Here is a 71,530-nt window from a genome sequence, read left to right on the forward strand (position 1 = left end):
CTGCAATCTCATGGGAATATGACAAGTAGAAATATGACATTTTGCTCAAAGCTAACAAGCATGGTTCCTAGGTATGGGTTCTTTTCCTAGCCATGTACAGCTATCTACTCGGGTTTGTATATCTTTTCATGTAAAGTTATGTTTCACCCATTTACCTGATGGCCGCCTTCCTCACTGAGGCCCTCAGAGCATTACATAAGCATCTGGGGAGACTGACAAAGGGACAATTTGTGTTTAGGATCACTATTTGGTTCACAAGACCGATCATGTGAGTTTTAAAACCTAACAACCCCCCCAGGTCTTTTGGTCATGCTAAAACTCCCAACAGACAGCAGCCATCAGTTAAAGAGTCAGTTAAGTTGAAACTAGAAAGGCAAATGTAGACCCAATCTATTCTGTTGCGGGCCTTTAGTTCTTGATAGACTTTAGGGGAAAAAGTAGTTTTTTTTTTTTAATGGGTTATGGGCTAAAGAGGGACAGTTTGCACAGTTTGGACAAAATAGAAGTACTCTTACCAATAAATATGTCTCAAAATGACAAATAAAGCTCTCCAATTGGTGGCTTGGAATCCCAGCAAGAAGTGAGGGGCACAGGCACGATGAGCTATGTACAGAGTGTAAACAGTAAGGCCCTTGAGGGGAAGTAATAAGGGTTAGGGGCCAGGTGATGGGGTGTGCACGGAGGAGACTGGGTGGCGGACTCTGGGCCCATGGATAAATACAGCAGGCTTGTATGACGGCTATACAATCTGCCACCAAAGCTTGTGGGTGGTGGTAGGTCCATTGGGTTCCTCCAGTCGGCAGTAAGAAGGAGAAATTTGTCCATTGAGGAGCCCTGGTCCCACTGACTTTTTCCCTAAGGGAGGCACTGGGGTAGCCGGCCAAAGCTTCTGTGCCTATTTCCCAGAAGAGGAGGGGCAGGCCTTCCTGGCCATGCTTGGGGCTATCTACTCAGGGTTCAGGGCATGGAGGATGGGGCAGTGTTTCTCAAACAGGGATTGGGAGCAAAAGGCCCCACGGAGCCCGCAGCCTCTCCCTTCTAAGAGAAGAGTTCTGGGCACCTGAGTCCAGCAGGGGGCCCCATTACTTTTCACCTTTCAAGGGCTCCAGCCTCAAGCTCTGCCCAGTTTCTCAGGGCACAGAGCAGCTGCCCTGATCAGTTTCCGGGTCTCCGATTTGCACGGGGGCTCTTAGAACAACGCCAGCCTCCCTCTCTAGTCCCCCTTACCCCCAAGCCCAGCACACTCCGCGGCCTAGCTCTGGGGTCCTTAAATATCAGTCTCCCGTAGGTTGCTGTAGTCGGCCAATTCGTAGGCTTGGCAGGTGGCGCCCTCGGCCACCTCGTGTGGGACGCCTAGGGACACGGCCTCCACCTCTGAGCGCTGGGCGCACGCTGCCTCTGCGCGCTGCGCGCCCCCGGCGCGGATCTTGTGCGACAGGCTGGAGACTTTGGCGCGCAGCTGGGTGGTGGGTCTCCGGAACGGCCCCAGCAGCCTCCACTCGCGGAAGGCGCTGGGTGGCTTTCGACGGCTGGCGACCGGAGCCTGCATCTCGGGAGTGCCTGGGGGTTCGGGGTCGGGGTCGGGGAGCGCGGTGAGGGCCAGCGGCGCTCCGGGGGGCGCGTCGCCCGAGCTCGGGGAGCAATCCTGGCGCAGGCCGCTGGTGGAGGCCCGCCAGTGGTGGCCGTAGACACGCCAGAGGGGGCGGCGGCGCCGGCGACGACGGCACTGGCAGCGCAGGAGACGGAGGAAGGCGCGCTTGAACTCGCGGCTGGAACAGGGGTAGATGAGCGGGTTCACGCAGCTGTTGAAGTAGCCGAGCCAGAAGATGACCTTGAAGACGCCCTCCGATGGCTTCAGCTGTGGGAACAAGGAGCCTGTAGGGAGCAGAGACCCATACTGGTTAGCTGCTTGGGGAGGGGGAGACCAGGCGGCTCTGGGCGCAAAGGGGAGACCCTTCAGTAGCCTCGGCTGAGTCATTGACTAGGAGTTCTCAAGGGATCCGTGCTGTAAATCAGGAGGTCCATGAACTTGGATAGAGAAAAATAATAATTGTTTTCACTCACTGCTACCTGATATTGAGGATTACCTTCAATGAATGTGGGCAACAAACCAGAGTAGAGTTAGACAAAACCACGTGCAATTGCTGTTTTTGTAGCTCAAAACCGGTGCAATATTGGCAGTTTCGTATTATGAGACAAAGTAGCAAACATAGCCATGTTTGCTCATTTCTGCGTGCCAGCATAATTTCACAAAGTCCCCGACTCTGTGACAAACTACGGCTCTCTGGAAAGATGCTTTGAAGATAAAATAGGATAGAACATATGCCCCCGCCTCCCTGCCACATTTCTTGTCTGAGTCACTATTTTCCTGAAATGATAAATGACCCTAGTCCTTGCCTCTTCCTACACAGAAGATAACGTCTGACCAGGTTAGTAATTATGCTGCTATGAACAGATATACTCTTACACTCAAAACTCAATATAATTCTGCTTTAATAGAATTGCTGAGCAAGTTCAATATAATTTTGTACATATGGAACCCCCGCTACCTATATATAAAGAGTAGATTAAAATACTGTGCTGGAGCAGTCTGATATAACCTCTCTGAAGGGCTGGGCTACAGGGCTTAGTCTATAGTCCTCAATAAGGCTTCGAAATAAAACTAATGTTAATTTTTTAAAAGCTTTTTTTCTTTAATTGATAATATGATTCAAACGAATATTAGCAGTCCCCACAGATACTTTCCTATCACTTTCAGTTGTTGCAGATGTTTTGAAATATTCTCTATGCTCCTCACTTTTGGGCAATGACAGTCATTAGAATGCACCACTAGATCTTGTTTTTTTTTCAGACCCACAGAGTCAATTTATTTTTGATAAAGGTACAAAGATAATTCAATAGAGAAAGGGTAGTCTTTTCATTTGTCTTTTCAACAAATGGTCCTAGAACAATTGAACTAGATCTTGTTAGATCTTAATGCAGAAGCACATTCATTAGCAAGTCACGCATTTCCTGTAAAAATATTTTGATGGCTTTTCCAATAAAATCAGTTTCATTTGTAATCTTTTGTATTTTGTTTTATGCTTTTGAAAGCGTGACTCTGAGAAGGGACCCATATGCTTCCCCAGGTGCCTAAGTAGTCTGTAACAAAAAGGGGTAAGAACGCTCGAATTAAATGTTGGCCAAGGTTTGCTCCCTGCCAGGTGCTATGCTGGGCTCACACACACGAGGAGGCATTACACATGGCCCTTATTTCCTAGCTAGAATGTGAATAAATATCTTTGAGATGGAGGTGGGGTGATGATGGTGGTGCTCAGTGTAGACAGTCCCTGACTTTTGATGGTTCGACTTAATTTTTTGACTTTACAATGGTGCAAAAGTGATATGCGTTCAGTAGAAACCATATTTCAAGTACCCAAACAACCATCCTGTTTTTCACTTTCAATATAGTAGTTAATAAATTACATGAGATATGCAACACTTTATTATAAAATAGGCCTTGTGCTAGATGATTTTACCCAACTGTAGGTGAATGTAAGTGTTCTGAGCATGTTTAAGGTAGACCAGGGTAAGCTATGATGTTTGGTAGGTTATATGTATTAAATGCATTTTGACCTATGATATTTTCAATTTACGACAGGTTTAACAGGACATAACCTCCACTGTAGCTCCCCACTGCAGCTGTGTGTGCATGTAGGGTGGCAGCCACAGGCTCAGAGACAGCTTAGGGGGGTCAGCCAGGTTGAGGCAGGGCAGAGGGTATTATAGGTGGAAAGGACAGGTGGGCAAGAAAATACCAAGTTTGGGTCCTTGGAATATCCTATAGGATAAACTCAGAAAATCTCATTTGGGACGAATAGTGAAGGGGCTTACATGCTATGAAGTTCAGCTTTTATTTTGTGGATGCTTAGGGGCCGTGAATATTTTTAAGCAGGGGAGAGATAGAGCCTGGAATTAAGCCTCCATAAACACACTGCTCATGGGCTGTTGAGATGCAGGGGAATGGGGCTGTTCCAGTGGAAGTGGTCAGGAAAGGCTTCTGGGATGGTTTTGAAAAAGGAGAGTGCCAGGCAGGATGGGGCAGGGGCACTAGGATCTGAGCTGTGCCAGGAAGACCCTCCTTTCCACAAACATCTCTCCTGGCATCTCTACCATGGACCCAGAAAAGGTCATTTTTCCAGAAAGGCACATGCCCAAATGCAAAGGCACAATCCAGGCAGCAGAGGCCACTCTTTCATCCTCACTCACCCTCAGCAGCAGTAGGGGCAAGAGAGCAGGGGGCCAGGGGTGTTCCATCCTGGATAGAGGCTGCAGGTGCCTGTGAGACCAAGCAGGCCAGGGGTGGGGGGGGTCCTTGACAAATTATGGGACCTTCTCTGTCTTCCTCTTGCCTTCAAAGAAAAAAGAGCAGGGATCCCTACTGAGGAGGCAGAGGCACCATTCCCCTCTCTTTGACCTGGGGAATATCAGCTTTGCTTATCACCCCTCCTCCCACCATACAGAGACAGTTTCTGGTGCTAAGAGACACCGCAGGGGAAGAGGAGGGTCCCATAGCATCATATGGCACAGGCTTCTCAAACCTTGGTCATATGGCCCTAAGCAAGTTATGTGGCCATCTAAGTTTTTTATTTTTTATTTATTTTATTTTTTTTTTATTTTATAGATGGAGTCTCGCTCTGTCGCCCAGGCTGGAGTGCAGTGGTGCGATCTCGGCTCACTGCAACCTCTACCTCCTGGGTTCAAGCAATTCTCCTGCCTCAGCCTCCTGAGTAGCTGGGATTACAGGCACGCGCCACCATGCCCAGCTAATTTTTGTATTTTTAGTAGAGACAGGGTTTCACCATGTTGGTCAGGCTGGTCTCCAACTCCTGACCTCGTAATCCACCTGCCTCAGCCTCCCAAAGTGCTGGGATTACAAGCGTGAGCCACCGTGCCTGACCCATCTAAGTCTTACTTTCCTTTTAATATTATTTTTTCTAGAAGGCATTTTGTGAAGATTCATATATTTTAGGTCCCAGCACTTAGCAGGCTCTTAAAAAGTATTGGTACCTATTACTTTTTTTTTTTTTTTTTTTGAGACAGGGTTTCTCTCCCATCACCCAGGCTGGACTTCAGTGGCATGCTCTTGGCTCACTACAACCTCCACCTCCTGGGCTCAAGCAATCCCCCTGCCTCCTGAGTAGCTGGGGCTACAGGGGTGCACCATCATACCCGGCTAATTTTTGTATTTGTAGTGGTGTTTTGCCATGTTGGCCAGGCTGGTCTTGAACTACTGACTTCAAGTGATCCGCCTGCCTCAGCCTCCCAAAGTGTTGGGATTACAGGTGTGAGCCACCATGCCTGGCCTATTAGTATCTATTACCTCCATTTCTGTGGCTTTTGAGTGAAGAGACCTCAGATCTGGGAAGGGACTCAGTTTCTAGCTCTGGAGAATGGCCAGAAACAGCAGCTGAGACCTAGTGGGTTTAGGGGCCACTGGCGCATTAGTCAGGATGTGTGAAGGAGATTATTTTCCCTGGGAGAGGGATTGGGCCGTCCCTGGAATGTGGGGGGCCACTAGTGTTGACCTCAGCCTCTAGGAAAGTGGCCCTCAAGAACAGCATTGCTGAATGGCTGTGAACTAAGACAGAGTGCTGAAAATAGCCTTCTGACTCAGGCTACAATTCTTTTATATTTAGCCCAGGATGACAAATCAGTGGACTATGCTTTTCAGTGGTGAGCCTGAGGCTGGCCAAAGGGCATTGTTATTGCATGGTTTTTATTCAGACTGGTGGGCAACATGGTATACTGTAGTATGGCCAGGTCATGTTGTAAACATTAATATGGTAATTTATGCTCAACCAACCTGCTGTGAGCTGGGAATTCCTTACACGAGAAGGAGCTGTAGTACAAACTCAGCCTTTCAGCCCCAAGGTTTTCCCACTGTATCCTGTTGAGGTTTTGTCTTACTTTGGGCTCTCCCTGAGCAGACTGACAAGAATGGAAATACAAGCTTTTAATTTGGGAGGTAAATGAAACAGCTTGAGTGGAGTGGGAAAAAGAATGAGGGAAGAGAAGGAAGCCAATAAAATGTGTTGTCAAGTTATTGATCACTATGGGCAATGGGGGAGCTCTGGGTGGCTATGAAGAGCACAAACCTCAGTGTTCTCACACCAGTAGAGTGAGGTATTTATACGCCCATTTCCATCAGTCATTGTTTGGGCTGCTCCTTCTGGGTGTTAATTTTCCACACTTCCTTTCTGCCACATGAGTGTGCAGAGAAAGTCCCTGGGCAAAGAAATGCAGGCAGGTGCTTCAACAGAATTTGGCCCTCATGCACTAAAGCTCTGGGGGAGATGGGTGGGGAACCAGTGGCATCTGCCACAACTTTGTTTTACATGTTCTCTGCCCACTGCATGCAGACATGTTGCCTGGAAATACAAACAATCTGTGCATTGGGCTCCAGATTCCACAGGCAGCGGCTCTCAAGAGACTTCTCCTGTTCCGCTCACAGATGCAGGTCTGAATTTCACACCCGCCTCTGCCCACAGTGCTCCAATCCACCACCTACACCTCCCTGCACTTGCCCACTCTCTTGGCTGCACCCCTCAGCATTCTCTTATGGGCCCACAGCCTCATGTGGGCATCTCTGGAAGTCAGAAAGACAACTGGGCATTTCCTTCTCCATGGCATACCATGAGTGTGAAATGGGGAGCTGCCCTAAGACCCCTGAGCATGGGCACTTGGCTCACGGGCGTTGTTCTTTTGTGGCTCCAATGTCTCTCTGCAGTCCTCTTCATGTGCAACAGCCAAGTGGCCATGCTGACTCACTTTGCACTCTGGCCACAAGGGGCTCCCCAGTCTTGCCTCTGGGCTCTTGCACATGATTATCCTGGAATGCCCTTCCTCTATATCTGGTAGTGCCAGCTCCAGTGGCACCTCCTTCTGAAAGTCTCTCTTACACCACCCGCTCCTGACCCAGCCGAGCTATTTTACTCCCCTCCCACCAGCAGCACATCACACTCCCTTTTAACTGCCTAGAGCACTATAGGTAATGATCAATTTGCTGTCTATTTCACCTTTAAAGGCTAAGCTCCCACTACCACTTGGCATCTAGTAGGTACCTGATACATTCTTGGACTCTTTTCTGTGTATTGCACCTTGCAGCTCACCCATCACCAACTCCTGTTGGCCCTTAAGTCCCCTCGACTTTCTTTGTATCACCTTCATGTACCTTGGTCCAGGCTACCATCGTTGTCTACCTGCAGTGCCTTTCTTTCCTTCTGTCCTTCCTTCCTTTTCCTTCCTTCCTTCCTTTTCCTTCCTTCCTTCCTTCCTTCCTTCCTTCCTTCCTTCCTTCCTTCCTTCCTTCCTTCCTTCCTTCCTTCCTTCCTCCCTCCTTCCTTCCTTCCTTCCTTCCTTCCTTCCTCCCTCTCTCTCTCTTTTCTTCTCTTTCTTTTTTTTTGATATGGGGGTTTCCCCATGTTGGCCAGGCTGGTCTCGAACTCCTGACCTCGGGTGATCCGCCTGCCTCGGCCTCCCAAAGTGCTGGGATTGCAGGTGTGAGCTACCGCTCCTGGCCCCTGCAGTGCCTTTCTAAGCGGCCTTCCTGCTCCTGCCTTGTGCCCGCCCCCCACTCCGAAGCTTGCTCTCTATGCACAGCTGGGGATCCTTTTAAAATATAAGCCTGAGCATTTCATTTCTTCACTTAAAATCCATTAGCCACTCAGTGCAACTTCCTGTCTTTTCTCTCTCTTCCTTATCTGTACTTTGACCTCCTGCCAGCTCCTTGGTTTCCTCCTCCTCTGCTTAGCTGAGACTCCTACTCACCAGCACCTCAACTGTTCTCTTTTCCACCAACCCACCTCCTCATCCTTCTGGATGTAGGGAGACTCATCCAGCCAGATCCTGACTCTAGAGCAATTTAATCGCTCCCTGAACACTCTTGGGGTCTCTGACCTCAGCTCTATGTCCCATATTTCCAGTGATTTAGGCTCCTGTCCTCTGCCAACTCTCTCCCTTTTCCTGTACCGGGTCTTTACTGCATCTCAGGTAGACAATGATGGGAGTGTTGATCAAGGTGGCATTAAGGAGGTGGTGCAAAGTTGGGGGGATTTGGCAGCCTAAAGGAGTTGGTAATGGATGAGCTGCAAGGTGTGATACAAAGAGAAGAGTCCAAGAATGTATGAGGCCCCTACTATGTGCCAAGCACAGTGTGGGAAGCTTAGCCTTAAAAGGTGAAACAGAGAGGAAACATATAGTTGCCTACAGTGTAGCCTTTCCTACACCAAATCTTTACTCCTCTCTCCAAGCCTTGCAGCCTGCCCCTTCTTCTCCGGAGCAGTTGATCTTACCTCCTGTTTCACAGGGAAAGCAGAGGCCACAGAAACTAGGCACTCGCCCAGCCTTCCTCACCTCTCCTCTTCTTTGGTAAGGAAGGGATCTCTCCTCCCACCCAAGGTTAGTCCCTACTTGTATGGTGGAGCCCTCGATCCTTAAGCCACCCACGAGCCTGCCTTGGTTACAGCTGCTGCCTCTCTGCTGGCTGGCTCCCTGGCTACCACCTTGTTCTCTCCACCTCTCCAGCCCTCACCTACAGTCTCCTCGTCCCCACCTGACCTCACTCTGCTCTGCTGCTTTGCCCCACATGTTCCACCCCTCCCAGGCCCTCAACCTGCAGACACTGCCCTCATCCTCCTGGGTGCCGCTCATCTCATCTGTGGCTTCCCGGATGACAGTCTCTTGGTTTTTCCTACTCCTTGTCAGTTTCCTTGCTGCTCCTTCCTCACATCCTCACTGCTAAAATGTAGGAGCGCCTCATTTAGTCTTGCAGTTTCCTGTCTTTGCATTCTCCTGTCAATATCATCCAGGCTCATGGTGTTAAATATTGACTTTACAGCTCAGACCTCTCTCCTTAATTCCAGACTCATAGATCCAGCTGCCTCCTGGACATCTCCCCTTGGGAGTCTAGTGGATCTCACACTTATCCTGTCCTCATGAAGCTTACATTTCACTGGGGAAGACAGGAAATAAACAGGATAAACAAGGAAAATGTAAAGGTATCAAAGAGTAAAGGTTGAAAAAAATGAAGCAGGAAGGAAGATATGAGGCGAGTGTGCCTGTGATATGTGGCTGGGGTGGTGGTATAAATTCTGGATAAGGTGGCCAGGAAAGACCTGATGAAAATGTGACATTTGAGTAAGGGGCTGAATGAAGTGAGTGAATGAGATGTGTGGAGATCTGGGGAGGAACATTCCAGCAGAGGAAACGGCAAGTGCAAAGGCCCTGAGGTGGCCCCAGTATGTTTGCACAACGATGACGAAGTTGGTGTGGAGAGAATGCAGTGATTGAGGGCAGAGAGGAAGGAGATGAGGTTAGAACTCAACCACCCACCCTCAGTGTGCCCTCCCACCCTGTCTGAGACACCATCATCAGTTGCCTTGATGAACCCAGCAGCCCCCTCACTGCTTGTGCCCCTGCCCCCTGAATCTTTTCTCAACCTGGCAGCTAGAAAGACTGAAAAGACTGGTCACGTCACTCCTCTGCTCAGAACCCTCCAACAGCTCCTCTGCCTCCTCCTAGCAAGAGCCTATGACCTACCCAGCTGAACATGTCCCCCCAAATCTCTCCTCTCCTCTCCTTCCCTCGTCTACTCTGTTCCAGCCACACTGCTTTCCCTGTTGCTTTTTGGACATGCTAGATGCACACCCACCTTGGACCTTTGCACTTTTTCCCCAGAATTTTCTTCCTCCAATATCCATGTGGCTCACACCCTCACCTTTGTGATGAGATCACACTGACTTTGTATTTACAATTGCAATATCCCCCAACCCTGTGCTCCCTGCCTGGCTCAGCTTGCTCTGTTGTGCCTCATGGTACTTGTCACCTTCTGTCCTATTTGAGTCACAGTTCATTTGTCTATCGTCTGTCTCCCTGCAATGAACATCCCTGGGGTGGGTCCGGGGTCTGTTTTGCTTGATGCTGCATTCCCATTGCCAAGAAGACCTCACAGGCATATCAAGCACACAGCAGGTGCATAACACTTGCTGAGTTTGCTGAATGAATCCCTCCTCTGTATCCTACACATCCAACTGGTCACCACGTCCTGTGTGGTAGATGTCCTTTTTAGCAGGTCCCCCGTACTTCACCATGTTCTTTAAGCCTTGGTTTGCTCTGTCATTTCATTTTGCTTAGGTGGCGGCAGCAGCCCCTGACAACCCCTGGCTTCACAGCTCCTGGCCTCAACCCATATCCTCCCCACTCTGCACACAGCTGCTGGGAGACTTTTCCTTAAAAGTTGGTTTCTGTCCTTTCCCTTCTGAAAACTGTCAATGGCTTCCTGTGGCTCAGGAATCAATCGAAACATGGTGCTGCTCACAAGGAAACACAACGTTTCTAGGGCCAGTGCTGTCTTTGTCCTGCCTTCCTCCAAATTCAGCCATGTTAAGCCCCAGGCGGATCCTCTCACACAGCTGGGCTCCTTCTGCCTCTCTGCCAGGACTTGCTGCTCCCAGGAGCCTCCTCCCCAAGTCCCTGCAGCCCCAGGTCAGGTGTCTCCCCACCCAGTCTGGCTCAGCTGTCCTTTCCCGTGCAACTACAGGTTCATACAATTTGCTATTACTTCATCTACTCTATGTTACTCTTGGTTTCTTGAAGGCAGAGATGGGATTCTTTCTTTCTTTCCTTGCTTTCTTTTCCCTTTCTTTTCTTTTCTTTCAGTTTTCAGAGACTGGGTCTTGTTGTCACCCAGGTTGGAGTGCAGTGGTGCAATCATGGCTCACTGAACTCCTAGGCTCAAGTGAGCCTTTTGCCTCAACCTCCCAATTAGCTGGGACTACAGGCATGTGCCACTACACCTGGCTAATTGTTATTATTATTATTTTTTTTTGTAAAGACAGGGTCTTACTATGTTTCCTAGGCTGGTCTTGAACCCCTGGCCTCAAATAATCCCCCCGCCTCAGCCTCCCAAAGTGCTGGGATTCCAGGAGTAAGACACCGTGTCTGGCCTGAGAAATTTTCTAAAAGGCATGTTTTTGCACTGTCCAATATGTTTTTCTTTTTATCCCAGCCTCTAGCACAAGCGCCTGACTTGAACGAAGCAGGGACTCTGAAATGAACAAGTAAATGGCACTTGAATAGGTGGCCTCTAATGTGCAGAGGAAGGAAATGGGAGCTGATGCTTTCCGAGTGTTCAGTACCTTCTAGGCACCATGCTGGGCCTTGTATGTAGGTCTCAATGAATCCTCATGGCATCCCGCTTTGCAGAATGATTCTAGTTACCCAGAGAGCCAGTAGCCCTTAGGGTCAGGACATGCATCTGAGTTGGTCTAGTCCTAAAGCTCTCGGTCCTCTCCTGACAACACTTAAACAGAGAAACAGAACTCCCCTTGTGCTTCCAGGGGCACTAGGGTCAGGAGGCACAGCCACTCTGTTTGTTCTTCCTGGCAGCTGCCCCACCAGCAGTGAGCCCATCCCACCTCTGGGTTTTCTTTTTCTTTTTTTCTTTTTTTTTTTTTTTGAGACACAGTATCGCTCTCTTGCCCAGGCTGGAGTGCAATGGCGTGATCCCGGCTCACTGCAACCTCCACCTCCCAGGTTCAAGCAATTCTCCTGCCTCAGCCTCCCAAGTAGCTGGGAATACAGGCACCCACCACCACGCCTGGCTAATTTTTTGTATTTTTAGTAGAGATGGGGCTTTGCCATGTTGGCCAGGTTGGTCTTAAACTCCTGACCTCAGGTGATCCATCCTCCTCGGCCTCCTAAAATGCTGGGATTACAGGCATGCGCCACTGTGCTCGGCAGCCTCTGGGTTTTCACAAGGCTGGTCTGGCGAGGAGGCTAGTCCTCCTCCTCTCTCCACAGGGGGCATTTCCCCTGGAGCTCAGCCTTGACTCAGCCTAGAACCTTCTCCAAGGGTGTTCCTGCGATTGCCTGCTCCGCTGGGGTGTGAGAGGGTGATAGTGGCTTCTGGAGTGTGCGTGCTCGGAGCATGCTTCATTCTGCTTACACCAGGCCATGTGGCATTTGCTGGCCTGTATGTCCTCAAGGGCGCCTTGCAGGGCATGCCACATCAGGTTCAGCTCCACGTCCATCCATCCAGACTGCTCAGAAGGGCTGGGGTGGGGCTTGCTAGCTGGAGAGAGTATCAGAATGACCCCAAACTCCTGGGAGGAACCCTAGAGAGCTGCTTGGCCATCTCTTTCACCTCCTTCAAGTCTTTGCTCACAAAGTCCCTTTCAGGCTTGAAGTCAGATGATGTCAGTGCCCTGCCCAGGGGCCCCCAGGTGCTGTGTTGGCAGTCAGAGGCTGGCTGTTGCCCCTTCTCTGGACAACTGCCCTCAGTCAATGGGAGCTGCTTCAACTGGGTCCATGACACCTGCTTCCCAAGGGGACAACCTGCAGCCAATGACAGACTGATGTGGTGATAGAGAAGGCCGGCACCCTTGCCTCAGCACAGTCTAATTCTGCCTTTCTTGCCCCAGGGATCCCTGTGGGGTTGGGCTAAGGCCAAGCTTTGCCTCAACCACACCCTGGCTTTAGCTCTTCCCCTCTGGCTTCCCGCCCTCCCTCACAGGTGTCTCCTGAAATTCCTCTTTCAAAAAATTCCAACTGGGCACAGTGGTGCATGTCTGCCGTCCTAGCTACTTGGGAGGCTAAGGCAAGAGGACTGCTTAAGCCCAGGAGTTCAAACCCAGCCTGGGCAATTTAGGGAAACTCTGACTCTAAAAAATAAAATAAAATATTTATTTTTTAAAAAATCATCCAGGCTGGGTATGGTGGCTCATGCATATAAATCCCAGCACTTTGGGAGGCCGAGGTAGGTGAATTTCCTGAGCCCAGGAGTTCCAGACTAGCCTGGGTAACATGGTAAAACTCCATCTCTATAAAAAATATAAAAATTAGCCAGGTGTGGTGATGCACACCTGTAGCCCCAGGTACTTGGGAGACTGAGGTGGGAGGATCACTTGAACGTGGGAGGTTGAGGCTGCAATGAGCTATGATTGCACCACTGCACTCCAGTCTGGGCAACAGAGGTGGGTACATGCAGCCACTTGCATGGTGGCTGCATGTACCTGCCTTTTTTTTGAGACCCTGTCTCAACAAGAGAACAGATCACCTAGCACCATGAGATCTGTTAGAAAAAAAAAAATCCTTCAAGAAGAACCCCCATCTCAAACTCTGCTTCTAGGGAACCCGACCCAAGACATTCTTTGTCAGTGCATGGACACATCTTCAAGTGCTTTTCCTGGTCCCCAAAACCTTGGGACCAGGGATTAGCCCTTAGTGGCCATCATCACTCTTCTGCCCCCTGTTGGGAAAGGTGGGGCCTGAGTGTGCACGTTTGTGTTCATTTCTCCCCGTTCAACAGGAGGCTTGCAGTGGGGTGGGGGGTGAGCGTGGCTGCATGAACCCACCTCTGAGGAGACCCAGTAAGGACGCAGGGAGGAGACGGCCAAAAACAGAACTCCCGCCTGCTCCTCTCTGTTTCTTGTTCTTGTTCTCCCATGTGGTGAGTCGCCATCCAGCTGGCTGGGCTGCTTCAGCCTGCCTTCCCCATTCCCTGTGTTGGGGTGCCCATGTCAGGAGTCTAATCTAACGTTTAGGGGGCTGCGCATCCTCTGGTCAGAAGAGGTGGGGCCTCTCCTATGTCAGCAAGAAAAGCCACTCTCTGGCGTGTTGGCTGGGCCAGCCGGGCCCACATATTGTTGGGGAAACTGAAGCAGGGGGTTTGTTTACAGCCAAGATTATCATAAGCCAGTCCGTTTTCCTAAGGAACAGGAATGGCCAGGCCTGCAGGAGCTGCTGAGATGCTGCTAAGGCAGGGAGGGACATGGCTGGAGCCGAGCAACTGACTGGCCAAGCCTTGCTGAGGACAGACGGCGCTGAAGTCAAGGGGCGGACTGTGTGATTAATAGCACTCTTTTGGCATCACCAGAAGGAACTTGTTCTTGGCAGATTGTCAGAATTCACAGCCAGCCTTGCTCATAACTTGTAGACGACCATGAAATATCAGGCTGCACCCCAGCCTCCCCCATCTTCCTACCCTCTCCTCACTGGGACTTTTCTATCCATAGTAAGCCATTCCCCTGGCCACAGAGATACAGAGGAGTAAAAATACCCCATCCTTCTAGATATTCAGTCTCCTCCCACCCTGCCAGCAGGGCTAGGAGAGAAGGAATTCCCAGCCCCAGACTCCCTTCCTCTCCCTCAGTTTGCTCAGCTGCTCACGCAACGGCCCTAACCTTGGAGCTCAGTAGCAGCCTTCCCCAGGAGAGGCTGGGACCTCTGCCCCTCACAGGCCTCTTTGCTACATTATAAAGGGTCAGCAAGCCTCTCTAATACAGTACACTTGAGCCAAGACCTGAAGACCCTGTGAGGGAGTGAGCCATGCATGTATTTGAGGAAAGAAAATTCCAGGCAGAGGGAAGAGCATGTGCAAAGGCCCTGAGGCAGCAGGGTGCCTGACAAGTTGGAGAGACACGCGGGAAGTTAGGACTGCCAAAGTGGAGAAGGGGAGGAGGAGAGTGGTAAGAGATAAGGCCATTTTGAAGGGGACACAATCATGGAAGCCTGTCTGGAAAAGGTGACCTGGATATGGTTCAGATCTCAGATGGATTGTGAAGACTCGAAGGGGTGAGTTGAGGGCACTGTGGGGCCTGCTGTACCAAGCCAAGTCTCTCACATTCCTTGCATCACTGATTTTCTGTGGTGAGAGGTAACTGACAGGGTCCTCTCACTTGAGATGCACCAGGTGTAGGTCAGAAGTCCTGTGCCCTCGTGTTTGCTTCAGGATCCTTGAACTACCTGGGGCTGGCCCCCGACTCCCTTCTGTAGCTGAGGGGCAGGTGAAGGGAGGGCAGCTCCTAGAGCAACGGAGGCTGCCTGGTGGAGCCTAAGTTAGAGAGATGAGCCATAGGCCTGTCCCGCATCCTCTTGCCTCCTCTAGGCCTCCACCGGGCCTCACCCATTTCTCTTTGACTCTTTTTTTCCCTCCTCTTCTCCCTTCTCTCTTCCCACATTCCCTCTTCCTCCCCCTTCTTTCTCCTCTTTGTTGTCACTTCTTAACTCACTTATTTCCTGATTTGTGGTCTTGGAATGACCACACCCCAAGCTCTGAGTGACCAAGGCTGCAGTTCTGCCCCATGGCCAGGCTGGACCCTGATCCAAGCATGAGCCTCTCGGCTCTGGGGCCACACTGACAAATGGCTCCTGGGTGTGAGCAGAGCAGCACTAATACCAGGGGAGAGAAGGTTCCCAGGCAGTGGCCGTGCTGTCCGGGAGTCCCAGCACTGAGCCGCCTGGGCTTTGCCCACTGGGCTCCACACTGGCTTTCAGAGACTCAAGACCCTGTTCTCCTAGGTGACCACTTGCAAAGTGAGGGAAGTCCTACCCTCCAGCGTGCTCAGGGTGCCTGGCGGGGCTGGGGGGTGCACGGCAGGCCTGGGCTTAGGCGGGGGCAGAGATGGTCTTAGGGACTCAGAGACTTCCTCAGGGACTTTGGGGGTCTGCCAGGGTCTGGGAGAGGATCTGGCCATGTGGGAAGGGGCCATGTCCCATGGAAGTCCTCAAGATCCCCTCTTGGCCAGTATCCAAGACATAGAAGTAAGCCTGGGGGATGTGTGTAGGGGCTGAGGGCTTGGGTGGGATGGAAAGCTGAAAACATGGCTTCCAACTATGGCCCTTAACCCTGACCCCAGCCCGACCTCTGACCCAGGCAAGAAATAACATGGACTCTGGGACCAAAGTAGTTGGGTTCCAATGCTGGCTCTGACACTTATAAACTGGGGGGACTTTGGTCATATTACTCAAACTCTCTGGTGCCTCAGTTTTCTCCTCTGTAAATGGGGCTGCTAATAGCATCTACCTCATAGGACTGTTAGGGGGATAAAATGATTTGAACAGCACCTGGCACATAGGATATATGTGTTTGTGATTAATTAGTTAATTAAGGTGGGAGAGTGGGAATGAGAAAACAGAACAGACTGAGGGATGTTTGGGCGGTTGGAGTGTCTGAGTGGGGTGTGAGGAGGAACTGAGGCTGATGCTCAGGTTCCCAGCTTGGACTCCAGAGGACAGACAGAGATGCCATTTGCCAAGATGAAGAATTTGGGAGAAGTGGCAGGCTCGAGGGGAGAAGCAGAAAGGTGGGCCTGGGAGAGGAGGACAGTGTGGCTGGGGCGTGGAAGTGTGGTAGATGGAATAATGCCCCCGAGACGTCAAGACCTGTGAATGTCACCTGGTGAACATTCTGGCCAACATGGTGAAACCCCGTCTCTACTAAAAATAAAAAAAATTAGCCGGGCATGGTGGCACGTGCCTGTAGTCCCAGCTACTTGGGAGGCTGAGGTAGGAGAATCACTTGAACCTGGGAGGCGGAGGTTGCAGTGAGCGGAGATCATGCCACTGCACTCCAACCTGGGTGACAGAGCAAGACCTTGTCTCAAAAAATAAAAAACAAATAAAATAAAGCAGCTACTAATCTTTAGAAAAAAGAGTTAAGAGGGTAAGTAGCAAAGAATATGCTTACAAGTAGGTGAAAGGGAGGAAAGGCTACAGCGCTAAGTGGGGGAAGGCTGAGGACAAAAGGGTCCATGGGATTGAGGGAGAATCTTTAAGAAAGCTCTGGACATGTCGATGTGCTGTATGTGTGGACTGAAGAGAGGTAGGAGACAAAGAGGGTTGAGGAGGAACTGAAAGAGTAAGGCTCCTTGGAAAGGAAAAAGGGCTGAGAGAGAGTCAGAGCTCACAGAGGATCTGCAGGACTTATGGGGAGACCCTGAGGGCTGCTTCGAGGCAGCAGCCTGACTATGGAAAGTGTGACTTTTCTACAGCAAGTGCTCAGCTAGACCCTGGTTTGCACTAGCTTGCTACAATTTCAGAAATGCTGTGAGCTCTCTTTGGAATATTTACACCATGAAAATAGGCAGACGCTATAAATCAGCCTCCATCCCAGAGCCAACTGTGAAACATTTACCAGGACATCATAGGGAGGAATGGTCTAATTCAGGATCTGGGGCTCACAGAAGTAGGAGGAAGTGAGGGAATTAAAGACGGCAAGAGAGGATGAAGCGACAGATCATCCTCTGGGACTAGCTGACTAAGGAAGGGATGTGTAATCAACTGGGAGACAAGGTGACGGCAGGGAGGTGAAGGCTTGGTCAAGGCTGGGGTTGACGAGCAGGTGTAATGGGAGCCAAGCAGGGAGGACAGGAGTAGATGGACTCAGGAGGAAGAGCTTCACTGAGGATTCTGGGGGAGGGAGATTAAAATGGGCACATGGACCAGGGCATAAGCCTTGGAGGAGGGGAGGAGGGGAAGGTCATTGTAGTCTCAAGGCCAGAGTGTCATCATGGGTCAGCCTCAGTACAGTGGAGTCACATCGATGACCAGGGTAGGGGTGGGAGTGGGGAAAAACCAGTATGATTCCGATGCCCAGATCTTTAATGAATGGAGCAGGGTGATCAAGAGTTTGTCAGATGTTTGGGACAAACATATCAGCAGGAGCTGGGCAGAGGACAAGATCTTCAGGGGATGGGGAGGAGGAATATATGTCCAAGGACAGAAGTCCCCATCAGTGTTGTGTTTTTCTTCTACCAAAAATAAAATGTACTTCCTAGATCTATCCATTGAATCAGTGACCAACTCAGTATCAATGAACAGCTCAGACAGTCATCTTCCATTGAAAGAGACTAGGGCTCTTTAGAGAAATGGCTAATTCCAGGTCTAGGGCAGAAAAAATGCAAGCTGAGCCTGAAGCATCTTATCAGACCAGAAAGCAGAGAAGAGCTCAAGATGCTCCAGGTTCTGCCAAAGATCTCAGAAGCCAACTGGAAGGAGTACCCACTGGCCAAGCCCAAAACAATGATGTCTGTGATGTGTTGGAACAGCAAGGATGTCTAAAAATAATGACATTACCATGGTACTAAAACAGCCTCAGTGGTCACGTCTGGAAAGAATGCTAGAGAACTGACTCTTCCTCTGATAAATAAAGAGGAATATTGAACATCTTCCCTGCCTTTGCTGTACAGATTCTATTTAAACCAAACAGCTAGTGGTGAAGTCATTTTAGAGTGCTAGTGAATAAATGAAGAAGGAATGATAGGATTAGAATATCCCCACTTCAAGCCCCAGTGATATAATGGGTCCAGGCCATGGTCAATGGCTGCCAAAACCAGCAGGTGAAAGGCTGATGGGTCACTTTGTAATGGACAGAGCAGGCTGACAGCACATGAATTCTGGTCAATCTTGACACCACAAAAGAGAAGAATTCTTGCCAGGCTAAACCTGCACCCAGGAAGTACAGGGAACAGAGGGACATGACAGATGGCACGTGGAGATGCAAACTCCAAACTGTAGGATACACCTGGGGACAATCTGGTTTCTTCACTAAATAAATGGAAAGAAAAAAAGCAGTGGAGGCTTACCGAGTAAAGAAACCTAATAGGCAAATCGACCATATGTAATGTGTGCTCCTTCTGTGGATTCTGCTTCAAACAAACCAACCAAAAATTTACGAGGAAGCCAGCAACATTTCAATACTAAGAAGATATCTGATGATATTAAATGATTTTATGTGTTATAATGGATTGTGGGCTTTTTTTTTTTTTTACAGTTATTATCTTCTAGAACTATATATTAAGGATTTGCAGATGAAGGGATACTGTATCTGGATGTTCTTCAAAATACTCTACAGTGGCCGGGTGCGGTGGCTCACGCCTGTAATCCCAGCACTTTGGGAGGCTGAGGCGGGTGGATCACCTGAGGTCAGGAGTTTGATATCAGCCTGACCAACACGGTGAAACCCCATCTCTACTAAAAATACAAAAATTAGCTGGGCATGGTGGTGCACGCCTATAATCCCAGCTACTTGGGAGGTTGAGGCACGAGAATCACTTGAACCCAGGAGGTGGAGGTTGCAGTAAGCTGAGATTGCGCCACTGCACTCCAGACTGGGAGACAGAGAGACTCCATCTCAAAAAACAAACAAAAAAAATCCAAAATAATCTACAGTGATGGGAAAGTGGGTGAGGATGGAAAGAATCTAGGTTAGCTTTGGGGTGAAGCTGGGTTACAGGTATACAGGGGTTCATTATACTAACAGGGTTCTCTCTACCAATGTATGTGTTTGAAACTTTCCATGTTAAAAACATGAAAAAAACCCAACCCTAGCTCATTGCTTATTCATAGTAATCACTCAATAAATATTAACTGTTCTGTTAAAGATTTTTTTTTAGGCCACAAAAATGGGGACTCACCCCCAACCCACAACAGGTAAGGAGAGTTGACTTTAAATAGAGGGCTGTTATGCTAAGCGAAATAAGCCAGTCACAGAAGGAGAAATACTGCATGATTCCACTTATATGGGGGTCTCTAAAATACTCAAATGCATAGACTCAAAGAGTGGGATGGTGGTTTCCAGGGAGAAAGGGTGCTAGGAAATTGGGAATTGCTAATCAATGGGCATAAAGTTTCAGTTTGGCAAGATAGATGAGTTCTAGGGGTCTCATGTGCAACAGTGTGCTGTAGTTAATGATATGATATTCACACTTAAAAGTGTGTTAAGAGGGTAGATCTCATGCTATACGCTCTTGCCACAATAAAAGAAAGTTAAAATAATAAATAAATGGAGGGCTGTGCTTTGCCACCCAGACCCTTGGCGTGGCAGGATGGGAATAGAAAATGGGTTCTACCGTTTCCTTCTTCTGCACACATTTACTGAGCACCTATTATGTGCCAGGTGCCACAAAAGCACAGATAGGAGATGTAATGCCAGCCCTTTCTTCAGGCTTTTGGGCCGGGAGACAATGATGCCATTACTGAAGACCTACCACAAAGCATCCCTCGCCTCTCCCCTTCATCCACAGACCCCTGCACAACCTCAGGCAGCCTGTGGAGATGAGTCCTTTAGCACCTGGCCGACTCTCAGACATATGCATAATCCACTCTCCACAAGGGGCCACCAAAGTATGCCTTCCAGCCTGGACACCAATTACTAAGCAGGGCTCACAGCCTCCCGCCTGCCTCCTCCTGCCTTCTCTCTCGCTGTAACGAAGGCATAACATGTAGACAGTCAAATTTAGAAAGCGTGTGTATCTGAAGCACACAGCCTGATGGCTCTGCATATGCATGCACCAATGTCATCACTACCCAGGTCAAGGTATGGAACTGTCCCAGCCCTTCAGAAAGTTTTCTAGCATTCTCTTCCAGTTAGTACACTCACTGCACACACACAGATGGGTAACCACTATCCTGGATTTTATCACCATTGATAAGTTTCCCCTGTTTTTGAACTTCATCTACATAGAATCATACGGTGTGTACACTTTTAGTTTCAGACCTGGCTTATCTTGCCCAGTGTAACATGCATGAAATTCATCCATGTGCACATCAGTAGTTTGCTATTTTTCTTTGTACGGTGGTCCAGTCTATGGATACATGGTTTATTTATCCATTCTCCTGCAGATGGCATCTGGCCTCATCTCTTGACCCCTCTTCTCATAGGCTACACATTTTAGGTCTCCCAAACCACAGAGCAACCCAGCAATACGCTACTCCTGTACCTACGTGTGTGTAGTTCCCTTTGCCCTCACACTTCATGATACATATCTGAATATTGACAATTCCAGTGCATTGTGATAAAAGTACATGCAGAGTGTTTCAGAAGCACATGGGACATCTAAGTCTGGGGGTGGTCAGGGACACAGGCACTATCACAGAGCACAGACTGACAAGATAGGAGAGAGGCTCAGGTGTGGCTCACAGATGGCTGGAGTGGGACATTGGCTGGGCTGTCCTGGGACTTCTGATATCAGAGCCTCTGCCCAGCTTGTACGCCTTGAGGTGGATTTGAGGGCGGCCCTGGGCTCTGAGTCTCTGGGCTGCTTTGAGTGGATGGCATTTGGAGGGTGGAGGTCAGTGATGCTCGGTGATCTGCCCAACAAGAGAGAGCTGGGATTGAAAGCCTGGGGTCTGTGAGTGGTCACTAGGAATGACAGGGGTAGGGCTGGTGTGTGTGTGTGTGTGTGTGTGTGTGTGTGTGTGTGTATGTAGGTCTCGGCAGACAGTCCACCTCTGGGCATGGCTGGGGGACACTTGCCAGGCAGCCCAAAGCCAAACGCAGTGAGATGCTGCCGCCACGAAAACACACAGGAGGGACACGGCCTCTGGAGGCTCCTGGGAGAGGAGGAAGCTTTTCTGCAGATGGGTGCTTGCCTGGGGCAGGGTTTCCCCAGCCCCTCCAGTACCCCTCACACCCACAGGGAGGATGATCTGCATTCTACACCAAACAATTGGCCTAGACCTCTAGGGTCAGGGGATTCTTGCACGAAGCTTCTCGGCGCAGAGGCTGCAGAGGCTTTTATCAGGGACTTTTCCAACCTACCCACCTGTCCCAACGACGCAGCCCCGCCCCAGCCACGCCCCCTCTCTCTGGGTCCTCTCTGGAAGTCCGCAGGCAGCAGGCTCTCACTGCGGCCCCTCCCACACTCACTCTACAAGTCTGGGCTCCTCGGGCATCCGGCTGAAGGATCCTGATGAGGAGGGCAGATTTAGACAATTCCCTGTGATTTTCCATGGCACCCAGCCCTGCACCAGCTTGCTGCGGTGAGGGTAGGGGACTGTACCTGGCATGGGTGGGGCTGCCAAGAGCACCTCCTCCACAGGCCCCAGGGATTGGTGTCACTACGTTCTATCTCCAAAGTGGAGCATCTGTGACTGAAAGGGGAGCACTACTAGCTATCCCACCGGTCACAGGCAGGGAACAGGACTGTCCTGGGTCACTATGCACGGAGCAGGCAGCTCAACTGGGCATCACCATGGAATGTGGGCAGGAGGGTGCCCTCCCCTCTCTCTCAGCGAGGGGCGTTCTACACACACCCCCAGCAGCTTCCTGGGGGTCCCAGAGGAGCTGGTGCTGCCCTCCCCGGACTTGCCTCCTGAAATCGCAGCATCGGGGCACTTGAGGTCTAATGTGCTTGTTGACCCTCTGCCTGCCTTGGGGACATGCTCTGCAGTTGTTCCTCACAGGGAAAGTGGGGCAGCTGGAAGTGTAGGGGATGATCTCCAGCTACTCTCTGGGATTCTCTGGATTTTAGGTGCCCACATCTGTGTCCCAGTCTCTCCCAGCCAGTGACTTGATTTTAGGTGCCCACATCTGTGTCCCAGTCTCTCGCAGCCAGTGACTTGGGTCCTTAGATGCCCCCACAGTTCAGGACAGCCCGCTTGTGGTGCTGCCTCTCTGGCCTGACCACAGCATTCCAGGTTTACAGGTGACAGCCCATGGCTCACAGTGCCAATGTTCCTCTGGGACTCCGGGCCCTTCCCTGAGGCTCTTGATGCCCTCCAGGCCGCTGTGGCTGCTGCTACCACCTGGCTTTGTGTGCGGAAGTGTGAGTGAGGGCACCCCAGGTCTGCTGTGGCCCTACTGGGTGCCTTTACTTCCAGGGCCTATGTGGGCCCATTCCTTGCTGGCATATACATTGTTTCTCAATCTCTCCGTCTCTGGTGCTCGTCACAGCTGGTGTGGTGACCAGGACCTGGGAGGAGGCAGGTGCCACCTCAACAGCCATCCTGCTCCTCCTGGCTGCCTCTTTTTCTGCCTCCTTTGGGTCTTTCAACGTCAATGCTCCCCAAAGCTCTGTCCTGAGATCCTCTTTTCTCTCTCCTCCTCTTTCTGGGAGACTGCACCCCATGCTCCTGCAACCATCCCCATCTTTGATCCCTGCATCCAAGTTTCCAATGTTCTCTATCCCCTACCACATACCTGGTACTTCCATACCAACATATACCAGCCCCGAGGGTCCACATTCCCCCCAACAGTTGCTGCTCAGTGTTCCCTGTTCCTTCAAAGGTATCTCCCTCCTCCCAGGCCTGGGCCTTATGCTGGGGGTGTCAGGACCTCCTGGCCCCCTCTCCTTCCTGCACAGCCTCCGGACCCCTCCTGCTCCAAATGGGCTCTGCCCTCCCTCTCTGCTGCTTCTGCCCTCCAAGCCATACTGGGGCAGATCAGAATATTTTGTTTCCTTGTTTGGCCTCTGTCCTGTTTGCTCATCATTGCCAGATTCAACTCAATTCAGCTCCACCAGTGTCCCTGGGCTCTGCTCTGAAGCACTCGGAAAGGTGCCCTGAGAAGCCTGGTGCAGCACAGACCATTAGGAAGGAGGATTTAGGGCCTCCTCCACCCCCGAGTTCCCTACGCCACATGTGAGGCGCAGCAGAAATGTAAGGATTGAGAAAGAGCTGTGCGTGCCAGCAAGGAGCAAAGGTCATGGAAATTAAGGGATGACTTCCTGGAAGAGGGAGTCATGTGATGTGGACCTCAAAGAAAGCAGTGGCCTTTTGCAGTGTTGATTGGAACAAGGAAGAGTTAGAAAAACCTAACATTCAGCAGGATCAACGCACTGTGTAATACTCTCAAATGTACTGCTGTGAAAATGGCCCAGCATGGATAAATCTCAGCCACATAATGTTGGATGAAATGGCAAATTGAAGAATGGTGATATGCATGGCATGGTGCCATTCATATAAATCTCAAAGACAAACAAAACAATATATTATAATGGATACAGATGTTTGTAGTAAGAGTATAAAAATCTGTATAAGAGTGATAAACTCCAGATTTATCTCTGGCGAGGCAGGGAGAGAAGGAGGAAGGGACAGGAGGAGGGGATCTAGTTATGGCTTGTTCTATTTATTTGAAAAGAGAGAGGAAGGCAAATATGGCAAAATGTTAACATCTGTTCAGTATAGGTGATTACAGGTATGTGGGTGTTTTTTATTGTTTTCTCCTTATTTGTGCATTAAACTAAAATTTTAAAGGAAGTTAAAAGGAAAAATAAAACAGGGAGCTGGCATTCTACACAGGTTGGGCGTTCCCTACAGGGGCCCAGTGTGAACCAAGGGGCAGGGGTTGAATGAGGGTACCCAGGAGCCCGGCACAGCTGGGCAAGGCTGGAGCAGGGGCTGGGGCGATGGGCCTGGGGGATGGGCCTGGGTGTCTAAAGGGGCAGGCACCAACTTTCTCTTCCCTGCTTACTTGCCTCCCTCTCCTAGTGTGTCGCTTAGGGTCCGTTGCTTGCCCCATCCCTGCAACAACCTTTGGCTGGATGATTTTCAAGAGTTACTTATTCATTCCTTACCCTATATTGAGTATCCACTACAAAAGCTACAGTTCCATGATGGCCCTATAGATAGGCATGATTACCATCACCCCATCTCTATTTTATAGATAAAAAAGCCAGCAGAGAGGGGTTAAGGGATTTGCCCACGGTTACACAGCTAGCAGGAGAGAGGCAGAGCTGGGATTGGCGCCAGAACCTGTGGTCCTCACTGCAGTGCTCTCTTTTGCCCCCCACATACCAGGCCCATGCTGAGTGCCGTGGACTCAGTGATGACCCAGGTGACACATCCCTGCCCTCACACAGCTTCTGGGCCAGTCCCAGAAACAAACCAAGCAGCACACAGATGTAATTACAACCAATGATCTAGTGAAGGAAGCGAACCTTGTGCTTCAAGGGAGAAAACAAGGACACGACTGAGGGTCATGGGTCCGAGAAGGTCCCTCTGAAGAGGGAACATTTAAGCCAAGACCTAAAGGATAGAGTTGGCCAGGAGAGACTGGGAGGGACAGTGAAGTCAGAGAGAACAGCAAGTGCAAAGGCCTGAGGACAGGCATGGGCTCCGGCAAGAAACCGGAAAGGGTCAGAGGGGAGGAGCCCAGAGTAGAGGGAAGCGGCAAGACCGTGAGGGAAGAGAGGGGGAGGGCAGAGAGGGAGACGGCTGTCATTTGAGATCTCCATTGTAGGAAGGGGGACCACATGTCTGCATGGCCCCAGTTCCAGCCTGTGGTCCCAGTGTAAATATTCATAGTGTCCTATTTTGGTTTGGACAATAATATATTTGAAGGTCACCCTCTCATAGGTGAAGATAGAGAGTTTGGATTTTGTTCTCAGGACAGTGGGAAAGCATTGAGGGCTTTTAATAGGAGAGTGACACATCTAATTTATAATATATAAAGTTCACTGTGGCTGCAGTGTGGAGAGGGCTTTCGGGGGGCACAGGAAGGAGGCCATTGTCTCTTTCCTGACTCAGCCTGGCAGTGTGGAAGGGTCCAGGCCTGGGAAAGGCAGAGAAGGCCCGGCTTGGGCCTGCGGAGGTTGCAGCCATGGGTGGATCTGACTCCGGGCAAATTCGTCCCCAGAGATGCTGTTCCCCCTCTACTCCTTGCACTGGTCCAGCCTCCAGTCCCAGACCCAGGGCTTCCAAGAGAGGCCTCAAGGGGTAGGAGGCGGCCTCTGAAAACAGCTGCCCACCTCCCAGGACTGCAGGGCAGCTTGTGAAAGAAGCAGGAAAGTTCCCCGGAAGAGCTCAAGGACTCAGTAAGCTCAAGAAATAACGATTAACAATATGAACTTTCCGTTTGATAATTTATCCCTATCCCTGTGCTTCTCATCACCACACAGCCTCCTTCCTTTCCAAGAGGGGATTTCAGAAATGAGAACCCAGGGCACTCAGAAACACCAGCTGGGGAGGGTCTCAAAATGGGGCCAGCTTCCAAACTGAATGAGTGCTGGGGAAAAGCGGGTGGCTTCTGGCATCTGCTGATGTACCTGCTGACTGGCCAGGGCTTGCTGCCCATGAATGAACACATGTAGGCCCACCCACTCTGTGCGCCCACCTTCCGGGAGGGGGATCTGTAGGGGGACACATACACCGCCGACCACATATGGGCAGATGCCCGCCCAGATTTTCACAGACGTTTTATTTTTAGAGGGGCCAGCAGCATAAGCCCAAGGCTTGGAAGAGAAGGGAAGGACAGAAAAGTTAGAAGCCTGTGAAACAAACCTGGCGAGGATGAAGAACCTCTCCTTGGCACTCCACAAAATGGTGCATGCACACCTGCCTCTTAGGAGACTCAGGACTTGCTAAGTCAACCTTCTAGGTTCAGGTGAGGGTCGCCCAAGTCTGGGTGCCAGGAGGGCACCGCCATAGGCTCAGGGAGAACAGGAGGGGCCGGTGGGAGAGGGGTCACTCACCGAGCGGCAGGACAAAGAAGAAAGGGAACCAGCAGAGCACGAAGACACCCACGACGATGGCCAGCGTCTTGGCCGCTTTCTTCTCACGGGAGAACTTGAGCAGGCGCACGGAGAGCGAGCTGCGGAAGGTGTGGCCCTTGGCGCTGCGCATGCCGTGCGCCCCGTCGGTGCCCGTGGCCGCGCCGCGACAGTGGATGCGCAGCACCACCTCGGAGGCCTTGCCTCGCTCGCGCTTGACGCCTGCCTCGAGGCTGCGCGTGGTGCTGCGCGCGACCACGTACACGCGGCAGTACATGACCACGATGACCGCCATGGGCAGGTAGAAGGAGCACACGGAGGAGAAGACAGCATAGCCCGCCTCCTCGGTGATACCGCAGAAGCGCTCGTCAGGGGGCACGGGCTCCTTCCAGCCCAGCAGGGGCCCTACGGACACCACCAGGGCTACGACCCAGAGCAGCGCCAGGATGGCGGCCGCCTTGCGTTCGGTCATGATAGCTGGGTACTTGAGTGAGTGGCGCACGCCCACGTACCGGTCCACGGAGATGGTGCAGAGGCTGAGGATGGAGGCCGTGCAGCACAGCACGTCCACGGCGGCCCACACGTCGCAGAAGGCCCGGCCAAAGGCCCAGAAGCCCAGAACCTCCATGGTAGCCGAGAAGGGCAGTACGGTGGCGCTCAGCAGCAGGTCGGCCACGGCCAGGTTCACGATGAAATAGTTGGTAACAGTCTGCAGGTGGCGGTTGCAGGCCACTGAGAGGATGACAAGCAGGTTACCTGCCACGGCCATAAGGATGAAGGCTGCCAGGAAGACGCCCACGCCCACGCCCTGCGCGCTCACCACCAGTCCCCCGACGGCCGCCGTGCCATTCACATCGCCGCCCGCGCCCGCGCTCCCCGGCTCCCCAGCGGAGCTCCGGTTGTCCTCTCCGCTGCCTGCGCCCACCACGCCGCCACCGCCGCCTGCGCCCCCTGGCACGCCGCCCACCGCCGGGCCCTCCGAGGGGGCCGCGCCGCCCGCGCTGCCCCCGCCGCCGCCCGCGCTGGAGCCCCCTGCACTGCTGTCCGGGCGGGGTCCCTCGAAACTGACGCTCAGGAGATCGCGGAAAGTCATCTCAACGCGCGGCCGTCGGTGGCCGGGCCGGGGCACAGAACGAGCGGCCGGCAGGGAGGGGAGCACAGGGCATAGCCGCGGGGCTCCAGATGCAGCTCCGCGCACGGGTCCGGTCGGAGTCCTGCCCAAGTTCCTGTGACGCGGAGCGCGGCTGTCCGAGAGCGGAGCCGCCTGGCCCGGGCGGCGGCCGGGCTCCCCGAGGCCGGCCGTGGAGTAGCACCGAAGAGCCGGGGCCGGCTACGCGCGCGGCGCTCTGAGCGTGCCCGGCAAGCGGGCAAAGCGGCGGCTCCCGGGCCGGGCGGTGCAGGCAGCGGCCACTGCGGCGCTCCCAACTCGGCGCGGGGGGCGGGACCGAGGAGGGGCAGCGCCAGGAAGGAGGAGGGGGCGACCCGGGCGGAGAGAGGGGCGCCACACTCCAGGGAGAAGGGACCCTTCGCTCAGGACAAGCGATTGTGTCGGGGTCCAGGAGGGCTGCGGCGCTGGCGCGCGCTCGGGTCCCGCAGCAGCCACCCACGCCTCTCCGCAGGTGCCCAAGCCCGCCCTCTCCCCTCGCGGTGCCCTTTGCGTTCCTTCCCGCTCCTCTCCCGGACCCCCTCCCCCTTGGCCCTCAGCGGCGTCCCTCTTCCTCCCGCCCTCTCCCCCGAGTCTCTCGGTCACTCGCTGGTGCCCTTGGGCGCGCGGTGCGTTGAAGGCGTGAGTCCTGGGTCTTCGGGATCCTGGCTTTGGCCGCCAGAGAGCAGCAAGCGCCTGGGATCTGCGGACTGCGGACCGGACGGCGCAGTGCCGCTGCGGGTTGCCTCCTGGGACTGCCGGCTTAGATCTGCCGCACCTCCTTTTTCTCAGGCCACTGGCCATGGCAAGGTTTGAGACACCTCTGTCCAGTGCGATGGCGTGAAGAGAGCCCAGGAAGGGTCGGTAGCCTGTGCTGGGCTGAGCCTGGGTACGATGGGCTCAGGAACAGGAGGCTGTGGCTACAGCCCTCGGACCCTGCCCAAGACACGCTGGTCTACATACACCAACTTCTCCACTGTTACTTTTCTCTGTATCAGATGCGGGAATAAACCTTACTGTAGCTACCTTAAATAAGGGGCCTTGTTCTTGTTCTGGCCTTTTTAAAAGGGAGGGTTTAAGTGCCAGAGGGTGGGAAAGGGCACTTGGCAGGATGGTTAAGCGGAGCGGGTGTGAGACAGCCTGGCTCCGCATCTGAATCCAGGCTCCGCCCCATATTAACTGCGGAACCTCTTTGTGCCTCAGTTCCTCATCTGTAAAATGAGAATAAGAAGTGATGTCTACCTCCTGGCCTGAGGGTCAACTGAGTAAATATGAGTGAGGGCCCCAGAGCAGTGCCTGGGTATGTCAGCGGAGTCGGGCTTGTTCAGGGCAGGCTTTTAACGCAGGATGGAAGGCGAGGAGGTATGGGGCTGGTATGGACCCTGGATGCGGGTGTGGGAGAGGGTATGAGAAGCTTCTTGAGCAATAGCAGGACTGGGTAGGGAGAGGCACAAAGAAATCATACAGTTAGCCAACATAAAAATACCGGCTGCTGGCACGTGGCAGGCACCATGCTGGACACACTAACTGTGAGGAGGGTAATGCCATCTCATAGCTGCAGAATGAGGAGGGCTTGAGCCCTACCAGGGAGATGAAGGCCTGTTTGCAGAAGTGTCTGCGAGGGGACAGAGAACCCATAGCCCTAGTGTTCACTGGTTATGGTTGACACAGGGGCAGGATGTCTGAGTTCTAGATGAGAAGCTGCTTTGGAGAAAAAGTAAAAAACTGGAGAAATGTTTAGAGATGGGTAACTTCCCTCCTCCCCATTGCCCAGTCCAGGAAGATAGGGCTTTTATAATCATAGCTTGGAAACAGCTCTTCCAAGGCCTTCCCCCATTAAATCTTCTTTTATTTTGGTTTTTGGAAACTTACTATAGTGAGTTGAAACGAAAGCAATGTGGCTTCTAGGGATTAGCTAGCAGCTGACCAGAAGTAAAATCTTGGGTTTGGACTTCCTCTCTGAGAGGGGAGGGACAGTGGGAACTGAAAAGGGAGGCCAGGAGCTCCTCTCTGGGGAGTGTTAAATGGCAAGTCAGTGTCCATGGTTGGCTGCTATCACATAGTGTGGGATAGGTGCAACCCTGGTGGAATCCATTCGATTCTGGGATTGGCGAGTTTTCAAAGACTGGGAAGAGGAGACAAAGTTAAACCTAGGGCTGGGGCTGGGGTGCTGGGGGCTACTTGACTGGTGTCACATAGAGATCTGTGCCTGATTCTGGTGTGGAGAGCCAGCAGAAGGCTGGCTGGAGGTGTCCTTGCCAGCAGTGTAGGAAGAGTTGTGGGATAGAATGCCTGGAAGAAGACAGGGAAGTCTTTCCCTATTTCAGGTCTTGGTGGTCGTCATAAGGTCTGCAAGATGATTCCAGAGGTTCTGAAGCTCTTGGGGAATGAATGTGGAAGGACAGTGGTTGTGAGATCGTTGTGAGTTTCCTGTACCTGCTTATCAGATGCTGAAATCTGGGAAGGGGCCGGGACAACGTGCTGGTGGCAGGGGCAACAAGAGAAAGAGCTGTCTCTCTCTGAAGGGAGGTTTTAGCAGTGGAGGGCTGGGATAAAGCTCAATATCATCCCAAGCACACCATTCACACCCACATCTTTGCTTGGATGCCTCATGAGCACCTCAAATTAAGCATGTTCCTAAGTTAAACTCACCATCTCTGACACTAAAATCTTCAACTTACTGTATTCACTTATGAAAATGGAACCAGCATCTATGCAATTGCTGCAGTTAGAAACCTAAACTCCTCTTTCTGTTTTACTCTCCACCCCAAATCTAGCCAGTCCTAGAGTGATGTTGATTGTGTTTGCCTACTTGACTTTGTGAACCCATCCCCTTCTCTCCAAGGTCTCTGCCTAAGGTCAGGCCCTGATCACGCCTCACTCTGATTTTCATTCGTACTCCAATAATGCCTCCTAGTCTGTTGCTATATGGGCCTTCCTAAATATGACCATTTTACTCTTTTAAAAATATTTCTTTGATAACTCACCAGTGCTTTTAAGTTCATAGCACACTTAGTCTTGTGGGACTGGACTCTTTCCTTTTTCTTACCTTTTTTTTTTTTTTTTTTTGTGGGGGAATGCTCAAAGTAAGTTGTTTGGAAGGTGACTTGCAGGAAGCATGATGAGGTGGTTGTTTCTTTAAAATGGATGCTGCTTTGAAACTGGGCCACATGGGACCCTGGGATTTATTTGGATTATAAATGAATGAATGTGAGTCAGAGGCTTTTGTTCCTGAAATGATTCTTACGTGAGATTTGTGTTCTAGCATCTCATACATGAATAGAATGCTGTCCAGAGGGACATCCTCTGGGAGAATGGCTAGAACCTTTCCTATCTGAACTCAAGGTCCAGAAACTGAGACTATCAGGCACATTATCTACAGCATTTTGTTTGTTTGTCTATTTATTTATTTATTTAGTTTTTGTAGTGACAGGATCTCGTTATGTTGCCCAGGCTGGTCTCAAACTCCTGGGCTCAAGCGATCCTCCCACCCTGACCTCCCAAAGTGCTGGTATTACAGGCATGAGCCACCATGGCGCCCGGCCTCCAAAGCATTTTGGTCTGGAGTCTGTCCCCTCCAGTTATCCTTAAGGGCTTCCTGGAGGAAGCGAATTTCAGGGAGAGCTTAAATACCCTTTGGGTCAAGAGTTATCTTCCATCCTTCATCATTGCTTACTTTGGCTTGGCCTGTGAAAGTGGGACCATCTTTCTCTAAAGAAATGTTGGGGCCAGGCACGGTGGCTCATGTCTGTAATCCCAGCACTTTGGGAGGCTGAGGTGGGCGGATCATGAGGTAAAGAGATCAAGACCATCTGGCCAACATGGTGAAAGCCCATCTCTACTAAAAATACAAAAATTAGCTGGGCTTGGTGGCGTGTGCCTGTAGTCCCAGCTACTTGGGAGGCTGAGGCAGGAGAATTGCTTGAACCTGGGAGGCAGAGGTTGCAGTGAGCTGAGATGGCGCCACTCCACTCCAGCCTGGCAACAGAGTGAGACTCTCTCTCAAAAAAAAAAAAAAAAAAAAAAAGAAATGTTGGAGGGCTTTCTGAAACTGCCATGTGTACGATCTGTCAATGTTCTCGGCTGAAGGATACTGTTGGGTTTATTCCTTTGGGTAAAATATTTGCCACAGGTGGTAGAGGAAGAATGGTTGGGGCTGGTGGTAGCATCAATTGTGATATTGTGATATGATGTGAACTCCTCTCCCTTATTCCATCAACTGTCCTCTCAGCTGTCCCCATTAGAGTCAAGTCCCTAGCAGGCCGTATATTTTCTAAATGCAGAGCCTTTCCTGGGGCAGCAGGGAAGTCATCAGCGGTTTTGGTAGGAACTCTTACCTAAGAGTCAAACATTGGTGTTCTGGCTCTGTGCTTCCTCCCTATATGGTCTTTGGCAAATATTTGGACTTAGTTGTCTCCTTTATAAAATGGGGCAAATGGGATTGAACTAGATCAGAGATCAAAGCAAGGTAATTCTTTAAGTGAAGTCTTCATAGAAACCCAATGTAGGCTGGAGTATGGTAGCTCACGTCTGTAATCTCAGCACTTTGGGAGGCCAAGGCAGGAGGATTGCTTGAGCCCAGGAGTTTAAGACCAGCCCAGGCAATATAGTGAGACCTTGTCCCTACCAGAAAAAAAAGAAAAAGAAAGAAAAAAAAAAAGCTGGCTGTGGTGGTGTGCAGCTGAAGTCCCAGCTCCTCTGAAGGCTGAGGTGGGAGGATCGCTTAAGCTTGGGAGGTTGAGGCTGCAGTGAGCCGTGATGGCAGCACTGAACTCAGCCTGGGTAACAGAGCGAGACCCTGTCTCAAAAAAAAAAAAAAAAAAAAAGCCCAATATAAACAAGCAGATGTTTGTGGAGAAACTTTGGTTGGATCATCGGCAAAGTCCTGAGACCCTCGAGGCCTCCCTCTCATGCTGCATCCTATTCCCTGAGGCATTCTCATGGCCTTGTGAGTCCAGGAGCCTTGTGGGCAAATTGCTGGCCCAGTGAGCCCTGGAGACCCTGTTGGTCTGTGGGTTCTTTGTGATTTGGCAGTATGGCGCCCAGTTTAGATGGAACACTAAGCACCTGCATTTATCTCTTCTCCCTTATGAGACCTCTTTAGAGTGACAGCAAAGAAAAAGGAGCGGTTTATCTTACAACTGAGAAGTTAACTCCTATGCTGACAAACCCTGGACTCTAGCCCCTAAAGAGGAGGCTTGATGGAACCCTGCAAGCGGTCATGAAGGCATTGAGGAGTTCTGGACCGCCTCCTTGCTTGTGAAGATGATACAGATTGATTGGCACTGTCAGAGTCAGGATGCTGAATGGGAGACAATGGTGGTGGAGAAGAAATTCATGACAGATGTATCCTGTTTGTGGGAACCAGCTGGTCAACCCCCAGTTTCCTCCCACCCCATCAAGCCTGGGCAGCCTTTATTCATTCATTCAACACAAGTTAACTAAACACCAGCTATATGCCAAGGAACTATTCTGGGCACTGGGGATATATATATATATATATATATATATATTTTTTTTTTTTTTTTTTTTTTTTTTTTTGAGAGAGATAGGGTCCCACTCTGTTTACCTAGGCTGGAGTGCAGTGGCATGATCACAGCTCACTCTGAACTTAGCCTCCCAGGCTCAAGCCATCCTCTTACCTCAGCCTCCTGAGTAGCTGGGACAACAGGCACACACCACCATGCTCAGATAATTAAAATTTTTTTTTTTTTTTTTTTGTAGAGACAGGGCCTTGCTATGTTGCCCAGGCTGGTCTCCAACTCCTGGGCTCAAACTATCCTCCTGCCTCAGCCTTCCAAAGTGCTGAGATTACAGGTATGAGCCTCTGTGCTCAGCTCATGATAAATAAAGCAAATTCCCTGCCATCCTGGGGCTTGCATTCAAATGGCAGAGAGTGCTACCCAGAAGAGTTAGGAGGAGAGTTTCGCATTGCCATGGACAAAAGTTTTCTCTGGGTTTGATATCTGGGTCTTGAAGATTCTTTGCAATGAAATTGCCAAAGAAAATCCAAATCTAAAACAACTCTTTTCCGGTACCTCCCCATCCTAGAATAGCAGTGGGAGCTGACTGCCAGACCAAAGGGTGCAAATTCATGCATGTCATTGGAAGACTTCGTTAAAGCTGCCACTTCCTGGGATCAGTTCCTATGAAGAATATGGACATCCATTCCATTCTTCAGCTGCGAATTGATCTCTAGCCCTGGTCTGACCTTTTACCTTACCATGGCCTGATCCTAACCCTGGCTACATCCTAACCATTAATACTGACTGACCCAAAACCTTCCTGATTTCCTTAATTAGACCATTCTTCCCTAGATCCATGCTGTGGTCAGCAAGGGCACTGGGTGAAAGGGTTAGGTCTCAGTGCTACCCTCCCATACCTTCATGACAGCGAAGTTTGGTGCTCAGAACCGGTCATGGGTCAGGGAGTATCTGGAGAAAGAATGTGGTTTCTGCAGGAAGGAGTTTCTGAGTAGTCCATCCTCTCAGCTCCATCCCTATGTCAGCAGAGGCTGGAGGGAACTTGAGCCAGTTATGTTTGATGATTTGTGCTAATATTTGCCTAAAATTAATAGGGTTGGAAATTAATAGAATTGGTAGCGGGTGGCAATGAAATGAAATTCCCACTCAGAACCTGGCTAGCAGCCCACTGTTCTGGGGACCCTTGGAGTGGCTCTTTGCTTTGCAGCTGTGTTTGCTTCTGCTTCTAAGATATATTCTTTTGTTTCTTTTTACTTTCTTCAGGAGAGGAGATAAGCTGGGAAGCAGGATAGTGAACAAATTTGGAAGACACACTAGAGTGGAAAACTCTCAGGGCAGAGATTTGTCAGGACGCATTAAAACCCATAATGAGCACCCCCCACATTTCAGTGACTTAACACAATAAAACTTCATTTCTCATTTACTCAAGGGCCAATGTGAAAGTACCTGATTGAACAGCTGTCCTGGACAGATCTTCTCTATGGGACAACTCAGGGATCTAGGCTCCTTTTGATGTGTGAATTCCTTGTTTTCTAGAGACTTGGAATGCTCTAGAGCCCTGGAGATCTCTTCTGGATTGTCTATAAAAGATATCCAAAGAAGAAAGGGAGAGTGTGGAGAATTACGTGGATATTTTAGAAATCAAGCACAACAGTTGTGTCTAAGCCCATTAGTCCCATACCCTCACTTACTTGCAAGGGGGAAATGTGGTTTAGCCAGGTGCCTAGGAATAGGGAATGGGTTTGGCAACTGTCCAGCCTGTCTATACTGCAGGACAGCAAGAGTCCCAGGAATACTCAGTTTGGGTCATGTCTAGGAAATGCCTTATAGATGCAGTGTGAAAAGAGCAGAGAGATTGGCTGCCCTGAACCCCCCCCACTAGAACTCTACCCAGGCCCAGTGGATGCTTCCATGACTTTTCATGTTTGCTCTTTCTTCCAGACCAGGCCCAACATGAACATTTCCACCATGGCTTGCTAAAACAGGGCTAGAATTGGGAATGCCATTTGGGAATGTGCTGGTGACAGTTGGTGACAATTCCAACTCGCTCAGCTCTGAGAATGCAATAGGAAAATTAAGGTGGGCATCAGGGGCTCAGCTAACATTGTTCTAACCTTCATAGAGAGTAAGCAATCCCTCTCTATAGAATCTACCTCATGCCAATGGGAATCTCTTACCTTCCTTTATCAGTGCCTGAAATTCCACCCCTATAATCTGGGTCTGCTAACTCCAAGAACCAGTGTGTTTCTCATTATATTAAATTCATCTCCTAGTAGAGGTAACATACAAGGTCACTATCTCCTCCGGCCCCTTAGATCTGCTTAGCCATTGTGGGATGGTGAACTAGGAGGAGTAGGGAAGTCATCCAATGGGGATATTCGGTGGTGATGGAAAGAAAGGTGAGAAAGTTCCAGGGATAAACTTTGCTAACCTGACAAGTGCTCTGGCTCCCAAATGGAGAAGCAAGTGCTAATTAGGGAGATTTCCTAACGCAGAATTAAAATAGGCCAGTCCATTCAGAGGAAGTGACCTATAATCAACTTGAGAAGCCAGGCAGGGTTGCATGACTCCAATCCCAATTAGGGAGGCTGAGACAATTCCTGCTGGGATGTCAACCCTCCAGCTCATGAATAAGATGGCCCAGAGCCATTTTCCATTTCCTTTCTCCTGGGCCAAGATTCAATCTCTGGAGAAGACAGTGAAGAAGGACTTCCCTTGATAATGATTCCCTGGAGAAATGGAAGGATGGAGAAAGCAAAAAATTCCAACTGTCCCAGGAAAAATATTAGGAAGTGAGGCTGGCCTCTACTTTGGAGTTCTCCATGCCTGATCCTTTGGGCTCCTACAACTCTCCCTTCCTCTCTTCTGTGTGAGTTAGTCACTTAATCTTTCTGATCTTATATTTTCCCGTTTGTAAAATGGTGATAATAACCCTGCCCCCTTTGGGGTTTAAATGTCTGTGAAGCTCCCATTTATCTTCTCCTTTGTGTCCCTATTGTCTTTGATTTATTCCTCTGTAGAGTAGTGTTTGGTAATTTAGTTGCTTACCGGTCTTATTCGTATCTGGAGATAGTGAACTTCTTGGGTTTTTCAGTGATTGTAACATATTTATCTTTTTATGCTCAGCAGCCAGTGCAGTGCTCGCTTCTTGAAGTGGCTCAGTGAATGTTTGTTGAGTTAGTGGATGAAAACATGCATCAACAAACGAGTAAACAAATGAATGCATGAAGGACTGTGCACCTCTGAGTGTCACTGAGGGTTACAGTATATGTCTGTGTCCCAAGGTGTCAGCCCTTCTGCAAGAGATGATTGGAGAGGGCTTTCATTCATCCCAAGGAGCATAGTTTGTCTAGGGCAGGGCTGGGGACCTTTCTCCTAGGAGGAACGCTTTGAGAGGCACGAACACGGAGCTGGATCAGAGGAGTACGTGCCCTTGCTGTCAACGTGGGGGTGACTGGCCCATGGAATAGAACTTATCTCTGATGTATGCCACGAGCCCTGCCTAGGAATCCCTTCCTTAGGGGCGGTCCCTTCCTCCATGTAGATAGACCTGTGTAGGAATAGCGTTGCCTGGTAGTGGGTGAATAAATCTGCTTAAGCATGGGGCTCAGTTAATAGGCTATTGTCTCATCAGGCTTGGGATTTAGCAGAGAGGTTGGAGCCTAGCACACTGGATTTTCACCTCAAGGAAGATGCTGCAGCATACTATGTAGGTGGATTTTTTTCCCCAAAGCAATTGTGGCGGGGGCAAAGATTGGTCTATAAGTGCATGAAGACGGAATAATTGGTGACCACATTTCACTCCTCCGTAGTAATATTATACATCCATACCCCTTCCATAGCCTCATGGTGGGAACAATAATTGTCTTTGCCCCTTGACATTGAGCTTGGCCATATGACTTGCTTTGGCCAAGGGGATGTTGGCAGATGTGACGAAAGCAGGAGCTTGAATTTGCTTGTGTGATTGGGTTTGTGTTCTTGTGCTTCTGCCATCACCACAGAAATACCATATTTCAGGTTGCCATTGCATCTTCATGTCAGACACCAAAATGAGACATCTGCAGTGAAGCTATGCCAACCAATCTGCAGACATATGAACGAGAAATAAATGTTTCTAGCTGCATGTCATTGAGATATCAAGGGAGTTTGTTATGTGGCAAAAGCTGATTGATACAAGGCAAAATGAGTTTTTTAAATTTCAGGCTTTTTGACATTGACAGTTGAGGAAATTATTTACTGCCTTTAATTTGCAAGGCAGCAGTTACTAAAACTTAATATACATATAGCCTGTGATCTAGAAATGTCTATGGGGGGGACATTCAGCTTATGTCCCCCCATAGACATGCATAAAAATATTCATAGCAGCTTCGGCCATAATACTAAATATGGAAGTAACTCAGATGTCCTCCAGTACGGCACAGAAGGCCAAGGAGGGAATGGGAGTGAGAAAGTAGAGGCAGGAAGTTGTTGCGGATGCAAAAAGAGATGAACGAACAAATGGGAGTGGACTCTTTCTGATGGAAGAGGTTTGAGTGTGTTTATAAGCTTTGAGAAAAGATTCAATAAGGAGGTAGAAGTTGAAGGTTCAGGAGGAGGTGCAGAGGGATGGAGTCAGATGTTCAATAGGTAGCAGGGCATGGTATTGTAAGCCCAGATGCAGGAGTTTGCTTCAGAGAGAAAACTGGAACAGAGGATAGGAAGATGAAGATGTTTGTAGGTTGTTGGTGTCAGAAATCCAGAAGTGTCCTGCCTGATGTGGGTGGTGGGGAGTTAGGGGAATTAAAAAGAATGATAAGAATTTGTAATAACCATGGTGGGAAATGAGAAAGGGGCCAGTGAGATTGTTCAGGGGCAAATATGATTGCTAAACAGTTCCAAAAGTCCAACTGAGAGATTGGAGACCAGGAAATTGTGATGCTTTCTAACAAGATTCAGCAACCTGGATATGGGAACCGAGAAATTAAGAGATTGGCCTGCTCTATGTCTGGGATTTTAGGGCATAGAGAAGCCTGAGGAGCTAGTGATTCAGTGGGAGGAATACATGTTGGATTCAACAGTCCTACTGTTTTATTTTTTTTGAGACGGAATCTCACTCTGTCACCCAGACTGGATTGCAGTGGCATGATCTTGGCTCAGTAAAACCTCCACCTCCTTGGGTTCAAGTGATTCTCCTGCCTCAGCTTCCCGAGTAGCTGGGATTACAGGCGCCTGCCACCACACCTGGCTAATTTTTGTATTTTTAGTAGAGGTGGGGTTTCACTGTGTTGGCCAGGCTGGTCTTGAACTCCTGACCTCAAGTGATCCGCCCGCCTCAGCCTCCCAAAGCGCTGGGATTACAGGCATGAGTCATTGCGCCCGGCAACAGTCCTACTCTTTTTAGTGATATAAGGAGATTGGTGCCTTAGAACCTGATGAGTCTAGAGGATCTGAGAAGTCATTTAAGGCAGTGGGTGAGGCCTTGGAGGTCTCTCCCTCTGTTGTTCCAAGCAGAGTGGCTCAACTGTTATCTTTCGGGTAAGACTGACTTTTTTTTTCAAACAACTTTATTGAAAGATAATGGGCATCCAGTTAATCGGGAACATTTAAAGTGTACAATTTGATTAGTTTTAACTTATATGTACATCTGTGAAACTGTCACCATAATTAAGATAATCAACATATACATAATCCCTCAGATTTCCTTATGCCCTTTTATAATCCTTCACTGATCTGCTTTTTTCCCTATACATTTGGGTGTATTTTAAATAATTTTATGCAAATGAAATCATAGAGTATGTACTCTTTTATTGTCTGGCTTCTTTTATTCAGCTTAATGATTTTGAGATGTTGTTTCATGTATCAATAATTCATCTTTTGTTGCTGAGTAGTATACCATAGTGTGTAGATGCCACCATGCGTTCACCCATTCACCTGTTGATGGACATAGCCAGTATTTGACTATTACAAACAAAGCTGCTGTGAACATTTATGTACAAGTCTTGGTAGGGACACAGGCTTTCATTTCTCTTGGGTAAATATCTAGGAGTAGCATGGTCATGTGGTAGAAACTACCAAACTGTTTTCCAAAATGCCTTACCACTTTAAGTTTCCACTAGCCGTGCATGAGTATTCTAGTTGCTCTACATCTTCTCTGACGTTTTAAATTTAGCTCCTCTAATAGGTATGTGATAATATCTTATAATGGTTTTAATTTGCATTTCCTAATGACAGTGAGTTATTTTAAGGAGCTTATTTGCCATCCATGTATATTTGGTGACGTATCAGTTCAAACCGTTCCCAGTTTTTAAAAATTGGGTTGTTGGTTTTCTTATTATTGGCTGTTGAGAGTTCTTAATATATTCTGAATACAAGCCACTTATCAGATATATGATTTGCAGATGTTTCTCCTGGTCTGTGGCTTGTCTTTTTCATTCTCTTCACAGTGTCTTTGAAGAGAAGACATTTTTAATTTAGTTGAAGTTCAAATGATCAAATTTTCTTTTATGGATCATGTACTTGATGTTGTAACTAATAAATCTTTGTCTAACTCTGATTCACAAAGGTTTCCTCCTATGTTTTCTTCTCACTGGAAACAATGCAGGAAAGAATGCAGTGAAGCAATATCTTTAAAATACTGAAAGAAAAAAATGGCAACCTAGAATTTTATGCCCAGCAAAAATTTATTTCAAACACAAAGAACAAATTAAAAACAAGATGACAGATGTAAACTTAACTATATAATTACATAAAGTGTATATTTCCCTATCCTTTTGCTTCAACCTATTTTTTGTCTTTATAGGTAATGTACTGAAAGTAATGGTGAAAACTGCAATTACTTTTGAACCAACCTAATATATTTGTTGTAGCCAGCCTGTAATTTGGTGTGCTGTCATACTTATCTTTGTTCCTCTGTACGTCATACATCTTCTCCCTCAGGCTACTTTTAAGATTTTCTCTTTTACACTTAAAAAATTTGGTTACAATGTGTGTTGGATTGATAGATTTATAGTTTTCATCAAATTTGGGAAATCTTCAGCCATTATATCTTCAAATATTTTTTTCTCGTCCTTCCTGTCTGTTTCAGGGACTTCAATTACCCATATATTTTACCACCTGAAGTTGTCTCATACCTCACTCATGGTATATTTTCCCCATCTTCTTTCTCTTCCTTCTCTTTGTCCTCCTTGTCCTCCAATTTTTTTTTCTCTGTGTGTTTTATTTTAGATAGTTTCTCTTGCCATGTCTTCATGTTACTAATCTTTTCGTCTGCAATGTCTAATCTGTTGTTAATTTCCTGTAGTATATTTTTTATCTCAGATATTTTAGTTTTCCTTTATACAAGTTTGACTTGGGTCTTTTAAATATTTTCCATGAATCTATTTAACTTTTTGAATATGTAAAATACTGCTACAACTGTTTTAATGTCTTTTCTCACTTAACATCTATGTCAGCTGTGGGGTGATTTTGATGCACTGATTTTTCTCCTTATTACAGGTGATGTTTTTCTACTTCTTTGAAGACCTGGTAAATTTCAATTGTGGATTGAATTTATAGACATTGTGGATTTTGCATTTTTGAGTGCTGGATATTTTTTGTATCATTATAAATATTCTTGAACTTTGTTCTGGGGTGCAGTTAAGTTACTTGGAAATAGTTTGATCCTTTTAGATACTGTTTTTATGTTTTTCTTTTAGATGGGACCACAGCAATGCTTGATATAGGGGTAATTTTGCCCTGATACTAAATCAAAACCCTTTTCAGTACTATTCCTGGTGGTCTGTGAATTGTGAGCTTTTCCAGTCTGGTTGGTGGAAACAGGTACTATTCAAGGCCATATGTGAGTGTCAGGAATCATAGGTCTAATCCTTTAGGGTGTTTTTTCCCCCAGCTTGGGTAGTTTCCTCACATTCATGCACAGATCATTGCTGTGCTGAGTGTTGAAGGGGGACTTGGTGCACATTTCAAGAGCTCTCTTTCCGTGCAGCTGTCTCCTCTCTGGTGCTCTGTTCTACACATTCTAGCTTCCCAGGCTCCCTGGGTTCCTTGCCCCATCTTCTCACCTTAGGGAGTTTCAGGACTCCACCTGGGTGCCCCTTCTCTTCGGCTTGGCCTGGAAACTCTCTCAAGGGGGTAATGTGAAGGAATTTTAGGACTCATTTGTTTTTCATTTCTCAGGGATCACTGTTCCTGCTTATTAATGTCCAATGCCTTGAAAGCCATTTTATTATATATTTTGTCCAGTTTTTTGTTTGCTTCCAGTGGAAAGTAAATCTGATCTTTGTTAAGCGATCTTGGCTGGAAGTGGAATTCTGATAAGGCCAACTTAGAAGAAAGCTCCCTGCATATCTTCAGCTCTCCAGAAGCAGATCCTGACCCATGTATAATGATTCTCCCAGGAGAAATAGGTAACGTTTGGGACACAAGGAAAGGGAGAAAGCCAGTCAAGGGTATTGTCTCCTGCAACATCCCACAGAGGAAGCTTTAACCCGATCCTGAAGGGAAGCTCTGAAATGTATCTTATGCCTCAGAAATGTCTCCAGGATAGCGAAGGAGCTGGGTTCTCTTAGCTCCACCCCCACTTGGCAGTCATTAATTCAGGGCCATCATTTAAGAAGGGCCCAAGGATTATATTTAAGGGCTAAGACATAGGGAAATTTTGTGGGCTGTTTGACATATCTGCCACCGGTGTGGTGTGTTTAAGGAAGAGGTTGAATGAAGGTGGCAGATTCATTGTAGAAAGAATAGCACCCATATCTACCAGGAGTCTATGAGGTTGACCATCTATATTTATAATAGTTAATTTGCCTTAGATGTTTAAGGGTAAGGCAGGATATTGAGTACTTTTTCTTTCCTTAGAGAACCCTCATTCATCTAAATTGAGATATATATATTTTTTAAATGGGATGATTTTTCCAGTGTCCCTTCTGTTTATGATATCTAAATATATCCTCATTAGTACAGGTGACCAGTTTGGAAGTGAGCCATCTATAGCTCTTTGATCTGCAGGGCTGTAACAGCTGGGTTCTCCCACTGTCCCTCTTCTGGCGGAACAGAACCAACAGGATATATACGTGTGTGTGTGTATATATATACCTGCTGGGTCTGGGTCTGTTTCTCTGGCAGATATATATATATATATATATATATATATATATATACACATATATATTTATATATTTATATATTTTATATATATAAAACACATTTTTTTCTTTATTTTAAGGAATTGACTCACTCAATTGTGGGGGCTGACAAGTCTGAAATCTGCAGGGCAGGCTGCAGGCTGGAAACTCAGGCAGAATTTCTGTTACAGTTTTGAGGCAGAATTCCTTCCTCTATGGAAAATCTCAGTATGTGCACTTATGGCCTCTTAAGCTGATTGCATGAGGCCCACTCACATAATGGAGGGTAATCTCTTTTACTAAAGTCAGCTGATTAGAGATGTCAATCACATCTATTAATACAAAATACCTTCACAGCAACATCTAGACTAGTGTTTGAGCAAACAATGGGGTATCATAGCCTAGGTTTTCTTTTTTTGCATGATGAGATTATAGTCCAATAGATTTTTATTGGAAATATTTCAGGTAGGGCTTTTAGGAGATTTTGCCCTACTTTTTGAGCCTGTTTTTTCATCTTGAGGTTTATTGTGGAAAGAGGGATCCAGGTGGGTCCAATCACCTTTAGTAGGATTTAGCATCTGAGGTTCTGACCAATGTGTGTAAAATTGATAGAGATCTGGTAACCCTGGGTCACATGCACCCCAAATAATTCTAAATTTATCTGTGAATAGTTGCTGGTCTTGTCTGGGTTTAGGAAAATCTGTACTTATGGTTATTAATTCAATTCTGGCCCGAGGTTTAAATTCTACAGTTGCTTGCCTGTCTGGCTCATGGGAGGGGTTGTATCTTTGAGGCACCTGGCATTTAAGGATCTTAGGAATTATTGACAAAGGACTGGGAACTGGATAAGGGAAGAGGAGGGAGGAGTCAGCAGAAGTGCAGAGGGAGAGCAATTAGAAGCATAAGGGGGGAGAGGGAGGACTGGATCCGGGGAAGGCGCTTGAGGACAAGGAGCTGGAGATGGACTAGGAAAATGTGTCTAGTCTGCTGTTAAGTTTTTCAACTTGCTCATTACCTTTGGGCAGAGAACCTTTCAGTGAAGCAATTTTAAAATCAGAATTGTATCTGCAGGCCTCTGCACCCTGATCAAAGTATCCTATTCTCTTTGTTTTTTAAGGTGCCTCTCAAATGAACAATTTTGTTCAAGTCACACATTCTCCACAGTGGCCATTGGAGATCCAAATGATTCTTGATGGAGTTAGGCTATTTACGGAGAGATGAGGCACAATAATTAGAATTCTAATGAAGGTCTGTGTAAGAATCAGGACTTTTTCCTGGAAGAGGAGAGGATTTTTATTCAGATGACCCCATGAGAGCCCTTGGGTACCCCGTGTCTTGGGTCCCCAGCCTGATGGTTAATGGTCTCCAAAGGGAGACCTGACAGTTTGCACTTCTTGCAGAAAACCAGAGAGAACATTCTCTCTGGACAAAAGATGTCAGACAAACCTTACCCAAGTTTATTGGTGACTCACAGCAAAGTTTGTCTGAATGGATTCTGATCCAGTAAGAACAACAAACTCACCAGTCTAGGAGGCTGACTTGATCAACAGGCCTGTAGGATATACACCTGTGTTCTACCCTGTGATTCTTGTTATGTGACAAACAATAATTTTGACAGCACAGCAGAAAATGGAAGAACAAAAGAAAAGAAAAAGAATGGTCTGATTGTACCAAAGATGCAAACAAATGGGAAGAATAATAAAAATCGGGGCAAAACTAATAATAAATAGCTGAGAACTCACCGCAAAGAGAGTGGAGTTCAGACCTAGTGCTGACTTCCCACACCAGTGTGGATTTGACAAGTCACAGGTGGCAAGGCACAAGAAACCTCTACAAGTACCACACGCACCTGGCCAGAGGCTGAGGTCCATGATGATGGGCAGTGCAGACTGTATCTCAGCAGGACCGCCAGGAAAACTGTGGAAATAAATGAAGACCACCCACATGAGAACAGACAGAAGCTATTTATTCAGAATTTGCAAAGGAGTCAGCCATTATTTGCATTTGGAAGGGACTCAAAAACAGGCAGAGACTGGGAAACTTCACAGTGGAAAAAAAAAAGGGAAGGCTTCAGGTATGCTGTGATTGGAGGTTGTTGGCATGGGGACAACAGAGGTGGGTGAACTGGAAGAAGGGCATCTTATGTGGTTGACTGGGGAGCATATTTGACTTTTTCTGATTGGTCTTGAGTTGGAAGCAGGGGTGAAAAATAGGGAAGCTGAAAGTCATTGACCAATTCCTGGCCAGGTGCAGTGGCTCACGCCTGTAATCCAGCACTCTGGGAGCCTGAGGCCAGTGGATTGCTTCCAGACCAGCCCGGGCAATGTGGCAAAACCCCATCTCTACGAAAAATACAAAAATTAGCTGGGCATGGTGGTGCATGCCTGTAGTTCCAGCTACTTAGGAGGCTGAAGTGGGAGGACTGCTTGAGCCTGGGAGGCAGAGGTTGCAGTGAGCTGAGATTGTGCCACTACAGTCCAGCCTGAGTGACAGAGGGAAACCCTGTCTCAAGAAAAAAAAAAAAAAGAAAAAAAAAAAAAAAGAAAAAGAAAGTCATTGACTAATTCCCGCCCAGGATTCCGGGTTGATTACTGCCGGGGTTTGGCTTCCTGGGCTGGTTGCTGCAGACTCTATTGTTGTATACAGTCTGGCCATTGTGGATTTGTATGTTAAGTCCTTGAGGAGGTATTGTTGCATTGTTCCAAAAAGTTCACAATCCGGGTAAGAAAATGAGATGTACATTCAAAATCAAGATTGTCTGTTCCTGGGATCAGGCATCTGCATGAGGTCAGGCTGAGGGTCAGGGTGCAGGTAGAGGGAGGGCTGGGCTGTATTCAGGTGAGGAGTTGGGCTGTGGATAGGTGAGTGGTCAGAGTAGGGCAAGGGGGTTGGCCAGAAGCTTCTTTCAGAGGGTAGGTCACCAACGTAGGACTGACTCAGTGACCCTGGCCCAGTTAGCCCTGTCTTTGACCAGCTCTGATTTAAGGTCATGCTCTTCCTACTTTCTTAACATTTCCTTTGGCATAAAGAAACTTCCTCCAGCTGCACCTGGTCCCTTGGGGGATTTCTTTTAGGCATAGTCTAAGGTTGGGGAGGAAGTGGCATGGCTTTGATAATAGGGGACTAGGGTGAAATTGCAGCCTGTGCTCTCTCCCTGCTGTGTGATGAAAGCATCAACCCACCTGCACAGGAAGGTGCTCTTAGACCCCCCTCCTCTGACAAGCCAGAACTGCCCCCGTGCCATTGTGTTAAGAATCGAGATGCTGCAACCTGCAGATCTCTCAGGTTGATAGGGGTGTGAAGAGATGGTGGGAATGAAAGGGGGCTTTGTTCCTTTCATTGTGCTGTTTAATGCATTTCCTTCTTCATGAAACATTGGCTGTAGGAGTAACTATCATCCATAATTTTCAGTCATTGCCTATTTAGGGTGATTGAATTGAGGGGTAACCTCACTTATTGTCTTATCACAGTGCCTAAAAGGCTACATTATTGTTTTACTCTTTCAGGCTGAACATTGCTTTCTTTTTGGTTTTTGTTTTTGTGCCTCAGCCTCCTGAGTAGCTGGGATTACAGGCATGTGCCACCATGTTGGCTATTTCTTATTTATTTATTTATTTATTTATTTTTGTATTTTTAGTAGAGACCGGGTTTTGCCATGTTGGCCAGGCTGGTCTTGAACGAACTCCTGACCTCAAGTGATCCACCCACCTTGGCCTCCCAAAGTGTGGGATTACAGGTGTGAGCCACCACACCTGGCCAACATTGCTTTCTACATCTTCATTCGTTCATGCCACACATATTTATTACAGGTGTAAACTATGTATCAAGCACCTTGCTGGTTACTGGGGATAAAATGTTGGGTGGGATAAAATTTTGGGTAGGACAAAGCATTGACTTTCATGGATCTCACAGTCTATTATAGGAAACAGGTGGTAAGAACAAAAGTGCAATGAGGAACACTTATAGGGTACCATGGCAGGATAATGGAGGGGATAGGTTACTTAGGTGGAGGGGAGAGGGCAGGCCTCTCTGAGGGTGAGATGTCAAGTGAGATTGGATTTTGAGGAAATGCCAGGTTCATGAAGAGCAGATGAATGCACCTCAAGCAGAAGAAAAACGTGGAAAAGTATCGGGGTCCCTGCCCTGATATTCATGTAGGTTCTTTTCTATTTTCCTTAAGCGTCGGCCAGCTTGAGAAATAAAGGGACAGAGAACAAAAGAGAGAAATTTTAAAGCTGGGCGTCCGGGGGAGACATCACATGTCAGTAGGTTCCATGATGCCCCACAAGCCGCAAAAACCAGCAAGTTTTTATTAGGGAGTTTCAAAAGGGGAGCGAGTATGCGAATAGGTGTGGGTGACAGACATCAAGTACTTTACAAGGTAATAGAATACCACAAGGCAAGCGGAGGCAGGGCGAGATCACAGGACCACAGGACCGAGGCTAAATTAAAATTGCTAATGAAGTTTCAGGCACCATTGTCATTGATAACATCTTATCAGGAGACAGCGTTTTGAGATCAACTGGTCTGACCAAAATTTATTAGGCAGGAATTTCCTCTTCCTAATAAGCCTGGGAGCGCTATGGGAGACTGGAGTCTATTTCACCTCTGCAGTCTCAACCATAAGAGATGACCACGCCCGGGGGGCCAGTTCAGAGACCCACCCCCAGGTACGCATTCTCTTTCTCAGGGATGTTCCATGCTGAGAAAAAGAATTCAGCGATATTTCTCCCATTTGCTTTTGAAAGAAGAGAAATATGGCTCTATTCCACCCGGCTCACTGGCGGTCAGAGTTTAAGGTTATCTCTCTTATTCCCTGAACAATTGCTGTTATCCTGTTCTTTTTTCAAGGTGCCCACATTTCATATTGCTCAAACACACATGCTGTACAATTTGTGCAGTTAATGCAATTATTACAGGGTTCTGAGGTGATATACATCCTCCTCAGCTGACAGGATTAAGAGATTAAAGTAAAGACACGCATAGGAAATCACAAAGGTATTGATTGGGGAAGTGATAAGTGTCCATGAAATCTTTACAATTTATGTTTAGAGATTGCAGTAAAGACAGGCATAAGAAATTACAAAAGTATTAATTTGGGGAACTAATAAATGTCCATGAAATCTTCACAATCCATGTTCTTCTGCCATGGCTTCAGCTGGTCCCTCCGTTTGGGGTCCCTGACTTCCCGCAACAGAAAGGTCTTGGCATTCCTGGCACCAAATGAAGGCTGGTGAGTTTAGAGCACAGAGGATGAGATTGAGGGCATGAGGTGCAGCTGGAGAGGAAGCTGGCGGTCACTTGGAGATGCAGAAAGATGCAAATATAAGAGGAGGCCACAGGGGGAGTTTAGGTAGGAGTGTTACAATATGATTGGATTTAGGCTTTATAATAGTTTCATTTTATGGCCGGGCACAGTTGCTCATGCCTGTAGTCCCAGCACTTTGGGAGATTCAGGCAGGTGGATCATTTAAGGCCAGGAGTTCAAGACCAGCCTGGGCAACATAGTGAAACCCCATCTCTACAAAAATACAAACATTGGCTGCACTTTGATGGTGTGGGCTTGGTGGCACACACCTGTAGTTCCTGCTTTTTGGGAGGCTGAGGAGGGAGGATCTCTTATCTTTTTTTATTTTTAATTTTTTTTTGACATGTAGTCTTGCTCTGTCACCCAGGCTAGAGCAATCTTGGCTCACTGAAACCTCTGCCTGCTGGGTTCAAGCAATTCTCCTGCCTCAGCCTCATGAGGGAGGCTCTCTTGAGCCCAGAGGTTGAGGCTGCCATGAGCCATGATTGCACCACTGTATTCCAGACTGGGCAACAGAGTGAGACCTTGTCTTAAAATAAATAAATAAATGAATAGTCTCATCTATAAAACAAAGTCATGATTGTTGTTTTTATAAAAATGACCACGTGCATTACAAACATTTCACAAAATAGGGAAAAGTAACCTAAGAGGAGCAATAATTCACCGTGGTGACTGTTTTTCACCCAATCTTTTGGGTGCCAGGCAACGAATGGCAAGAATAGGAGTGGGAACTCGTTCATTAGTCATTTATTGATTAAACAAATACCTGTGAAGTACCTACTCTGTGTCACACACTATTCTCAGCTGTGGGATGTGGTGAACACAGCCAAGCAAGTTCTTGCATTCTTGGGGAGGTACAAGGAAAGAAACAAGTTGGATGCAGCTGGTGATTGGTGTTATGCAGACAGCCAAACAGGCTAACACAATGTAGAGGCAGTGTCTCGAGATTCCTAATGAGAGGACCTCTCTTTGGAGGGGTGACATCTGAGCTGTGATATGAGTGACAAGGAACCAGGAGAAGAAGCCAAGGCTCTGGGCAGGAACGAGTGTGGGGGCCGAGCTATGGTGGGTTTTGTGGGTGGTAGTGAATTGCCTGGGCTTTATTTCAGATATGATGGGAAGCTACAGAAATTCATTCAGAACTTTGTACACCACGAGGCAGGAGCTGACGGTGGCTCTGAGAGGGAGAGGAGTCAGAGTTGAGATGTATTTTGGAGATGAACCGACTCCTGGTGAACTGGATGTGGAGGGGGACTGAGGGAATGGAAGGTGTCAGGGATGACTCCCAGATTTCTGACTTACATAACTGGCTGATTGGTGGGAGGTACTATTTACTGACATGGGGAAGAATGGAGAGGGGGAAGAAGGACATTTTTAGTGAACATTGAGAGTTAATGTTGGGACAAATTATATTTGAGATGCTGTGAGACAGCCAGATGGAGGTATGGAAGCATTTTTTTTTTTTTTTGAGACAGGGTCTTACTCTGTTGCCCAGGCCAGTGAGTGATCTCAGCTCACTGCAGCCTTGACCTCCTAGGCTTAAGTGCCTCAGTCTCCTGAGTAGCTGGAACCTCAGGTATGCATGACCACAATTGGCTAATCTTTTTTTTCCTTTTTTCTAGAGATGAGTTCTCCCTGTGTTGCCCAGGCTTGTCTCAAACTCCTGGGCTCAAGTGAGCCTCTCGCCTCAGCCTCCCAAAGTGCTGAGATTACAGGTGTGAGCCACTGCACTTGGCCCTCAGGAGGCATTTTGATATCTAGATTAGAGTCCTGAGGAGAGGTCTGAGGGAAGTTAATCTGGGAGTAGAGGGCACACAGATAGCCTTGGAAATGGCTAAAGTCTCCTGGGAAAATAATGCAGGTAGAGAGGAAAAAAATGCCTCTGGAGGTACAGATGAAGGAGGAAGAGCTGGCAGTGGAGAAGAGGAAGAACTGCTAGGGAGGTTGGTGGAAACCTGGAGGGTGGCGACATGAGTCAGGAGGGAACGAAGCTTTAAAAGGGAAGATGTGGTCAAAAATACTGAATGATGCTGAGAAAAGGAAATTATCCATTGGTCTGGTAACATGGAAGTCCCTGGGGACCTTGACAAGACCATCTGCGGTGTCATGTTGCAGGAGGAGCCAGGTTGAAGTGGATTGAAGAAGGAACACGCAGGCAGAAGAGGAAGCTTGAAGAGCCAACACGTATATGAAAAGATGCACAGTGCAACCACTAATTAAAAAAAATGCCAGGGAGGCAACAATGAGACACTATTTCTTACCCATCTCATTGGGCAACAATCAAAATGTCTTACGGTTGGTGTTAAAACTGAAGTTTTGACTGGGACTCCCAGTGACATGGATGAGGCATCCCAGAGGCAGATCCCTGTAAGTAGAGTTTAAAAGAGAAATGGTCCCCAAGACTGTGACTCTTGGGCCCCAGAATCACAGCAAGGAGACCAGAAGGGCCAGACAGTGAAGAAGAGAGGACTGGGTGAAGAGATTCCTCTGGAATGTGTCACTGCTCTGTGGTGAGGCCTCACCATGGATGCCAGGTGGAGAGGGGTGCAGGATGCGGCCTCCTCACTTCAAGGTTTGTGACTTGGTCAGCTCATGCTGCTGTAACAAGTACCATAGACTGGGTGGCTTAAACAACAAACACCTATTTCTCACAGTAATGGAGGCTGGGAAGTTCAAGGTCAAGGTTCTGGCTGATTGAGTGCCTCCTGAGAACCTGCCTCCTGACTTGTAGACAGCCACCTTCTCACTGTATCTTCACATGATGAGGAGAGAGATCATCTCTCATCTCTTCTTATTTTTTATAATATTTTATTTATTTATTTTTTTGAGACAGGGTCTCACTCTGTCACCCAGGCTGGAGTGCAGTGGTGCAATCACAGCTGACTGCAGCCTCAACTTCCTGGGCTCAAGTGGTCCTTCCAACTCAGCCTCCTAAGTAGCTGGGACCACAGGCACACGCCCCCATGCCTGGCTAATTTTTGTATTTTTGATAGAGATGGGGTTTCACCATGTTGCCCACACTGGTCTTGAACTCCTGGACTCAAGTGATCCTCCTGTCTTGGCCTCCCACAGTGCTGGGATCACAGGGGCAAGCCACCATGCCCAGCTCATGTCTCTTCTTATTAGGGCGCTAAATCCCATAATGAGGGCTCTACCCTTTGGAGCAATTACCTCCCAAAGGCCCCATCTCAAAATACTATCACGTTGGGGATTAGACTTCAACATATGCATTTTAGAGGGACACAAAAAGTCAGTCCATAGCAATTAGCAAGCCTTCTGAGGAGGTTTGCTGTGTGTTCACTACAGTTAGAGGCACAGAGAAAACTCACACTGAGGAAAGCTAAAGTGACAACCAGCAGTCGGAACTTTGTCTCATTTCTGATCTCAGGAGGAACATGTCTTAGTCAGTTTGGACTGCCATACCAACATACCATAGACTGGGGTCCTTAAGCAACAGAAATTTATTTCTCACAGTTCTGAGGCTGGGAAGTTCAAGATCAAGGCACCAGCAGACTCAGGGTCTGGTGAGTGCTCCCCTCCTGGTTCATAGAGAGCCATCTTTTCACTGTGTTCTCACATGGCAAAAGAGGCCAAGGATCTTTCTGAGGCCAAGGATCTCTCTGGGGTCTTTTTTTTTTTTTTTCCATAAAGGTACTAATTTCATTTGTGAGGGCTCTACCTTGATGGCCTAATCACTTCCCAAAGGCTCCACCTCCTAATACCAGGACATAGGGGATTAGGTGTTAAAACATGAATTTGAAGGGGATACAACACTCAGTCTATGGTAGAAAGGTTTAAATTCGTCAGTTTTTTGTTTTTTCTTATTCTTTTTCTTTTTTTTTTTTTTTGAGACGGGGTCTCTCTCCGTCTTTTTGTTTTGTTTTGTTTTTTTGAGACAGAGTCTCTCTCTGTCGCCCAGGCTGGAGTGCAGTGATGCGATCTCGGCTCACTGCAACTTCTGCTGCCTGGGTTCAAGCGATTCTCCTGCCTCAGTCTCCCGCGTAGCTGGGATTACAGGTGCCTGCCACCGCGCTTGGCTAATTTTTGTAGTTTTTTAGTACAGACGGGGTTTTGCCATCTTGGCCAGGCTGGTCTTGAACTCCTGACCTTGTGATCCACCCGCCTTGGCCTCCCAAAGTGCTGGGATTACAGGCGTGAGCCACTGTGCCCAGCTTCAGCTTTTATTTTACGTAGGGCTTTTGTTGATTTTTTTTTTTTTTTAGCTTAAGGAAATTATACGATTAGTTTGCTAACTGTTTTTAAAAATCATAAATGGGTGTTGAGTTTTATCAAATGCTCTTTTTGCATCTATTGAGAATCCAACTCTGAAACTAAGTAAAGCCTTTGGAAGTCTTGTGGTGCTGAAGAGGCAAAAATAAATTTTCAAAGCCTTCCAACATGGAGGGACATCAGTGAACATCCAGACTTGCAGGTAAGACCTGTGAAGATACGGGTACAGAGACTTCAAAGCATCTCAATCCCTGGTTGGATTAAGGCAATTTTCTCTACTGTCTGCCATAAACAAAGGGTTACAACATAATCCTAAACCGTCTGTAATTTTTCTTAAACAATGTCTGATATTCAATCAGAAATTACCAGGGATATCAAGAGGTCAAAGGAATTGACTTGAAATCAAAGGAATAAAAAAAGCCCACAGGAAATCCAGATGCTGGATGTATGAGTTTTAAATAATCATGGTTAGCATGTTTAAGAATATAAGTGATAAGATGGAGAACTTCACCAGATAACTAGAATCTGATTTAATAAAAAAGAAGAGAAATTATTCTCTAAGCTTATCTGAAAATTTTGTTTATACTCTCCACCACCCTCTTTTGCCAGAGTATTTTAACGAAAATGCCAGAGTATTTTAATGAAAATCTGTGAATATCAATTCATCTGTAAACACATGATGATGTCCTATATTTTTTCCTTGTGCAAACAAATGGGTGCTTTATGATCATTTGAAACCTGTACATATATGCTTTCACATTTTTGGGTATATTTTTGTACAGTTTACAATTAAATAAAAAGAGTGGTCCATATTCACTGTCATCATTTCCTGTAAACACCCCATCCCTACCAGTTCCATCCCTCCACCCTCTTCAAATATTCCTTGCAATGGAATACATATTTTTTTCTTCAGAGACAGAGTCTTGCTATGTTGCCCAGGCTAGAGTACAGTGACTATTCATAGGGGATCATAGTGCACTGCAGCCTCTAATTCCTGGGCTCAAGCAATTCTCCTGCCTCAGCCTTTGAAGTAGCTGTGACTACAAGCATGTATCACCACACCTGGCTGGAATATTTTTAAAGTAAACTTTTTATTAAAGTATAACATACATAGAGAAACATGCACCTATCACAGGCAAACAGCTTGCTGACTTTTCATAAAGTAAACATACCTGTGTAACCATCACCCAAATCAAGAAACAGAATATTTTCTCGCTCCTTTCCTATTGGAGACTTCCAGGGGCATCTGGACCTTCTCAATTGCAAGTGTCCAGCAAATGTTTATTCAAGTAATTTGGAATACTGGCGGGTTTTCATTTTAGTTCCACATTGAAACTTGAACCAGCGAGCGACCCCCTCTCAGTGGACCTCCATCAAAGGCAAGAAGGCTGACTCTGAATGGGAACAGGGAGTTGTTATGGCAACCTGCAATCAATTTCTTCAAAAACAAAGTTAAAGTAGACATAGGCTTACAATTACAAATTCTTGAAGAGTCACTTTGAGTGTGAAGAAGCCAGGTAGGTAGCATTTGGCAAAGGAATGATTCTTTTTTGTACAGTCGTTCTTTGGCTGCTCGTCTTTGCTTAGACCTAGTCTTATTTATTTATTTAAAAATGACAGCTTTGACTGGGCACGGTGGCTCACGCCTGTAATCCCAGCACTTTGGGAGGCCAAGGTGGGTGGATCACGAGGTCAGGAGTTCGAGACCATCCTGGCTAACACAGTGAAGCCCCATCTCTACTAAAAATACAAAAAAGTTAACTGGGCATGGTGGCGCATGCCTGTAGTCCCAGCTACTCGGGAGGCTGAGGCAGGAGAATGGCATGAACCTGGGAGGCGGAGCTTGCAGTGAGCTGAGATCATGCCACTGCACTCCAGCCTGGGCGACAGAGCAAGACTCCGTCTCAAAAATAAAATAAAATAAAATGACAGCTTTGTTGGTATAGTTCATATACCACACAATTCACCCATTTAAAGTATACACTTCAGTGGTTTTTAGTAAATTCACAGATATGTGTAACCATCATTAAAGTCATTTTTAGAACATTTTTATCATCCGTTTATAAAACCTTCTACCCATTAGCAGTCATTCCCCATCCTTCCACAGCCATTTTCCCTCATTCTAGGCAATCATGAATCTATTTTTTATCTCTATAAATTTGCCTATTTTGGATATTTTATACAAATAGAATAATATGATTTTTTGTGACTAGCTTTTTTCACTTAGCATAATGTTTTCAAAGTTCGTTCATATTTTAGCATGTATCATCACTTCATTCTTTGTATGGCTGAATATTATTCCATTCCATTTAAAATAGCTGATTTGACTGGGCATGATGGCTTATGCCTGTAATTCCAGCACTTTGGGAGACTGAGGCAGGAGGATTGCCCAGGAGTTTGAGACTAGCCTGGGCAACATAGTGAGACCCCTATCTCTAAAACAAACAAACAAACAAAATAAAATTGCTGAGTTGATGTCTTTGTCTAGTAAGTTTGCTATCTGGATTCCTTAGGAACCGTTTCTATTGATTGCTTTATTCCCTGTGTATGGATCATATTTTCTTATTTATTTGCATGTCTGTTTTTTTGTTTAAATCTATATGTATAAAATAATATAGTGTGGCAACTTCAGAAATCAGATTACTGATTAGCTTAAGGAAATTACCTTATACTACTAGTTTACTAGCTGTGTTTTTAAAAATCACGAGTTTGTTGTTGTTGCTTGTGGTGTAGATCTTGTTGCTGTCTGTTTAATGACTTTTCTGAACTAATATTGTAGTCTGTATTCTTTGTCATGTGTGGTCACTGAAGCCTCTGCTTGGTGAGTTTAGTGGTCAGATGATGACTGGACAGAGATTCCTTACACGTCTGAAACCAGCAAGTCTCCCAGTCTTTGCCAAGGGGGCTCTGTGTGAGTGTTAGGAAACACTTTCAACACTCAGCCAGGCAAGTGACATGCCTTTCTCAGCCTTCACTTGCTTGTACAGGTCCTCAAATTCAGCCAGAGGTGAGAGCTGAGGGCCTCCTCAGGCCTTTCCTGAGCATGTGCACAGCCCTGAGCATGCATGTGACCTTTTAGGTTCCTGGAAATATGTCAGAGATTTTCAAAGCTCCCATGGACATCCCATTCCCCAGCTCCTCCTTTTTGGTTGGTCTAATGTTTGCTCCAACTGTTATCCACCACCTTACGTAGTGTGAAGTTAAACACTTGTCTTTAATTGTTTTCAATGTCCCCAAGGGGAAAAAGTCTTTTCACTCTGAGAAAGTACTGAGTCAGGTTAAAAAAAAATTAAAATAGAGTCTTGCAAGTGGTATCTTCCAGGGAATTACCAGACATGTCAAATAATGACAATTCTTTAGGATTGAGACTTTGAAAGTGCTCCAGCCCTGTTTTGCTCTGTCTGGTGGCTGCCAGGATGCTACTTTGCACTGTAAGTATAGGCTGTTCTTTTTCTTTTGAGATGGAGTCTTGCTCTGTCACACAGGCTGGAATGCAGTGGCACGATCTCGGCTCACTGCAAATTCTGCTTCCCAGGTTCAAGTGATTTTCCTGCCTCAGCCTCCCAAGTAGCTGGGCATGTGCCACCATGCCCAGCTAATTTTTGTATTTTTAGTGGAGATGGGTTTCACCATGTTTGCCAGGCTGGTCTCGAACTCCTGACCTCAAGTGATCCACCCACCTTGGCCTCCCAAAGTTCTGGGATTACAGTTATGAGCCACCGTGCCTGGCCTAGGATGTTCTTTTTTTTTTTTTTTTTTTTCCCTTTAGGTTGTTCTTTTTTAAGGCAATTAAGGAGCAAGGGAGTGGAAAATAGGAAGGGGCAGGTTAAAATGCCACAAAGCTTGCTGTTTTTAATGAGATTCAGTCATTTTTCTTGAATAAATGCTCTGTTAATAATGAACTCTGATTAAATTTCAGAGTTCTAAAAAAGTTGATTCTGACCATTTTTTTTCAGCCAGTTTTCTCATTGCTTTTATGGAGGAGAGAATTTTCAGAGGTCCTTACACTCCCATTTTTGCTGATGTCACCTTTTATATTAGTCTGTTCTCATGCTGCTAATAAAGACATACCTGAGACTGGGTAATTTATGAAGGAAAGAGGTTTAATTGACTCACAGTTTGGCATGGCTGAGGAGGCCTCAGGAAACTTACAATCATGGCAGAAGGGGAAGCAAACACATCCGTCTTCACATGGTGCCAAGAAGTGCCGAGTGAAGTGGGGAAGAGATCATCAGATCTCATGAGAACTCACTCACTATCATGAGAACAGCATGGGGAAACCACCCCCATGTCTGTTGGGGGCTTCTGGGAATCTTTTATCATTCTTCAAAAAAGACACAAGGAAAAGATAGTAAGTTTTCTACTTCTAGAAGTGATTGTTTCTGATGTAATGCTTAGAACACCTGCAGCCATCTTGGGACCATGAGGCAACCCAGATTGACAGGTTAACATGCTGGGGCTGGCAGAATAAAAAGATGGAAGGATTCTGGGTTCTTGATGATTGTGTTGAAGTACTTAATCAATGGCAGCCCTGGAGCTGCCATTTTTGTCATGGAAAACAATACATGTCCTTATACACTATTTTGAGTTGGACTTTCTGTTATTTGGATCCTTAAGTGTCATAACTGACACCATGAGGCTGGAGGAGGTTGGAAAATATACATATATCTTCAGACATATTGCCATCCCCGACAACAGAGGGATTTGCCACTAAATACATATAAAGAGATAAATATGTAGATGTGTGCCTGTGTGTGTACACACATTTGTGTATATATTATCTCTAGAAAGATTCTAAGAGACTGGTAACAATTCTTCCCTGCAGGGGCAAGTTTGGAAGACACACATACTTTTCACTGTTTGCCTATGTGTTTCAATATGTGCTGAAAGTGGTTAAGAACCTGACATTGTGGAAAATAAAATCAGTGATGGAGGGAGTGAATGCAGGAAAAGCTTCTAGGATGCCATGCAACAGGCCAAAGAGATGGAATTAATAAAAAGGAAGGATGACAATTCCTGAAGAACAAAACAGGAAGCCACCATAAAAATGGAAAGGAAGTAACAATCAAAGGCATAAAATAATATTTTTCTGAGATGAGAAACGATGATCAAAAGAGCTGAACTGTGTTTCAACAAAACATATTGAAAAATATAAAAAATATTAACAGAGTCTGATATTTCAATGCATCCTGGTGAAGATTTTATGTTTTGGGTATATGGGAAAAGAAATTCAGTCTGAACTTGGATCTCTCCTTTATCAAGAAAATGGGGTGAATACTACAGCATCAATTCTTAAGTAGATGTTATGCCCATCATTGTTTGGGAGACAGAGAAGAGAAGGCAGTCAACAAAGGTGTGCTCTCAAGCCAGTTACCACTGTGGGCACCTAGGGCTCTGTCCACTGCAGAACTCTGGGACCTAGCATTGAATGCACACCTTAGAGTTATCCCCATAGTGGGGACATCTTCTTTTTTAAGACAGAGTCTCACTCTGTCGCCCAGGCTGGAGTGCAGTGGCACAATCTCGGCTCACTGCAAGCTCCGCCTCCTGGGTTCATGCCATTCTCCTGCCTCAGCCTCCTGAGTGGCTGGGACTACAGGCACCTGCAATCACACCCAGCTAATTTTTTGTATTTTCAGTAGAGATGGGGTTTCCCTGTGTTAGCCAGGACGGTCTCGATCCCCTGACCTCGTGATCTGCCTGCCTTGGCCTCCCAAAGTGCTGGGATTACAGGCATGAGCCACCGTGCCCTGCCTAAAGGAAGAATCTTAATCAAACATGCTTGGGAAATCCTATAGGCTTCCTTTGGAAATTTGCAGAGCTTGTTAACTCAGTAAAAAATGATTCATCTTTGTTTATCCATATTTTCAAATAAAGTTTTTAAATTTTATTTTATGCGGAGATGGGGTCTCACTATGTTGCCAAGGCTGGTCTCAAACCTGGGCTCAAGAGATCCTCCCACCTCAGGGTCCCAAAGTGCTGAGATTATAGGCACGAACCACTGTGTATAGCCTTCCAAGAAAAAATTTTATACTTTTATTAATGTCCATATAAAAGTGTCTCAGAAACTGCTACTTTGGGAATTATTCAGCAGCAGAGTTCCAGGATTGCGACCCAAAAATTTTTGGCTCCACTAAGTTGTTCGTATGTAAAGGTAACAGGACTTTGTATATTTATATTTAGTTATAGCCAAGATATGCAAATTTTTAGACAATGTATAATTATATGCACTCCTCTTTTAAGGTTGCTGCCAACATGAGCTCTGGGGCTGAATTAGTGTGCAGGGTTCATTTAGAGATGGGAATGACCAGAGGTAGTAGGGTGTGGTGGAGAGTACCAGGCTAGGAGTCAGCAAATCGGATGTTAAACACAATGCAAAATCCATGGCTACTAGTCACGTGATTTCAGCTGGTTATCTTAACTTTTTGGATATCAATTCCAACCCCTAACAATGAGAATAATTTCTGCTTCCTTAAACTGCTGAAGGATTAAATAGGATAAAAGATATGAATTTACACTCAAAGGGATAAGACATGTATTATTTCAATTAGAGTTCCCCAAGAAGCAGACAATGAGATAAGAGTTTCAAGTACAGGTAGTTTGTCTGGGAGATGATCCAAGGAAACACTGGTTGCGAGTGAGGAAAGGAGACAGAGAAGAGAAGGCAGTCAACAAAGGTGTGCTCTCAAGCCAGTTACTACTGTGGGCACCTAGGGGTCTGTCCACTGCAGAACTCTGGGACCTAGCATTGAATGCACACCTTAGAGTTATCCCCATAGTGGGGTCAGGGAGGTGGGTTATCTACACACCGATTCCCATCAGTCATTGATGTGGGCTGCTGGGGGTGGGTGTTAATTCCCTGTTGCTCCTAGCCTTCCCCCAGCTCATGCAGCGAGAGCTCCAGCAGCCCAAGGGGAGACCATAGGAAAGGAGTTGCAGGTGCAGGCAGTTGGAAGTCATGGAAATTGTTGGTTCTGATGGGATACAGGTAGAGCACTGATGGTATTACTACTGTAACTATCCTTCAAGTTCCATTTCAGCATACTAATTATCTTAATCAAAATAGTATTTGGATAGAGGTGTTTGCTTTAGTGTTTCCCCAAATCTCTTTTCCAAATACTGTCTCAAAACCTACCTTGTCCATAGGAATGGCTGCAGCCCACACTCAGGTCTAAAATCCTATGACCCAGTGGCATGGCCTTGTTTAGCTCTTCTCATACTTGTTAGTCTTGTCCTCTTTGACACTGTCTCCTGCCCCTCTCCCACCTCCCACCTAGCAAGGGATTGGGAACACACAGATGCTTAGGAAGGACTTGTTAACCTGGAGAATTAAATTCAGGATGCAACATGAGTTTTCACTCATATGTATTCCCATTTCCACCCAGAAATTCCATTTTTGAGCCAGATACCTACTGATGAGAATAATGTGTCAAGGAGGTCTGCATAAATAAAAGTCATGAATGATAGCCAAACCTCTTCTTAAAAGTTAGATTCCATCTTCCCCCCTCCAGCAAAATGTTCAGTGGAACTGCTCACATGGAGGAAAATCAACTGGCTTGAGTTTCTCCTCTGCCACTCTGGAGCAACCCTCTTGGGACATTTATGTTTTAAAAACATCTTCTTATCTCAAAATCTTCTCTATCCCCTGTTGCCAACCCCTCATACCACTGGTCCTCAGCTCCTGGGTGCTTGCCCCTTGCAGTCAAGGCCAGGGCTCCTGAAGCCTTTGTGGGTTTGGCAGGCTGTTCAGGTATTTCATTCCCACCCCACTGCCCACCACCCCCATGCCAACCCATGTGGGGAGCTTTCAAAATTGCTTCTTAGCTGACCTTCCCAGTGAAAGATAGCCCACTGGCCTGAGACCTGCTGTGAGTGAGGGGTCAAGAGAGAGACAGGCCCTCCTCTGCAAGAATATCTGTCTTCTTCTCTCTTAAGCTTGACATCTTGAAGCCATATTCACTTCTGGGAAACAAGTGAGGGTCTTGATTTTTCCATTGTCATCTTTTTAAAAAAATTGGTTCATGGGAGGTGAAAGCCTTAGATAGAAAAACTCAAAACAGTGCCTAGAACAACCCACTGCACGTTCTCAAAAACACTAGTGATCTGCCTGCAGTTTAATTTTTTTGATAATACACAACAGAGCTGTCTGCATTTTTTCCCACTCAATTGAGTGACTTTTTGATGGATTTGACTGGTTGTTTTGGCATCGCATAGGCACAAACTCGAGCTGGGGCTCCACAGAGGCGGCGAAATCAGACATGAATAATAATCATAATAAACCTTCAAAACATTTGAAAGTTTCCAAAGTGCTTTCCTGCACATTTACCTCGTTCCATCCTAAAGCGCTCTGCAACATAGACAGAATTGGTATTACGGCGCCCGTTGTGCCAGTGGGGGACAGAGAGGACCAGAGATGGGTGCTGGCTTTTCCTGGCCCTGATCAGAACTAGACTCCTCATCCAGGGCCCTTTCCACACTGGGAGAGAGTGAGAGAGAGGATATCTGGTGGGGCCTGCAGGGCAGGAGGCTGGGGCAGAGACTTCAGAACGTTAGCTTGGGTAGGGTCAGCGGGGTTCAGGGAAGCAGGTTCTGAAGAGGAAAGCAAACAGCAGGCATTGGACACCAGCCTGGGACCAAGACCCTGATGAGATGTGTGAGCCGGCATTAGGGCTTGCAGAGCACCACATGTGAGGAGGTCTGCAGGGCACCTTACCTCCTCATCTCCTAGGGCTAGTGTCAGGCATAGCTGTGAGGTGGGCACATTTCATCTCCAGTGCCCCTTCTGGGCTCCCTGCTCTAGTGGGCTGGCCTTTCTACCAGCTCCATTGGCCCTAGGCACATCTCCTGCTCATCCTTGGCCCCAGGCTCCCTTGCTCTGGCCCACTGTTTCCATCTGCCTTATCCCCAGGGGCGCTCCCTGTCCCATCTCCCCCTTCCTGGGATCCAGCTCTCTTTGCTTGTGGATGTAACAAACTGCTTGCCAGAGAACGTCTCCTCAGGCCCCTGGGTAAAATCCATCTGTTTTTATAGGAGCCTTCTCAGGATGGTATTGCCTCTCAGCTTGGCCCAAGCTGTCATCCTGAGATGTGCACTTCCCACTGACCTTTCCTTGGAGGACTTGCTCAAATCCTGCTTCCTACAGGAAGCCTTTGTTGATTGCTCTGGTCCATGCTGATCTTGGGCTTTTGTGACCTACTGAGAAGCTGGATTGATGGGGTTGTGGTCCCCAGCTTCTTCTTTATATTCGTCCTCCTTCTCTCTCTCCTCTTCCTCCTCCTTTAAGAAGTAGTAGTGGTTTCTTTGTTTACACTTATGGTCTGTGAAAAAGAAAACACTATGCTTGACTTCCTCCCTTCCTCCCTCCTTTCATTTTAACAAATGTGAGGTCCTTCATTATATTCCAATAAGAAGCTTCAATATTGTCACTTAATGAGAGATCATACTTATTTAAGCAACCAAATGACCATCTTTCCCAGTATAATTGCAAAAGATCATTAGTTAATTCTTCTTGTAGCTGCTGCTTTGTATGTCAGTCCACTGACCAGGAGTTCTGTTCCAGGAGAAGGTCTCTCCAGGGTCTCTCTGCCCATTCCCTTCACCTCCTACACACCTTTCCATTCTCAGCTGACTGCCATTTTCACCTTTTCACTCTGCCTTTTCTAGCCTAGTTTCTAGACAAACAAATAGTCTTACAGCGTTGAGTTTTTCCTGGAAAGTTCCCTTGACTTTCTTGCCTTGAATAAAATGTCACTTTTCAACAAACATAGAGCTGTGTTGGGGTCCAAGTATCACTTTTATACCATCACTTTATAACACCCTTGAAAAAAATTCTTTCCTTGTGATATACGCCACCTACTGTCTCTCCTCATCATTGGAAAGCACATATTTCTGGTCAGTTTCCCTGTTGAGGGGTCTCAAAATTCTTGTCCCCATTGTCTCTCCACCAATATCATCCTCAAAATGTCCAACATCAAATCAACCCAACCACCCACTCCACTCCTGCACCTACATTGCTAGGCTGTCGGAGAATATCACACAAAGGTAGGGATTTCTGCCACCAGAAGTGTGTGGTCTCCCCAGCATCTAGTTCCTTTCTACTTTTTTGGAGTGTCCCTTTCTCCACTTTTTCTCCACCCACCTTCCTGGTTTCCTTCTCCCTCTCCTCTGGCTCGGTCATACACACACAGTGGATTTCTAGTGTCCTCAAGGTTACTCCCCATGCCCCTTACCAAAACGTTGTCGGAACTGATATGCCTCTTCCTGTGGGTCTTTTCAATCTGGAGTCATGAAATGCAGCACTAGTGGTGGAGCTCCAGGCATCAGCTGGGGCAGGTTTGGGTGAGGTTGTGAGTTCATCTGGGAACTCCTGAAATTTATAAATGGGGGGTTCGGGTTTGTGACATGTGGCACTGAACTGACTACTTTACTGTCATTTTGACATATCTTGTTTTCAGCTCTCATCTTCCAGTAGACATGGAGCATGTTTCTCATCTTGGAAGGAATATCTAAATGGGCTGCCGTTGAGTGAGGTGGGAGATGGGAGAAGGGAGCAGACATGGGCAGAGGAGCGGCTGCTGCTCCTGCTCAAGCTCCCTGCACAGGCCTCCTCCAGGGGCCTGGAGGAGACACATCCCCTAGATGTCTCCTCTGCTTGGTGGTGGGGGCCCCTTCTGGCTTCCTCCCATGGTGGCCCCCATGATCCTAGGCTGCAGATGCCCTTCCTGTCTTCCAGGTGGCACAGGCGGCTGCTGTGAGGTCAGCACTGGGTGCCCAGTTGGGAAGCTGAGGATGGACATCACTGGCCACCATAATCCAACTCGGGGCACAAGCTCCAGTGTGCTTGGGGATGTGTCCTTGTCCCTCTGGGGATCATGGGAGTTCTGGGCCCTCCCCACCCCATCCTACTCCAATTTCCCTTTGGAGGGCCTGACAAAGGCGGGGTCCCCTCCCTTCACCCTCTGTACAAATGTGAATCATATGTCATTTTATGGCATTTTCTTTCAGTGAAAAACACATAGTTTGACCAATTAAAGCCTCTTTTGGACCAAGCCCCTGACAGAACTGGAGAGGCAACTGAAAAGGACGTCCTGTTCCTATGGTTTTTTGTCTCTCTCTCTCTCCTGTTTTTTCTTTCTTTTTTTTTTTTTCCCTTGGTCATGGTTCAGATTTAGAGGGAAGCAGGGATGGGAATAAACTGTGACCACTCTGGCCTCTTGGCGGCTGTAGGGATCCAGCCCCCGCCAGGCCAGAGAGACAGAAATGCACTTGGAGAGCTCTGAGTGAGCTCCCAGGCTGGGAGAGGGAGGGAAAGGGGCTGTCTTCTTGGGAGTCCCATAGTGGATGTGAGGGGAAGAGCCTACTCAGGGGAGAGCAGAGAAGGCAGGAGGGAGAGGCCAGCATAGTCAGGGGCACACCTCACATGCTGGCCCTGCTTCAGGCATGTGTCAAACCTGGTGGAAGGAGATGCTGCAGGTATGATGTTAAGGAGCATTATGATAGTGCTATGGGCAGGGCCACCCGCACTGTCCGGTAAGCCCTGCAGACAGTGGCTTAGTGGGTCCTGAAGGTGAGGCTGGGGCAAAAGTGGAAAAACAAGCTGGATGTGATGTGGCAAAGGTAGCTGATGGGTTATCTTGTGAGACCCTCTGGGGACTCTCAGAATCACTGAGCAAGCAAAGAAGAGGTGTCTTTCGTGAGCAGCACCAGCGATATGCACATTCTTACTGCCAAGGTGACCCTACTTGTACCACCAGAAAGGCTGGAAAGACCTGGGGAAATTGGATCATGGGAGAGTGGAAGGAAGGAATAGAAGTAAATTTGTTGGACGTTTATGTACCTGGCATGGTGTCAGGTCTGAATTAGGACAGCGGCTTCAGAGGTGGAGAGAAGTGAATGGTCCCAGGGCTAGTCAGGAAGTTGAATGGAAAGGACATGATCAATGTCAGAGTGATGCAATGGCCACCTTTTTTAGCTTGTGCAATTAGTACAGGACCCTTGCTCTCAGATCCTGCTACTGATATGAGGAATGTAGCAGAGAAAGACACAAAAGTGAGCCCTCTTCCCATGAGATTCCAGCCTAGGGGGGAAGACAGTGAACTAAAAGTGACAAGTGTGGTGCACGGTACCAAGTGGTGAGGAAGAGGCCCCTAAGGTGGGTTAGGGCATCTGGCTAAGTTCTTGGAAGGTTCTAACTAGTGCAGGGTCTCTAGGGACACCAAAGAACCCAGATAGGAGGGAGGTTTGAGACAGAGGGAGAAAAGCAGGACTTGGAGCTATTCTTTCACAGTTGGCAGGGTCGCTGAGTGGGCATTGCTGGCTGAAGGCTGAAGCACTTTACTCAGACAGTGGAGGAGTTGGGTTGCAGGTTTGGACATGCTAAGTCAGGTTCCTGGGAGACCATGTGCTGATGTCCTGTGAGTGGTGGGTTGTCAGATAGATAAATGTGGTGTTCATCAGAGGACTCATGGCTGCATATTCAGGTTTGGATCCCTTAACATATCTGGCAGTTGAGGTCATGCGATAGGGTTGTCCAGTGAAAAGAATGAGTCCTGGAAATGGCTGACCTTCCTTACTGCCCGCCCCCCCACCTATTTCTCTCTCTCTGTCTTTGATAAAGCAGTACAAGCCTAATTAACAAACTTTTGGGATGATAAAAGATGCACATAAATAATATTCAAACAATACAAAAGAGTATACAGTGAACAGTGAGTTCCCCTCTCCCTCCCAATCCCTACAAACCCCATCCCCAGAGATATATCAGTTTCTTATGTGTTCTTTTAGAGATGTTCTATGTCTATGCAGCAATATATATATATGTGTTAGCACACTCCATTTACCTTTCTATGTCTTTCTTCTAAAATTTAGCTAAATATCTTGGTGATCATTCCTTATTAGTACTAAAAATCCACCTCATTCTTTTATATAGCTGGGTAATATTAATATAATGTCACATGATATACATGTCCCATAATTTAATTAACCAGTTCTCTATGAATAGGAATTCAGTCTGTTTTCAGGCTTTTGCTATATAGACAACATCATAAAAATATTCTCGTGTATACAAACATTTAGGGATTGATTTTGGCTGCATGTAACGGAAAAATCAAACAACAAAAAATATTTGTTTTTTTTTCCCTCATATAAGAAATCTAGCTTAGGCAAAACTGACATGGTTTAGTGGCTCAATAGTGTCACAGTGAGTTCTCATGCCTCTTTTCTTATGGTTACAAGATGGTTGCCGAAGCTCCAGCCATCACATCCATATTCCAGGCAGGAGATGGGAGGGAAGACAATAAGAGGGAGACGAGTTCATCGCAAGCTAAGTCTGTTATATCCTTTTAAGATTTTCTGGAAGCTTTCCAAATACTTTTTGCTTGCATCTCATTGGCCAGACCTGTGTCAAGCAATTGTTCCTATCTCAAGGGAGGCTTGGAGATGCCCTTTAGTTGGGTTCATTGTTTTTGCCAACAAAATCAGGTTTTGTTGTAAAGGAGAGAATGGACACTGGGTAGATGTCTAGTAGATTTTATCTCTAGTACAAAGTTTTATAAATGGAATTGCTGGATTAAATACTTTCAGACATTTAAAATTTTGACTGTGCCAAATTGTTGTCCAAAGGGGTTGTGCCAGGGCACTTCTACAGTGCATGAATATGCCTGTTTCCCTACATCACTGCCTACAGACTGCTGCCAAACTCTTCATGGTTTGCTAATCCAATGGGTGAAAAATGATTTCGCATTGTTTTAATTTGCATTCCTCTATTTTGAGTGAGGTTGAGCATCTTTTCATATGATTAAAAACATTGGCATTTAAAGGGTAATTGCAGGAAAAATTCCAGGAGAGGGAATGAGAAAATGAGAGAATGACAAGCAGTGACTGAGGAAGGAGGAGAAAACCAGGAGGGTCAAAGAAGGGGATGAAGGAGCTTCAAAGACAAGAAGAGGATGTGAGGGACTCTGTCGGATGTGCAAAGAAGTAAGATGAGGACAAAGGAGTGCCCACTGGGTTTGGCAATGTGGAGGCCACTTGGGACTCCATGTTGGAGTAGAAACCAAGTGAACCTCTTCTCCTGAGAAGTATTATTTTTTCTGTTATTTAAATTGGTAAATGAATCCACCGAGGTTAAATAACTGCTCAAGGTCGCAGAGCTTGTAATGGAGGAGCTGGAATTTGAATCCAGATGTGTCGGACCCCCAGATACTCTGAAAGTGAGTCCCACAGAGGCTGTGATGGAGGGAGAATGTTTGGAACTACTTTCTTGAAGACCTGGAAAGGGCCTTTCAGTTTATGGATCCCCTGACTCACTTTACAAATGAGGGAGCAGAGTTCCATTAAAGTGAAGAGACTTGCTAGAAAGAGTGGGAGCCCAGCAAGAGCCCCAGATCCTGCCCTAGTTCAGCCCGTTTTGTGGGATCACTTCTTTCTCCAGCAGGGGGCGCCAGTCAGTAGCTGGGGCTAAAAAAAAAACAAAACAAAAAAACCCACCTGAGGCGGTCAGCACCACGGACAGGGCAACCCACCTGGGCTCTAGTGGAAGCCCTAGCCTCCTGAAGGAGGAGACTTGGACCCAGGTCTTAATGTACTTATGTACTCAAAAAAGACAGGGCTATTGTTAAATTTTGGGTCCAGTTGGTAGTCCTTTGGGAGTGATATAGAGCTTAAAGCAGACCTGAGAACTGCTTTTCCATTTTCTCTGGTGGCAGAACTTCTAAGTTGCCCCACCTGGGGTCACTAACATAAGTTATTGTCTATCCTTGGCTCTCAGTAAAGCCAACCAGATGGCCAAACCCCTAGTGTGTTGATAGTTCATTCGCCCATTCATTTAAAATATTTTTACAATTAGGCTTAAATTAATTTATTGTAGTTCTAACAAAACATGGGCTAGCACCCAGATAAACCCTGTTGAGGAGTTTGTTTAGAGTGGCAAAGTGCCCAGGCTCTGAAGACAAATCGTGATTGGTTAAGCCAATCATGGTAATGGATTCCTTTTTTTTTTTTTTTTTCTAATACTCACTTTCCCAGAAACTCTTGCAGCTAGATGGCGGTGGGGGTGGTCAAGAACACAGGTCTGACCAATGAAATGAAAGAGATGGGCATGTGAAGAGTGGTCATTGGTATTAGATCTTCCACCTTTTTTTTTTTTTTTTTTTTTTTGAGACGGAGTCTCGCTCTGTCGCCCAGGCTGGAGTGCTGTGGCGCGATCTCAGCTCCTGCAAGCTCTGCCTCCCGGGTTCACGCCATTCTCCTGCCTCAGCCTCCCGAGTAGCTGGGACTACAGGCGCCCGCCACTTCACCCGGCTAATTTTTTGTATTTTTAGTAGAGACAGGATTTCACCGTGTTAGCCAGGATGGTCTTGATCTCCTGACCTCGTGATCCGCCCGCCTCGGCCTCTCAAAGTGCTGGGACTACAGGCGTGAGCCACCGCGCCCGGCCCCACCCTTTTCTTTCCTTGGATATGGATATGGTGCCTGCAGTAGAGGCAGCCATCTTGTAAGAGCATGTGATCTTCTGAGCAGGTCGTGGATTTAGAACAGACCCTCTACTCCTCTATTTCCTCCCCTCCCCTGCCTGCCCTAATGCTGGAAACCTCCCACAGACTGTCATTGCCCCAGGTTATGACATTTTTTGGTATCTTTGAACCTCCAGAGAGTGTCTGTGTCTAACAGGAACAGGAAGACCATCATGAGCAGAAAGAGGTCCTTGATGATTTCGTTACCAACGTTCCCAATCTCTAAGTTTCTTGTTATGAGAGATGATTAAATATCTTTATTGTTTAAGCCACTGTTACTGAGGTGTCTTGAGTGTTTGTAGATAAAACCATTTCTGTTATACTCTTGGGGTTTTTATTTATATAAAGGCTCACTCATTTTTCAGTGAATTGTATTCTTTAATATATCTTGGATTTATATCATTACATAAAAGTCTGCCTAATTCTTTTCTTTTTACAGGCATATAGTATTCCATTACAATACATGTGCCACAATTTATTGCCCACTTCCTTATTAGTTAAAATTTAAATTGCTTCTTTTTTTTTTTTTTTTGCTACCACAAAGCAGAGCTGTAATCAACATTTTGAACATATATATCAGATACTTCTTGTCAGTATGTGTGGAGGTTAAATTGCTAACTGTGGAACTGCTAGATCTAATGCTGTATAAATTATAAAACTTAGGTGTTGCCAAATTATCTTCCAGAAGGATTCTATCAATATATATATTCACTAATAGTGCACGTATGCCTATTTCCCTAGACTGTCGTTGCAATGGCTCCTATTAAATGTTTATATTCCTGATAGTACAATTAGTTTTTGGAAAGGTATCTTCTTGTTTTAATTTGCATTGATTTATTTATTATTAAGGAGGTCTTATGTATACAGGACATTTGCATTTTTTTCTTTTGTAACCTTCTGTTCTTACCCTCTTCTCCGTTTTTTCCCCCATAGAATTGGTAGGCTCCTTCAGCTTTGTGCAGGTTTTTTTGTGAATTTCGAAGGTTAATCCTTTGACTTATGTGTTGCAAATTTTACCACCCCAGTTTCCTGTTCATCTTTTGGCTTTCTTAATAGTATTTCTCATCCCTCAAAAGGACTTAATTTTTTAAAATTATACTTTAAGTTTTAGGAAACATGTGCACAATGTGCAGGTTTTTTACATATGTATACATGTGCCATGTTGGTGTGCTGCACTCATTAACTCGTCATTTACATTAGGTATATCTCCTAATGCTATCCCTCCCCACTCCTCCTACCCCACAACAGTCCTCGGTGTGTGATGTTCCCCTTCCTGTGTCCATGTGTTTTCATTGTTCAATTCCCACCTATGAGTGAGAATATGCGGTGTTTGGTTTTTTGTCCTTGTGATAGTTTGCTGAGAATGATGGTTTCCAGCCTCATTCATGTCCCTACAAAGGACATGAACTCATCATTTTTTATGGCTGCATAGTATTCCATGGTGTGTATGTGCCACATTTTCTTAATCCAGTCTATTGTTGTTGGACATTTGGGTTGGTTCCAAGTCTTTGCTATTGTGAATAGTGCCGCAGTAAACATACGTGTGCATGTGTCTTTATAGCAGCATGATTTATAATCCTTTGGGTATATACCCAGTAATGAGATGGCTGGGTCAAATGGTATTTCTAGTTCTAGATCCCTGAGGAATGGCCACACTGACTTCCACAATGGTTGAACTAGTTTACAGTCCCACCAACAGTGTAAAAGTGTTCCTATTTCTCCACATCCTCTCCAGCACTTGTTGTTCCCTGACTTTTTAATGATCGCCGTTCTAACTGGTGTGAGATGGTATCTCATTGTGGTTTTGATTTGCATTTCTCTGATGGCCAGTGATGATGAGCATTTTTTCGTGTGTTTTTTGGCTGCATAAATGTCTTCTTTTGAGAAGTGTCTGTTCGTATCCTTTGTCCACTTGTTGATGGGGTTGTTTGTTTTTTTCATGTAAATTTGTTTGAGTTCTTTGTAGATCCTGGATATTAGCCCTTTGTCAGATGAATAGATTGCAAAAGTTTTCTCCCATTCTGTAGGTTGCCTGTTCACTCCGATGGTAGTTTCTTTTGCTGTGCAGAAGCTCTTTAGTTTAATTAGATCCCATTTGTCAATTTTGGCTTTTGTTGCCATTGCTTTTGGTGTTTTAGACATGAAGTCCTTGCCCATGCTTATGTCCTGAATGGTATTGCCTAGTTTTCTTCTAGGGTTTTTATGATTTTAGGTCTAACATGTAAGTCTTTAATCCATCTTGAATTAATTTTTGTATGAGGTGTAAGGAAGGGATCCAGTTTCAGCTTTCTACATATGGCTAGCCAGTTTTCCCAGCACATTTGTTAAATAGGGAATCCTTTCCCCATTTCTTGTTTTTGTCAGCTTTGTCAAAGATCAGATAGTTGTAGATGTGTGGCATTATTTCTGAGGGCTCTGTTCTGTTCCATTGGTCTATATCTCGGTTTTGATACCAGTACCATGCTGTTTTGGTCACTGTAGCCTTGTAGCATAGTTTGAAGTCAGGTAGCGTGATGCCTCCAGCTTTGTTCTTTGGGCTTAGGATTGACTTGGCAATGTGGGCTCTTTTTTGGTTCCATATGAACTTTAAAGTAGTTTTTTCCAATTCTGTGAAGAAAGTCATTGGTAGCTTGATGGGGATGGCATTGAATCTATAAATTACCTTGGGCAGTATGGCCATTTTCATGATATTGATTCTTCCTACCCATGAGCATAGAGTGTTCTTCCATTTGTTTGTATCCTCTTTGATTTCATTGAGCAGTGGTTTGTAGTTCTCCTTGAAGAGGTCCTTCACATCCCTTGTAAGTTGGATTCCTAGGTATTTTATTCTCTTTGAAGCAATTGTGAATGGGAGTTCGCTCATGATTTGGCTCTCTGTTTGTCTGTTATTGGTGTATAAGAATGCTTGTGATTTTTGCACATTGGTTTTGTATCCTGAGACTTTGCTGAAGTTGCTTATCAGCTTTAGGAGATTTTGGGCTGAGACGATGGGGTTTTCTAAATATACAATCATGTCACCTGCAAACAGGGACAATTTGACTTCCTCTTTTCCTAATCGAATACCCTTTATTTCCTTCTCCTGCCTGATTGCCCTGGCCAGAACTTCTAACATTATGTTGAATAGGAGTGGTGAGAGCGGGCATCCCTGTCTTGTGCCAGTTTTCAAAGGGAATGCTTCTAGTTTTTGCCCATTCAGTATGATATTGGCTGTGGGTTTGTCATAAATAACTCTTATTATTTTGAGATATGTCCTATCAATACCTAATTTATTGAGAGTTTTTAGCATGAAGGGCTGTTGTTGAATGTTATCAAAGGCCTTTTCTGCATCTATTGAGATAATCATGTGGTTTTTGTCTTTGGTTCTGTTTATATGCTGGATTACGTTTATTGATTTGCATATGTTGAACCAGCCTTGTATCCCAGGGATGAAGCCCACTTGATTATGGTGGATAAGCTTTTTGATATGTTGCTGTATTCGGTTTGCTGTATTTTATTGAGGATTTTTGCATCTATGCTCCTTAGGGATATTGGTCTAAAATTCTCTTTTTTTGTTGTGTCTCTGCCAGTCTTTGGTATCAGGATGATGCTGGCCTCATAAAATGAGTTAGGGAGGATTACTTCTTTTTCTATTGATTGGAATAGTTTCAGAAGGAATGGTACCAGCTCCTCTAAAAGCACTTAATTTTTATGTGGTTGTAGGTATCAATCATTTCCTTATGGCTTCTGGGTTTTTTATCTTAGAAAGGACTTTGCCCTCCAGGATTATAAATACATTTACCAATTCTTCCCTTCTCATACTTTTATGGTTTTTAAATTCTCTTAAACATTTGCTTCTAATTGATTTTATCTTGTGTAAGGAGTAAGATAAGATTTGCTTTGTATTTTTTTCCAAATAGGCCCCTCTGCTGCTGGCTCTGAGAAACTGGACTTGCACGTGGGGGCCTGGATAACTCATGATCATCTTCCTGTTCCTGTTAGACACAGACACTCTTTGGAGATTTGAAGATACCAGAAAATGTCATAACCTGGGGGAATGACAGTGCGTGTGGGGTTTCCAGCACTAGGGCAGGCAGAGTAGGAGAGGAAATTGGGGAGTAGAGGGTCTGTTCTAAATCCACGACCTTCAGGATGATGATGTTTTGAAGAGTCTGCTCTGAAAACTGATTGGCGGTGCCCAGACACCAGGGACTCCGAGGATTTCCTTCTCATCAAAGCCTGGCCGGAACTGTCAGCAAGGAATCATCAGACAACTTCCAGGGGCTCCTGTAAAGCTCTTTCTGACAGGTTCAATTGTGGCCTTCCTTCCCCAGGTGTCCAGCAACGACCTAACTGCATCCTGGCCTGGCTCTCTCCTGTCCTCCTAGCTCCTCGGTCAGTTACTTCCTTCCTGGCCCTGGGCTTCCCCAGGTCCTCATGCTGCGCCTGTCCCACCCGCAGAGCCTTCCCACTAAAAATCCCAAGATAGGGATTTTCCTCCCTGATCAGGAGTGGGTTGGAGGGAGATGCCAGAATTCTTGGCACAAAGGAAATTGGGGTTATCCATGGACGTATATAGCAAACGCTGTATGAGGAGTGTAGATTTTGCAGATGGACTTGCTTTAAAACCATCTTTAATATTATTTGAGAGGCTAAAATAAAAGACAGTGAAAATACTAGTGTTAGCAAAGGTGTGGAGCAACAAGACCTCTCATATGTAGCTCATAGGAGCATACAGCTACACTGGAA

The 71,530-nt window shown here is 46.8% G+C and overlaps 1 protein-coding gene across 1 annotated transcript; it reads right to left on the minus strand.

Annotated features, from left to right (window-relative positions):
• Positions 1-372: 372 nt before the first annotated feature.
• ADRA1D (adrenoceptor alpha 1D) lies at positions 373-27,491 on the minus strand. The gene is made up of 2 exons (XM_032142769.2): positions 26,013-27,491; positions 373-1,875 (listed from the first exon to the last, which is right to left on the minus strand). Exons 1-2 carry the CDS (start codon positions 27,121-27,123, stop codon positions 1,268-1,270), a joined length of 1,719 nt encoding a protein of 572 aa, XP_031998660.1. The 5' UTR covers positions 27,124-27,491; the 3' UTR covers positions 373-1,267.
• Positions 27,492-71,530: the final 44,039 nt, after the last annotated feature.

The sequence above is a fragment of the Hylobates moloch genome, unplaced genomic scaffold (assembly GCF_009828535.3).
Source record: "Hylobates moloch isolate HMO894 unplaced genomic scaffold, HMol_V3 SCAFFOLD_21, whole genome shotgun sequence".
NCBI lineage: Eukaryota > Metazoa > Chordata > Mammalia > Primates > Hylobatidae > Hylobates > Hylobates moloch.

Excerpts from the sequence above, each read along its gene's own strand:
- ADRA1D (XM_032142769.2), bottom strand. The coding sequence starts at position 27,123 with ATGACTTTCCGCGATCTCCTGAGCGTCAGTTTCGAGGGACCCCGCCCG. Across the intron at positions 1,876-26,012 it reads CTTCTTTGTCCTGCCGCTCG|GCTCCTTGTTCCCACAGCTG; the intron begins GTGAGTGACCCC and ends TGCTCCCTACAG.